Source organism: Sorex fumeus, unplaced genomic scaffold (genome assembly GCF_029834395.1).
Source record: "Sorex fumeus unplaced genomic scaffold, SorFum_2.1 ptg000054l, whole genome shotgun sequence".
NCBI classification, from domain to species: domain Eukaryota; kingdom Metazoa; phylum Chordata; class Mammalia; order Eulipotyphla; family Soricidae; genus Sorex; species Sorex fumeus.
This window is the reverse complement of record NW_026606111.1, coordinates 50,394,578-50,466,666: the sequence shown is the minus strand read 5'-3', so window position 1 is coordinate 50,466,666 and position 72,089 is coordinate 50,394,578. Positions and strand designations below refer to the sequence as shown.

Here is a 72,089-nt window from a genome sequence, read left to right as displayed (position 1 = left end):
CTCACCCAGAGTAATCACTTCCAACTATCATTGTCATAGCGGTCCCTACTTTATTCCAAATGCTCGCCTTCAGCACTTGTGGCAAGCGTCCAACCATTGACCAATTCTCCTGGCCTGTGTTTCTGCTACCCTTGGGTATTAGTCCCATTTTCTGTTTTTTTATATCCAAAAAATAGGGTAGTCCAATCAGTATACCCCTTTCCTTCTGACTGATTTCATTGAGCATGATATTCTTCCCTGTTCATCCATTTATAAGCAAATTTCATGATGTCAGTTTCCTGCCAACTGCGTAGTATTCAATTGTGTAGGTATACCATAGTTTCTTCTGGCTATTGTGAATGGTACTGCAGATGGTATTTCTGTTGTAAATATCATGTTTAATGTAAATTACCGTAGGGCTGGAGCGATAGTACAGCGGGTAGGGCGTTTGCCTTACACGCGGCCAACATGGCCGACCCGAGTTCGATTCCTCCGCCCCTCTCAGAGAGCCCGGCAAGCTACCGAGAGTATTCGATATGCCAGACACAGTAACAACAAAGTCTCCAATGGAGACGTTACTGGGCCCGCTCGAGCAAATCGACGATCAACGGGAGGGCCTTTACCTTTACCTTTTACATAGGAAAATACTTCTCACGTTCCAAACATACAGAATCCACTCACTAACAGAGCTTTTTAAAATTTTTTTAAAAAATATAATTTATTATGATGCTTTCTAAAAAACGGAAGCTATTAACAAAAACTCAGGGAAAGCATATTCTATAAATGCCAAAAATAATAACCTTAAGAAAGGGCAACAGCTACGTGTTCTTGCTCCTCAAAAATCCTTGTGTTTCTTGATATATTGTCAATATCTTTCTATAGCCTTCAAATTCTTCAACTTAATTTCTAAACACTATTTAAAGTTATATTAATTTAATAGGTGTAATCAGCTTTATAGGATATTTATTTGATTCTTTCATATTTTACATAAACAACGTTTGAATTAACGATAGCAATGTAGCACTGCCCTCCCATTGTACACTGATTTGCTCGAGCAGGCACCAGAAACGTCCCTATGGTGAGATTTGTTGTTACTGTTCTTGGCATGTCGAATAATTCAAAGGTAGCTTGCCAGGCTTTGCCATGAGGGAGGGTTACTCTCAGTAGCTTGCCGGGCTCTCTGAGAGGAGGAGAGCAATCGAACACAGGTTGGCCACGTGTAAGGCAAACGTCTTACCCACTGTGCTATGGCTCCAGATCATATATATATTTATACATATATATGTGTATTTACACACACATACATATCTATATATTCCTCTTACACGGCTCTTAAACTCCAACTCATATTTCTTCCTCCTCCAATTCTTTACTACTTCTCTCCCCATACTTGGTGCTCAACTAATTTTCCGAGTCCCCTCAGATGCATTTCTGAGGCCATGAAAAAGTAATGATAACACATACATGCAAGGAAGGCACAAAGCATATGTAGATAAATTTCATATGGACATATAATTGTGATGACAAGTTTACAAACTGTATTCGCTTCAAGTACAGAGTTCCTGATCTCTGGAACTGTGTATTCATACTCCATGCACTGTCAAATATCCAGCTACTGTCCACAACTAACTAACAACACTCCCCTACCCATTTCAGTCATTTAGTTCCCCTCCTATAAGGACTATTTTGATGTCAGAGTATAAAGGTTTGATTTTGCTTTTGTTTATTGGTCCATTTAATTTTTTTCTTTATATTCCAGAAACAAATCAAATATTTTTTTTAAAAAAATAAGGGACAGGAGGTGATATCAGGCAACAAATGAATAGTTGATGTGGTTGAGAATCAGCAAGAGTCTTCCAGGTCAGTGTGAGGAATGGAACATCCAGTTGTCCTTCCCAGCATATTTCCAAAGGGCTGTCTTGGAGCAGGGTACATGGTGGGAAGAACCGCAGGACAGTAGTAGTGCTTGAATATATAGGGGCCTATGTTCTTCTTTGAAAATGTAATGGTATTGACCTCCATTGCAAACCACAACACCTTAAAACAAAGAAAAAGCAAAAGTGAATGCCCTGAGTTGGGACAAAGTAGGGGAGATGGGGGGTGGGAGGGTCACTGGGTTCCTTGGTGGTGGAGAATCAGCACTGTTGGAGAGATGGGTACTTGATTCTTGTAAAACTGAAACCCAAGTACAAAGGTATGTAAGTCTACAACTGTACCTCATGGTGTTTCACTAATAAAAGTAAATAAACAAAAACTAAAAAATTAAAAGTGCTATCAGCTGGTATAAGAAAAAAATGTAATGGTGTTGACTAGATTAAATCAAGATCATTTTTAGCTATAGGATGCTATGATTCAGCTTTGATTCACTGATTGATACTTTGAAATGTCCCAGTTCATCCTCATTCAGAGAAGTCATTTATTTCTTCGAGTATTGATTTGTACAGGGAATTCCTCACAAAATTCTTTATATAATGTCTATTGAGGGACTCAAGGATAATGTTCTTATTATCATTTTCAAGGAATACAAAAATACACTTTTAATAAGATTTTCTTGGTTCTCTATCTAAAAGCTAAATGACAACAATTAAGTTTAACTCAACATTTTCTAAAGCGCATCACATTAGTACTTGAAAAGAAATTTTAAAAGACTCTGGGAGAGGGGAGGAGGAAAAGTCATGGATCTATAAGGATTAGTACAAGTCTTTGGGTCTGTGGGGCATGGGAGTGTGTAGAAAAGTTGAGATCACACTCAGCTATGTGATCTAATCTTTATATATCTATTCTCTAAATTAGATACCAGCGATATATTCACACAGGTCTATTCATATGACTATCATGTACACTAAGGAAATCCAGGGAAATAATTCTTAGCACTGACATTCTTGTAAATTTAAGTAGTAATCAGGTTTTTATCGTTATGTTGCTATGATTTCATAGGCAGTGTTTCTTTCCTTAACCAACCTGGAATGTCTTTAAAAAACCAAATATAGAAACATTCTTTCATTTTTAATTAAATATAGAAAAGGCTGAATTTACAGGTTAAATTGACATGAATATCTTTTTCAATAGTCTATTAGGGACACTGTCCTTGACTTGTTTTATTAGGAACTGAATGTGGTACCCTATAATCTCTAATTCCATCCCTAGTCCTCCCTTCTCTACTTGTACCAATCAAAACAAACTTCACTTTAGACCTAGTTTTCAGTAATCTCAACTAAACATTAAAGTAAAAAATAAGTCTGATAAAATAATTCTGTTATCCAGCAGTTATGCAAGATGCTTAAACAAATGAACAGAATATTGAGAAAGAAATGAACACTCCAAATTGTGTTTTAAGAAGGCAAAGAATACATGTTGTAATTGACCATATAAAAGAAAGAAAATAAAAGTAAATTCCTTTGTAAGTTCTGGTATTCTTGGAACCATGTTGCCCATTGAGTAGTCAGCTAGCTAAGTCTTCCTTAACTTGGATTTTCCTTGTTCACATCCCTGATATTACTCTTCTCCTCCTCAGATCCCATTCCCAGTAAATCATGTTCCCACAAGATCTTGTTTTTTCAAGCTTTGTTTTCGCCAAATTTCAAGTCCTTCCTTTTGCACTTATTGTCTCTTTTCCCATCATTTCAGACTTTTCTCCCAGCATTTTTTCCTCAGATAATATAACTTTCTTTCAAGGGAGTTGAAGCTTGTTAGTTTTGAGAGTTGACTGGGATCATTTTCCTCTAGCCATACATTAAAGGTAGCAAAACACTTTTCACGTTTTTCTGTTCCCAGCCAGTCAACTACCCTTTCCTGGAAAAATCTATTCACTGGTTAGTGTCAGGTCAGTCAGAAACAGCGTTCATTTCCCCCCATTTTCAACAAATTAGTTACTGGTACCAAACAGAGTTAGTTAAAAATATGTTCCTGTTGACATATATTTGCACTTCGGATCCATGTGAACACCTTCCACCTGGCTTTTTTTGAAGGTGGTCATCCAGTTTGCTTTTCTGGTGGCATTTTGTTTCTCACCATTCCTCTCCACAGCTAAGTGATGTGAAAGTAACATATATAGTAAATGGAATGATTCAAAGCTCCAGAACGAATGCCAGCCCTTTCAGCTCTCTCGGTCTTATATGTAACTTGTTCTTTGGAACGTATCTTATTTTCGTATTTTTGTTTTGAATCTTATTTACAAATAATATTTTAACTCATTTGAAAAACATCCACCAACTATCCCATGATGATCACCAGCTGTCCAGTTCTCTACCCGTCCCGGTTTCCTTCCCATTCATCCATCACCCCATTCAGTCTCCTAGGGCCATCTCTTTCCTCCACCACCTTCCAGGCTGAAGGAGAACCGGTACCTACTGCTTTGGAAGTGGTGACCTAGTGCGCATGTCTTAGTCTGGTATTTCCGGCAACGCAGCCCCAAAGCTATTTATAACGTTGGTTCTTGTGTGAGCTGCAGTTAACAACGATGTTTAGAGCAGGCTACAGGAACCAGGCACCATGGAAGACCAAGAACCAGCCCCTCAATCTAATATAATTTGAGCTCCCCCCACCAGAAATTTCCTGATAACTGGCTTGGCTACCTTGGGGAGTTTACAAATCCAAAGACTTACAGAGGCAATGGACCACATTGTGAAAACACCCTAGTGAAGTGTCACCGTAACAGCAACTCTGAATATTGCTGGGAATAAGTGAAATGTTGCAGCTACGGGTGCTGAACAGAGGGCCCGAGGACATGGTGACTTATCCTTGCATCTCCCAGGAGCTGATCTTCAGGCTTCATGCTTCAATTTTTCTCTTGGTTTTGTCCCTGTTAAGAGTCATCCTTGAATGACTCTGAGGGCGTTGATCACTCATTTGGTAGGTTTATTCCCCAGGCATCATTTATGGATAGACCACAAAAACCTTTTAGTACTGTGTCTCAAATTTGGTTATTTTTGAAAAGTGGCCATGAGGCGTAAACACAGCCTCCATGGAAGAATTTTTACTTTTCTTCTGGTCATCTTAGACTCATCTGCCTTCCTCAGCCTATTCCAAAATTATTCGTTTAACCAAAAACTGCAGACCGTGCCATTTCTCCCAATTTCTTGTGGAGGAAACCAGGTATGGGGCATACTTGATTGTGCTCTGGTCTTACTCCTGACTCTGTGCTCAAGATTCAGGTCTGGTGGGTCTCTGGGGACCATAAAAGACTGCAAGAAATGAACTGAGTCTTTCTTGTTTGCAGAGCAAATGCCCTGTAGGCTATACTCTTCCTCTGACCCTACCACACTCTTCATCAGGCGCATGCAATTTCTCATCTGATGGGTTTTATAACCATGGACCAAGTTTGTATTTCGTAGAGTCTTGTCTATTCACCCTTTTTCCTATCTCTAACTTCCCATTCTTTCCCATCCCATCCTTCAACACCCAGCCACTCCCAAAAACAACCACAGTTGACAGCATCTTCAAATTCATAACTTTTCTTAACAACCAATTTACTATGATGCTTCTCTTTAATTTGAAAAAATATATTAGAATAAATAAAAGGTGTATGGCATGTCAGTGTTTGCCTAGGAAAACTATCTGGTACCTCGAGTGGAACCTACCATTCCAGCTACTCCCATTACGCAGCCATAGTAGAAAGAGATGTCCATCTCTTTTTCCCTCTCAATAAAGTTCTGCACTTTCACCAAAAGAGGTGTGTTTGGCAGTGTTCTCAATCTCCCGCTGAGCCTTCCTTTTCATAGTCTCACGCTCTGGTCTCTGCTCATTGGTGATGGGCTTTGACATGACTGGCTTCGGAACATTGGACATTCTCCATGGAATCAGTTGGAAACACAGGTCTTGGAGGAGAAACTGACTCTGACGTTTGGTTGGCGACTGCTGCTTGTACACAAAGAGAGGAGGAGGTTCCAGTTGGAGGGAAGTGCCAGCTGCTGTTGGAGGGAACAGGTCTAGAAGCTGTTGGGTGACGAATAGGCCGGCTACTAGGGTTCTGCAAACCTGGTCGAAATGGGTTGGTTGAAATGGACTGAGCAAATTTGGCAGAACAACAAAAATGCAGTGGTTGACCAGGAAGAATTGGCAGCAGTTGGCTGAGCTTCATTGGTAGAGCCAGGCTTGGCATGGTAAGCTGCAGCAGGACGATGTGAGACCACATATTGTTGTCTCTGAGGAACAGGTCGAGCTTGGGGACTCTCCATGTTAAGAAAAGGCAAAGGTACCATTTTGACCTTCCCAGGAGGTGGCTGCTCAGACTGGGATGGAGATGAGCGTTTTTCAGCACTGCTACTTGGTTTTTGTGCTTTGACCTGAATTTTCTCAAGGCCTTTTCTATCCCCTGTAGCACCTAGCCATGGCTTGACAGCTGAGGATGGCTTGACATCTTTAGGCTTCTTTGAGCTACTCAGGACCTGGGAGGAAGAGATTCCAGGTTTTGGATCATTCTTCTTCCCCAGAGCTTGAAACACTTGAAAAGAATCCAGCATGTGTATGCCTAGGTAGCGGCAGGGCTTTTTAATGGTCTCTTGGAAAAACTCACGTTGACTTTTCTTGCATTTCATCTTGACAATGGTGGGCTTTTCTTCTGCCTTGAACTTCTTCCCTGGCTGCTTACACTCGTTAGCTTTCTTAGAGTTTTCTCTGGTGTTCTTTGTCTTCTGCTGCCCATGCCTCTTTTTCTTGCTGATCCTGCTGGAGGCAGCTTTGTGAAGTTTGCTGTTAGTTTTGGCCGTGGTCACAGGACACCTCTCACTGACTGCAGCATTATGAACAATCCCCGCTCCCCCTAGCAAGCATTCTCGGACGTTTCGCTGGATTTTGGCCTCTGGTTCTCCCTCAAGAGTTTCAGAAACCTCCTTTTTGTTCTTCCATTTTGCATCGGAGGTCCCCTTGGTGCCACTTGAATTTTCTTGCACCTGCTTCAGAGTGATGGTGTCAATGGTGTTCATTACGTGCAGATCTTTGCATTGATCTAAGTCTACTGGGATCTGGTAGGTCTCCAGAGGTTTTGAAAGCCCAGTTTTCATCTGGTCAAAATTCTTAACTTTTTGTTCCTGAGTTGGAGTTGGGTTCAGCGCCAGGTTACTTTGGGCTGGAGATATTATGGGAACTTTCACGAAGCTCAGGTGGTGGATTACTCTCAGGTCTTTGAATCCTGCTACTGCAAGATGTGGGCAATTCAGAAATTTGTGTCAGACCAAATGTCTGACCTGAAGGTTGCGATGGCAGGGAAGTCTCCATCCCCAGGAAATTCATCACTAAAAAGGAACCAAGGAAGAAATCAGTGCCTGCGAAATGAGATATTCGGTCCACAAAACTGGTGGTGCAACAACTGTGCACCTACCAGCAATAGGCAATGGATTATTATTGGGTATTCTTCGGATAATGGACAAGTCCTGTGCTCAAAGATTGGAGGTAAATGTTGTAGTTCTTACTGTTTGTCATGTGTTGCTCTTGTTTTTTGGTTTTCTTTGTATTTGAAAGAATTTCTGTGTAAACTAACTTGAAAAATAAGAGACTTGGGAAGAGCAATATTACATTTGTTAAGGCAATGGCCCTGCGCACACCTGAGCTCAATTTGATCTTTAGTATCACTTATGTTCTCCTAAGCATCTGCAGCAGTGATCCCCAGCACAGATCCAGGAGTAATCCCTGAGCACTTCGGTCTATGACACAGATTCAATGTCCTCCAAACAAAAAGTTTTTTAAAAATTAATTATAGATTTTCAAACTAATAAGTGCCATACAGAGCTTAGCTTTGTAATGTATTGTACTGTCAATTTATTCACTTTCATGGAAAAACAAAAGGGCGTTAATATCATAGAATAAGAGTATGAATGAAGCACTACTTCATCATGATATTTGTGCTGAGGTACAGATCCCAGATTTCATGATTTGAGTCAGAATCTCTGAACCACATGTGTATTCAGAACCTTTCTGTTCATTTATGGAAGGGAAAGTTAACGTGGTACCATTACAATTAGAGTTCTGAAACTTCTTAAGAAAATAACAAAATACTAGTTTAAGACATGAATTTTACTTTTAGTGTGGTAATTCTGGAGGACTGCTGAAATAGAACAGTGAAAAATGTGGCATTCCCTGCCACAGAGGCTGAGTGGAATAGGGGGTATGGGTGGTGGGAGAAATACTGGGAACCGTGGTGCTGGAGAATGGGCACTGGTGGAGGGATAAGTACTCCATCATTGTATAAATGAAATCGAATCACAACAATTTGTAAGTCTACAACAGTCCTTCATGAGGATAACTAATAAAAATTTAAAAAATGAAATAATAAGGGAAAAAATGTGCTATTTTTTTCTCTGCTCCTGACGTTTCATTATAAGAAACTTAGATGTCCATTATACTATCATAACTTCCAATCTCCATTAGGAGCTCTTATATTGAGTGTGAAAATAACATGCTGTAAAATGAGTGAGGGGAGTAAACATGAACTGAATTTTTTTTTAATTTAAAAATCTCAGTGTATATGAATACTACCTGTCTACGAACAGTTTTCCTCATTTTTGACCCCAATTTTTGAATTTTCTTTCCCTTCTCTCCGTTTTACTCACCTTGATAACTCAATTCTGTGATGGGTTGAGCAGACAGAGAGAAGTCGATTCCAGACTAGGAGGCTGGTATTTGGTTATTTGGGGGCTGGACCTCCTTGAGAACCTTAACCATTTCTCGCGATGAGTTGCTGTAAGCTTGGGGGGCAGAGCCATTTAGCCCTGTGTATGACATGGAGTCATAGGACTGCAGGCCGGAAAGGAGAGTTCCCAGAGTGCCTTGATTATAGTAATACACCTGGCTTCCTTCCTTTTAGGGAAGTGACAGGCTTTGACTCTGAGGTGGAACCTGAGAAGGTATTTTCTCAACAAGACTGGCAGAAAGTGATGGGTACACAGAGTCCGTGTTGTAGGTAACTAGTGTTTTCTCATAGCTAGTTGCCATAGACATGGAAGAGACAGCGGTTTCTTGGTCAAGAATAGTCACAAAAAAGTCTCCCATGGAAGACATCACTTCAGCACTTCCTGCAATATCCCATTCCAAAACACTTGGGAAGGAAGCAGCTGAGGTAGATATATGACTCTGGTGAAACACTCCAGATAGCATTGTTGTGCTGAAATGATGTAAATATAGTCACTACCCATCAGTGGTTGGAAAGAGGTGCCAGAGGCTGAGGGCAGGAGTCAAGCAGAACTACCAGCTGGAGCAGATACTCTGGAGTAGTTGCAAACACTTCCTGTTAGGGAAGCTGCATTGTTCACCACGGGAAGGGAAAGCTGCAGAGTATGTGCAGTTCCCAATACAGATGGATTTTGAAAATTTTCTGTAAGGAACAAGAGGGTGATGAAAAAATCTGTGAGACTTATAATCTCCTTCAACGCTGAGAGGAACAAAATGAACTTAAAATTTAAGCCATCGAGATGCTTCTAGTACCAACAGTCAATTGAATTTCCAAAATTCCAACAATTTGGGGTGATTCAAAGCCTGGAACTTTTTGGCACTTAGTGCATTTGGTATCATGCTCCCAAAGTGAACACAGAACTGTAGAAGAGCCAGGTGATGGTGTCTGTACCTGGATTTCTTGCTTACAGATAATTCTCCTTACCCTAGAAATGCCTGTAGCTTGCCTCCTATTGAGTCCTATGCTATTTCCTAGAATGGAAGCTTTTTCAAACTAGGAAGTCTAAGAAAAGGGAAACATTCAATGGACAAGAGGAAACCTGAGGCCCAGAGATGGCATAGAGATTTCATATATTCCAATCATTTTTATTGGGCGGGGCTTGGGGTGGTGTAGAGTTTGGACCAATAACTGACAGTGATCTTGGGTTCTTCCTGGCTCTACACTCTGGAGTGACCCCTTAGAACATTCGGGAGAGTGTATGCCATGACAGAGATTCAACTGGATTGGCTGTGTACAAGGCAAGTGCCTTATCCCCTCCAGTACTATCTCTCTCTGTCCCTTAAGAATTTCCAGGTTACACAAACTAAAGCATGTGTTTTTTTGGCCAGGATCCTGCATGATCACTACAAGGCCAGAAACCAGAAGGCAGATACCTTACATTAATATAGGCATTTGGGTTCTTTATAACTATTACCATTGTAATCATCAGGTTTCCATTTGACTTGTGCCATGAGTACCTGTTACTTACGGTTCACATACGACTTAATCTTGTGGATGCATTGAAGTTTACCCTCATTTTTGATCCACTTCAAAAAGTACTACTGGAGTTTTTTCCAAGAAATGTTTTTGGAAGGAAAACTTTATTTAAACTCTGTGTCTTAAGTTGTTTATCTACAATGTAGTTACTCATAATTCTAAGAAAAATAATGCATACATGAATATTATTTTTCTTTTTCATGTGATTTTCATAGGAGGAAGTGTAAAGAAAACATCATGAAAAATATGTATCACAGAACTGAAAAAGGAGAATATAGATATTAATGAAATCTGGGCTCTGTAGCAAGCAGCATAGTACAGTAAGTTATGGAGAGCAGACCCAAGAGTAGGCCTTGAATAACAGTGGATGTGATCCCAACCAAAACCAAATAAAACAGTACAATAAGTTTTTTAATAAATTGTTCCACATATACAATATGAAGGCAGTATTCTATTTTAGAAAAAACTGCTAGCAAAAAAATGGAATAGAAGGAGATTTTTTAGTGCACACTTTACCACTCCATTAAAGAGAAAGGATTTACCAGTAACTACATAACAAAAAGAAAATAGAAGTAAATTTGATTGTATTTCATAGACAAGAAATGTTTTAAATGGGTAAAATACAGAAAGAAATTTCGAAAGTACAAAAAATTATTCTCATCAGTACCTTTGAATATTAACCAGCAAACAACACGTGTTAAACATAGCAGAGGATTTCACTTGATCACACAAGAAACAGAAAAGACCATTTAAAAAGTGATCATAAAATATTGCAAACTTACTTTCAACCCCTACATTAGAATTATATTTATCAACCTGGAAAACATTCTTCTCAATGTTTAATAAATGAGCACCGAAATCCAATAAATATCTTTTATGTAGGAAAAATCATAATTCACAAATATGACAGAAATGTGTAATTAGACCTGTGAGACTTGATTTTTCTATTTCCTCTTAGGATTTAAAACAGAAGTTGACTATTATCTAAATACTCTCATGTTAGGAAGAAAAAAATCACATGAAATAATATTTGTAAAGATGACAAGCAGCTCTTACCTGGAACCTACTTACCACACAAATGAATCAAATCTCCTGATTCAAGTTAGAATATACCATTTTTTTATTTAACAGGCAGCGCATACATGTACTTAAAAACCAGAACGTAATAAAAACATTGAAGATTCTGTGTCTTCCACCCACCTAGATCAGCACTATTAGCTATTTATGGGGAGCATCATTTCTGAAGCGTGTTTATACTCAAATTGTCAAGTATCAAGTATTATGTTCTAAGAGATAATAAGGAATAAAACCAGCTAGGATGGCTTTCTGATAAACTGCTTTTCCTACTGGTACCTTTCTTTTTTGATTTTAAATCTTTGGTTCTCTTCAACATTCTGTACAAACTTTTTCCCCTTCCTTGATAATCAACGTCCCTATGCTTTCTTTCCTTCTTTCTTTCTTTCTTTCTTTCTTTCTTTCTTTCTTTCTTTCTTTCTTTTTTACTTCTGTCTTTCTTTCTTTCATTCTTTCTTTCCTATTTATTTCTCCCTCATATCATCTAGTTTTCGATTGGTCAATGTTTGAAGACAGTGATCCTAAACTTTCTTAACTTTGAGTGCTTGCCTCCCTACCCTCAGCACTCCACACCTTACTCATGCCCCGTATTTTTTTATTACCTGGCTAAAATCAAATCACAAAGATCAATGATTATTTCTTTGTAGTATAACTTTATTTAAAATACTGAAGTATAAATACAAGTGGAGAGACCATTACAGATAAAACATGCTAGTATATATTAACAGTTTTCCACAGCATCTATATTTTCGGTTTCTGTAAAAATACTGTCTCTGATTTACTTATTTTCAATGGAAATCATGAAAAATTCACGATTAAAAGGAAAAAGGAACACAGAGAATCAACACTCATATATATACATATATATATACATACATATGTATTTAAGCATGTGTGTGTATTTGAGCTCCTAAGTATGTCTAAAATATAATGTAATCAATGAGGGAAAACACTTTGTATGTGAGAGAAAGTAAGTCAATGTCTAAAATCACACAGCAAATGTCAAAGTCAAGATAAAATGAGGCTTATAAAATTCTACTTGAATACTTACTTTCATTACTCCGTGCTCTTTTTACTTGACTGCTAAGTTTATGGATGATAAATCTAATGAAAAGCTTTGAAAAGTATTATTCCTTTCCTGACATGGTCAGAGAAGAGGAAATACCGATGAAAGGTAGACGAGAAGAGGAGATGGTACGAGAGTACGTCTGAACACTGAAGCGGCTTAAGACCACAAGTGTTCAGTACAAAGGGGTGCTCACACGTGATTGGTCATTGGTCACTCGTCACTTGCCATGATGGTTCAAATTTGTTTACAAACTACTACATGGGACCCCCAAGATTCTACCAGTTGGAGGTTGGTTTAGTGGGAGAATGATGTCATAAAGTAGGCAGTTGAAAGTTAGAGCCTAGCCAATCAGGAGGTCAGAATCCCAAGAAGACCACCGGATTGGATAGAGAGCATGGTAGAATGAAGCAGGCTAGGGAGATGGAATCCGACAAGACAGTTATAACAATTTCACCTTCGTCAGACTCTTGTGTTAGAAAAATATTCTCATTATACTCAAGAGCTTACATATTTCATTAACAAATCAAAAAAAATTACTAAATAATCGTTTATATTGCACTGTTAAAGAAACAACATATGGTATTACTAGTATTTTTAGATAACGTTTACAGCACAGCAGGTAGGGCATTTGCCTTGCAGGAGGCCAACCCTGATTCCGATTCCTCTGCCCGGCAAACTACCCAGTGTATCTCATCCACATAGCAAAAGCCTGGCAAGCTCCCCATGACCTATTCGATAGGCCAAAACCAGTGACAACAAGTCTCACAATTTGTTGTAAGATGTTACTGGTTCCTGCTCGAGCAAATGGATGAACCGCAGGAGGACAGTGCTACAGTTCTATGATTGAAAAAAATTGTGGTTTCTTTCAATATGACAACACTTACTAGGATAAGTTGTAGATGAATCGAGATGTGTTAAAATAAATAAAATGAGAAGAAATAGTAAATGCACAGGTATCTTATTTGTACAAAACTAACAGTTGTTCTCGTACAAAACTAACAGGGTCCTCGCCGGGACCCCTTGGAGGGGAGCGGATTGTGCTTTCCTCCCTGCCCCGACCGGGGCTCCGGCAGCCGTAGACCTCCAGGACCAGCTACCACCATGCTGAGACCACTCTCCGCACACATGAAGGTACTGGCAGAGGGACAAAGCCACGCGGGTTCCGGGGCCGAGACCTCCAAGCCTACTCGGATTGGAGTCGAGCATCTTCCATCCAGATCCTCCAAATTCCAGCAGGCGGGGGTCACACCCACCACCTGGCCCCCTGGCGCCGTGTAATCCCATCAGCGGCCAAGACTCAGAGACTATAAAATCCAGCTCCGGGAACCTGACATCTCATCAGAACTTTTTTATGAAATCTTATTTTCTCATTCCTACTTTGGACAAACTTGCAGGCTATCGAATGTAGCCTGCCCACAGGGCAGAGTCTGGCAAACTGCCCGTGGCGTACCAAATATGCCAAATACCAGTAACAATGATGGGTCTCATTCTCCTAAAGAGCCGTGAATATAATCTCAGGGCTAGGATGAAAGAGACTTTACTGGGGCCTGCTCGAGGCAATCGACGATTAACACGCTGATGAAATGATGAAAACAGTTGTTCTCAGTTTAAAACTGTAGAAGATAAAGGAAAACATATGCTCATTTGTCCAAAATTTTACAATCTGAAAGAAAAGGACAAAAACCAAATTAAGTGATCAAAAAACAAGCAACACCAACAAATAGTGGCAATTAATATGATAGGCCAAGGATGAATGGTTTTAAAAAATTAGTGCTGTGAAATAAATCAGTATTTCGCTATTAAACTTGAATAGAAAAAATAAGCATAAACCATGATCACATAATGTCTTTGAAAGAAGTGTAAATGACTAGTAAACACAAGAGCAATTTTCTTTTTTAAAATTTTTTTGTTTTGTTTTAGTAGTGAAACACCATGAGGTACAGTTGTAGACTTACAGGTTGTTGCGCTTGGGTTTCAGTTATACAGTGATGGAATGCCCATCCCACCAACAGCCCCATCCCCCATCCCACCCTGCCTCTTTGGTAGGGCACTCCCGTTTGTTCTATCTCTCCTTTTGGGTGCTGCGGTCTGCAGAAGAGACATTGGGTGGCAATCCTGTTCGGTCCTTAGACTACTTTCAGCAGGCATCTCCCATCCTGGGCAGATCTTCCCAGCACCCTTTATTGGGTGCTCCCTTCTCTATCTGCGCTGCCTTTTCCCCTAGACAGTGCAGCTGGCCTCTAAGCCATGGAGTGAACAACCTGGTATTTAACACAGATGTTCTTAGGTGTTAGTCTCTTGTTTTGTTACTTTATGTTACCCAGATGCATGCGGTCTTTCTATGTCTGTCCCTCTCTTTCTGACTCATTTCCCATAGCATAATATTTTCCATGGTCAATGTTTGATGAAAGTAATCCCAAATGTTCTTACCTTTGAGGGCTTGGTAAGCCCTCCCTACCGCTCAGCACTGCACACCTTCCTCAATCCCCATATTTTCTTATTACCTGGTTTAAATAGAAATCTCAAAGACCAATGATTATTACTTTGTAATATCACTATATTTAAAATACTGAAGTATACATACAAGTGGAGAGACCATTAGAGAGAACACATGCTAGTATATATTAACAGTTTTCCACAGCATCTATATTTTCTGTTTCTGTAAAAATACTGTCTCTGATTTACTTGTTTTCAATGGATATCTTGTAAAATTCACTATTAAAAGGAAAAAGGAAACACAGAGAATCAACACTCATATATATTTATATGTGTATGTGTATTTGAGCTCCTAAGTATGTCTAAAATATAATGTAATCAATGAGGAAAAACACTTTGTATGTGAGAGAAAGTAAGCCAGTGTCTAAAATCACACAGCAAATGTCAAAGTCAAGCTAAAATGAGGCTTATAAAATTCTACTTGAATACTTTCTTTCATTACTACGTGCTGTTTTTACTTATCTGCTAAGTTTAGGGATGATAAATCTAATGAAAAGTTTTGAAAAGTATTATTCCTTACCTGACATGGTCAGAGAAGAGGAAATACCGATGAAAGGTAGACGAGAAGAGGAGACTGTACGAGAGTACGTCTGAACACTGAAGCGGCTTAAGACCAAAAGTGTTCAGTACAGACGACGGCTCACTGGTGATTGGTCATTGGTCACTCGTCACTTGCCATGATGATTCAAATTTGTTTACAAACAACTACATGGGACCCCCAAGATTCTACCAGTTGGTGGTTGGTTTGGTGGGAGAATGATGTCATAAAGTAGGCAGTTGAAAGGTAGAGGCTAGCCAATCAGGAGGTCAGAATCCCCAGAAGAAGACCGGATTGGATAGAGAGCAGGGTAGAATGAAGCAGGCTAGGCAGATGGAATCCTACAAGACGGTTATAACAGTTTCACCTTCGTCAGACTCTTGTGTTAGAAAAATACTCCCATGATACTCAAGAGCTTAGCTATTTCATTAACACATCAAGAAAATTACGAAATAATCCTTTATATTGCACTGTTAAAGAAACAACATTTGGTATTACTAGTATATTTTAGATAAGGTTTACAGCACAGCGGGTAGGGCATTTGCCTTGCAGGAGGCCAACCCTGATTCCGATTCCTCTGCCTGGCAAGCTACCCAGAGTATCTCGTCCACATAGCAAGAGCCTGGCAAGATACCCATGACGTATTCGATAGGCCAAAGCCAGTGACAACAAGTCTCACAATTTGTTGTAAGATGTTACTGGTTCCCGCTCAAGCAAATGGATGAACCGCGGGAGGACAGTGCTACAGTGCTATGATTGAAAAAATTGGTGGTTTCTTTCAATATGACAACACTTACTAGGATAAATTGCAGATGAATCGAGATGTGTTAAAACGTAAATAAAATGAGATGAAATACTAAATGCACAGGTATCTTATTTGTACAAAATAAACAGTTGTTCTCAGTTTAAAACTGTAGAAGATAAAGAAAAACATATGCTCATTTGTGTCAAAATTTTACATTCTGTAAGAAAAGGACAAAAACCAAATTAAGTGATCAAAAAACAAGCAAAACCAACAAATATTGGCAATTAATATGATAGGCCAAGGATGAATGGTTTTAAAAAATTAGTGCTGTGAAATAAATCAGTATTGAGCTATTACACTTGAATAGAAAAAATAAGCATAAACTATGATCACATAATCTCTAATGAAAGAAGTGTAAATGACTAGTAAACACAAGAGCAATTTTCTTTTTTTTAATTTTTTTTTTTAGTTGTGAAACTCCATGAGGTACAGTTGTAGACTTACAGGTTGTTGTGCTTGGGTTTCAGTTATACAGTGATGGAGTGCCCATCCCACCACCAGCCCCATCCCCCATCTCACCTGCCTCTTTGGTAGGGCACTCCCTTTTGTTCTATCTCTCCTTTTGGGTGCTGTGGTCTGCAGAAGAGACATTGGTTTGCAATCATGTTCGGTCCATAGACTACTTTCGGCAGGCAACTCCCGTCCTGGGCAGATCTTCCCAGCACCCTTTATTGGGTGCTCCCTTCTCTATCTGCGCTGCCTTTACCCCTAGACAGTGCAGCTGGCCTCTAAGCCATGGAGTGAACAACCTGGTATTTAACACAGCTGTTCTTGGGTGTTAGTCTCTTGTTTTGTTACTTTATGTCACCCAGATGCATGCGGTCTTTCTATGTCTATCCCTCTCTTTCTGACTCATTTCCCATAGCATTATATTTTCCATGAAGTACCATATAAGAGCAATTTTCAAGCTCACTCGTAGACAAAGAGCACAAATTAAAATGAGAAATTAAAATGTCCCCCCAAATTACAAATATTGAAACATCAGGTGCTATATTTCCCTAGCTAAGTTGCTAGAAAAAAGACCTTTTCAAGCTATTTTATTGAGAATTAAATCCTTTTAATAGCTAGGCAATATATAGCTTAAACCAGTTTAATGTTCATTAAGTCACTGTCACTGTCACTGTCCTCCCGTTGTTCATTGAATTTCTTGAGCGGGCCCAGTTAGGTCTCCAGTGTGAGACTTTGTTGCAAGTTAGCTTTTGTGTGTGTAGATGGAAATTCAGGGATCAAACCCATAACCTCAGAAATGTAAGGCAAATATTTTACCACCGAGGCCTATTTCCAACCACAATTAATGGTTTTGCTTTTGTTTCTATAGTGCGAAGAACAGAAACCAAAGTTTCATACATGCAGGCCAAGTTCTTTTGTCCTGAGCTACATATCCGGTCACAAGTAAGTTAGCTGTTAAGAATTGATCTTATGTAAACAATTAGAAAATTAGACAAATAGATATAAATGTTCACATCAATGTCATCTTAGCAGTAAAACATTACAATTATAAAGTCTCAATAAACATTTTATAGTAATTGAAATTGATTATTTAAAAATCATACTTGTATTGAGACTAATATAAATGCATAATTGAAAGACTCCAAAGAAATGTACCTGCATTTTACTTGCATGTTTATTGTGGTTCTACTTTCTTCTTAAAATAGTTATCCCACGAACAATACAAATTTGGACTTCTGTATGATATTTTTCAATTATTGTATTTTGAAAATTTTTGACATTGGTAGGGATGTGAAATAATTAAAGATGATCAATATATCCTAGAAATATAAAAAATTCTAAGAAAAAGTATGCCATGCATGTGTAAAATTTATGCAGATAAATGATTTGGTTGAACCCCAGACTTTGTATAGGGGTTCAAGCACTTACCATGCACACTGTCAACCCAAATTAATGTCTGGCACCACCAGGAATGACCCTTGAGCACAGAGTCTGAAGTCCCAAGCACCACATACTAAGGCAAAAATACCCCACAAAAATAGAAATATAAATTATCACTTACTACCTTAAAATACAAATGTATTATAAAATCTATTATAAAATCCATAAAAGTTTTTAAATATATCAAAATTTACAGATTGACAGGCCACACATAGCACTAATTGCAGACAATGGAATTAAATACTATTAGAAAACCATCTTCTTGGTCAAGAGCAGACTATCTATTAAATTTGGGGGTTTTCAAAAGTTATAGAGGAGTTAGCACCCTTAACGTCTATGTTACTCAAGAATCAGTTATATGTTTTTCTTTTCTTTTCTTCCTTGTATTTGTGGAGGGGAGCACCCAGATGTGCTCCGGGCTCACTTCAGACTCTGTATCCAGAGATCACCCTTGGCAGGCTCAGGGTTCTGGGGTTTGAACTCAGGTTAGCTGCATACAAGTTAAACACCCTCTACATGCTGCACTAGCTCTTTGGCCTATATGTTTCTTTTAGAAAATGACATGTGAATAAAACATTCTTAATCATCAAAAATCATTTCTACTAAAACATTTAATTAAAAAGTTTACTGCAGGCAAATACAGTTTTAATCCTTAAAGTAAATTTAAAAATCAGGATAATACTCGATAAAGCATTGAAATATAGCAAAAAATAGATGGTATATATCTTATTTGCAAATTGGTAAGTGTAACACATTGTCATTTTCCATTTCAAGGATGAGATGAATCCATAGAGTAGATTTGTTCACGAACAATGCTATATTCTCTCCTGGATGCGTATTTAAAAATACTTGCCAATGTGCCTGTTTCTCAACGTTTTGAGTACTACAGGCCTCTTTGCTATTGTTAGATCTTTCTCTTGTTTTATTTTTACATTATGTTCCAATTTTTTTATTTTTAATTTTTAAATGTTTATTAATGAGGCACCATGAGGTACGGTTGTAGACATATGAATTTTTTGTGCGTGGGTTTCATTTATACAATGATCAAATACCCATCCCTCCACCAGTGCCCATTTCCCACCACCAGGGATCCCAGTATGCCTCCCACCCCCCATCCCCTCATCCCACCCTGACTCTGTGGGAGGGTATTCCCCTTTGTTCTCTCTCTCCTTTCAGGTGTTGTGGTTTGCAAAAGAGGCATTGAGTGACAATCATGCTTGGTCTCTAGTCTATGTTCAGCACTCTCTCCCGTCCTGGGAGGATCCTCCCAACACCCTTCATTTGGTGCTCCATTCTCTATCTGAGCTGCCTTTTCTGCTAGCGAGTGTGGTTGGTCTCCAAGCTATGAAAAAAAATTCCTGACACTAATCTCGGCCACTCTTGGGAGTTCGTCTCCTCTTTTGTTATTTTATGTTCTCTGGGTGAATGCAATCTTGCTCTGTCTGTCCCTCTCTTTGTGACTCCTTTCTCTTAACATGATACTGTCCATGCAGTACCACTTCTATGTAAATTTCATGCTCTTCCTGCCTGAAGATGTCTCTCTGGCTTCCTGAAAGAACAGGGAGGGGAGAGGCAAAGTCCTGGTCCTAAGAAAACAGAGAAGGGGAAGAATTATCTAAAAAACATACCAAAAGAGGCATTGATTGGCAATCATGTTCGGTCTAGAGTCTACTTTCAGCATGCATCTCCCATCCTGGGAGGATCCTCCCAACACCCATTATTTGGTGATTCCTTTTCTATCAACAAAAATAATAAAAAAATTAAAAAAACACACAAAAGCAATCAGTTTTGATTCATATGAAATATAGAAATTCTGAATTTCACGAGTAAGAGATTTCCCTTGGCTTCACTGAAAGGATTAAAAATTAAATTGCACAAAATAGCTTTGCAATGGCCCATCTCATGGTGATTCAATTAAAAAATAAATGAATAAAAATGAAATCTCTCATAAAGATTAAAACTGTCACACCAAATACATGCACCTTGATTTGAAACAGATAACTCACATTTGAAAAGAAAGAGAGAGAAGGACTAAAACAAAGTGAACAAAGCAAATGACTCCTTAGGAGGTCATATATATAGTAATTAAGGTGGGAGGAGGTGGTCCTGGAGCATACGAAAAGGTACTTATGATTCAAGGATTCACACCCAGAGATCTTATTGCAAAATTACAAAAATATATAAAACTATTTCACAATACCCACAACCATGTATGGTGAGACTCGAAATTTGATACCAATTATTTATTCACACAGATGTATTCATATGCCTATCATATCCGCTAGGGACATCAAGGGAAATCATTCTTAGCACTGACATTCTTGGAAACTCAAGTAGTAATCAGGTTTTTATGATTAAGTTGTTATGATTTCATAGGCAGTGTTTGTTTCCTGAACCAATCTTGAATGTCTTTAAAAGACCAAATACAGGAATATTAATTCATTTTTAATTTAATATATAATATGCTGAATTTACATGTTAAACAGAGATGGATGTCTTTTTCAATAGTCTATTAGGGACACTGTCCTTGACTTGTTTTATTAGGAACTGAATGTGGTACCCTATAATCTCTAATTCCATCCCTAGTCCTCTCTACTCTACTTCTACCAATCAAAGCAAACTTCACTTTAGACCTAGTTGTCAGTAATCTCAACTAAACATGATAGTACAAAATAAGTCTGATCAAATACTTGTGTTATCCAGCAGTTGTTAAAGATGCTTACACAAGTGAACAGAATATTGAGAAAGAAACGAACACTCCAAATTGTCGTTGAAGAAGGCAAAGAATACATGTTGTAAGTGACCATATAAAAGAAAGAAACTTAAAGTCAATTCCTTGGGAAGTTCTGGTAGTCTTGCAACCATGTTGCCCATGAGGTAATCAGCTAGCTAAAAGTCTTCCTTCACTTGGATGTTCCTTGTTCACATCCCTGATATCGCTCTTTTCCTCCTCAAAACCCATTCCCAGTAAATCATGTGCTCACCAGATCTTGTTGTTTCAAGCTTTGTTTTCGCCAAATTTCAAGTCCTTCCTTTTGCACTTATTGTCTCTTTTCCCATCATTTCAGACTGTTCTCCCAGCATTTTTTCCTCAGTGAATACAACTTTCCTTCAAGGGAGTTGAAGCTTGTTCCTTTGGAGAGTTTACTGGAATCATTTTCCTCTAGCCATACATGAAAGGTAGCAAAACACTTTTCAAGTTGTTCTGTTCCTAGCCAGTCAACTACCCTTTCCTGGGAAAATTTGTTAGCAGTTTAGTCTCAGGTCTGTCAGAAACTGCATCCGTGTTGCTCCATTTCCACCAAAGTAGTTACTGGTACCAAGCAGACTTAGTGAAATATATGTTCCTGTTAACCCACTTGCACTTGGGATCCATGTGAACACCTTCCACCTGGCTTTTATGAACCGTGGTCATCCAGTTTGCTTTTCTGGTGGCATTCTGGTTCTCACTATTCCTCTCCGCAGCTAAGTGATGTGAAAATACCATCTTTAGTAAATGGTATGATTGAAAGCTCCAGAAGGAATGCCAGCCCTTTCAGCTCTCTCGGTCTTATATGTAACGTGTTCTTTGGAACCTATCTTATTTTCGTATTTTTGTTTTGTTTATCAATTACGAAAAACATGTTAACGTAATTAAAAAACATCCACCAACTCTCCTATGATGATCACCAGCTGTCCAGTTCTTTCCCCTTCCCGGTTTCCCTGCCATTCATTCCTCACCCCATTAACTCTCCTAGGACCATCTCTTTCTGCCACCACCTTCCAGGCTCAAGGTCAAGCGGCACCGACTGCTTTGGGAGTGGTGACCTAGTGCGCATGTCTTAGTCAGGTACATCCCGCAACGCAGCCCCAACGACACTGATAACGTTGGTTCTTGTGTGAGCTGCAGTTAACAGCGATGTTTAGAGAAGGCTACAGGCACCCGGGACCATGGAAGACCACAGAGAAGCCCCTCAAGGTAATATAATTTGAGCTCCCCACTCTTCATCAGGCCCATGCAATTTCTCCTCTAATGGGCTTTAGAACCCTGGACCAAGTTTCTCTTTCTCAGAATCTTTTCTATTCCCCCTTTGTCCTCTCTATACCTTCCCATTCTTTCCCATGCCATCCTTCAAACCCCAGCCCCTCCCAAAAACAACCACATTTGACAGCATCTCAAACTTCAGAAACTTTATTAGCAACCAATTAACTACAATGCATCTCTTCAATTGGTTAATAAGGTATTAGAATTAATAAACTGTGTATGGCATTTCAGTGTTTGTCTAAGGCAACCATCTGGTACCTCAAGTGGAACCTACCATTCCAGCTACTCACATTACATATCCATATTAGAGAGAGATGTCCATCTCTTTTTCACTCTCAATAAAGAACTGCACTTTCCCCAAAGAGGTGTGTTTGGCATCGTTCTCAAGCTCCTGCTGAGCCTTCCTTTTCATAGCCTCACACTTTGGTCTCTGCTCTTTGGTGATGGGCTTTGACATGACTGGCTCGGGAACATTGGGCTTTCTCCATGGAATCAGTTGTAAACAGAAGTCTTGGAGGAGAAACTGACTCTGATGTATGGGTGGCGTGAGCCGCTTCTTCACAGATACAGGTGAAGGCTCCCGATGTTGAGAAGTGCCAGCTGCTGTCTTGTAGGGGGCAGGTGTAGAAGCTGCAGGGCGAAGAATACACTGGCTACTAGGGTTCTGAAACCTGGTTGAGATGGGTTGGTTGAAATGGACTGAGCAGGTTTGGCAGAACCAGACAAAAATGCAGTGATTGACCGGGAAGAATTGGCAGCAGTTGCCTGAGCTGCATTGGTAGAGCCAGGCTTGGCAGGGTAAGCTGCAGCAGGACGATGTGAGGCCACAGATTGTCGTCTGGAGAAACAGATCGAGCTTGCGGCCTCTCCATGGTAAGAAATGTCAAAGGTACCAATTTGACCTTGCCAGGAGGTTGCAGCTCAGACTGGGATGGAGATGAGCGTTTTTCAGCACTGTTACTTGGTTTCTGTACTTTGTTTTGACCTGAGTTTTCTCAAGAACTTTTCCATCCCGTGTAGCACCTAGCCATGGCTTGACAGCTGAGGGTGAATTGACATCTTTAGGCCACTTTGAGCTACCCAGGACCTGGAAGGAAGAGATTCCATGTTTTGGATCACTCTTCTTCCCCAGAGCATGAAAAACTTTGACAGAATCCAGCATCTGTTTGCCTAGGTAGTGGCGGGACTTTTTAACAGCCTCTTGGCAAAGCACAGGTTGACTTTTCTTGCGTGTCATCTTGCCAGTGGTGGGCTTTTCTTCTGCCTTGATCTTGTTCCCTGGCTGCTTACACATCTTAGCTTTCTTAGAGTTTTCTCTGGTATTTCTTATCTTCTCCTGCCCATGCCTCTTTGTCTTGCTGATGCTGCTGGAGGCATCTTTGTGAGGTGTGCTGTTAGTTTTGGCTGTGGTCACAGGACACCTATCACTGACTGCAGCATTACGAACAAACTCTGCTCCTCATAGCAAGCATTCTTGGACTTTTGGCTGGATTTTGGCCTTTGGTTCTCCCTCAAGAGTTTTAGAAGCCTCCTTTTTGTTGTTCTGTTTTGCATTGGAGGTCCCCTTAGTGCCACTTGAATTTTCTTGCACCTGCTTCAGAGTGATGGTCTCAGTGGTGTTCATTACCTGAAGATCTTTTCATTGATCTAGGTCTACTGGGATCTGGTACGTCTCCAGAGCTTTTGAAAGCCCAGGTTTCATCTGATCAAAATTTATAACTTTTTGTTCCTGAGTTGGAGTTGGGTCAGCGACAGGTTACTTTGGGTTGGAGATATTATGGGAACTTTCCCAAGGTCAGGTGGTGGATTCCTCTCAAGTCTTTGAATCCTTCTACTGCAACATGTGGGCAATTCGGAAATTTTTGTCAGACCAAATGTCTGACCTGAAGTTCGATGCCAGGGAAGTCTCCATCTCCAGGAAATTCATCACTAAAAAGGAACCGAGGAAGAAATCAGTCCCTGCAAAATGAGATATTCCCTGCACAAAACTACTGCTGCAACAACTGTGCACCTACCATCAATAGACAAGGAATTGTTACTGGCTCTTCTACGGATCATGGCAAGGCCCTGTGCTTGAAGATTTTAGGTAACTGTTGTAGTTCTTACTTTTTGTCATGTGGTGCTGTTGTTTTTTGGTTTTCTTTGTATTTGAATGAGTTTCTGTGTAAACTAACTTAAAAAATAAGGGACTTGGACAGAGGGATAGTCCATTTGGTAAGGCACTGGCCCTGCGAAGAGCTGACCTCCATTTGATCTTTCATATCACGTATGATCTGCTAAGCACATTCAGCAATGATCCCTAGCACAGACCCAGGAGTAATTCCTGAGCACTTTGTGCTATGACGCAGATTCAATGTCCTCCAAACAAAAGATTTTTTTTAAAAAAATAAAGATTTTTAAACTAATAAGTTCCATACAAAGATTAGCATTGTAATGTGTTTTACTCTCAATTTAGTCACTTTCATAGAAAAATAAAAGGACGTTAATATCATAGAATAAGAGTATGAATGAAGCACTCTTTCAGAATGATATTTGTGCTGAAGTGCAGATTCTAGATTTGATGATTTGAGATAGAATCTCTGAAACACAAGTATATTCAGAACCTTGCTGTTCATTAAGGGAAGGGAAAGTTAAAGTGGTACCATTACAATAGGAGTTCTGGAATTTCTTAAGAAAATAACAGAATACTAGTTTAAAACATGTATTTTGCTTTTAGTGTCGTAATTCTGGAGGACTTCTGACATAGAACAGTGAAAATTGTGGCATTCCCTGCCACAGAGGCTGGGTGGGATGGGGTATGGGTGGTCGGCGGAATACTGGGATCCGTGGTGGTGGAGAATGGGCACTGGTGGAGGGATAGGTACTCAGTCATTGTATAAATTAAATCCAAGCACAATAATTTGTAAGTCTACAACTGTGCCTCATGGTGTTTAACTAATAAAAATTTAAAAAAAATTGAAATAACTAGGGAAAAAATGTGGCATTCTTTTGTGTGCTCCTGAACTTCATAATATGAAACCTAGTTGTCCATTTTACTACCACATGTTCCAATGTCCATTAGGAGCTCTTATGTTGAGTGCGAAAATAACATACTGTAAAATGAGTGAGGGGTGTAAACATGAACTTAGTTAAATTCATTTCATAAACTTAAAAATCTCAATGTATTTAAATATCACCTGTCTATGGACAGTTTTCCTCTTTTTGACCCCAATTTTGAGTTTTCTTTCCCTTCTCTCAGTTTAACTCACCTTGATATCTCGATTCTGTGAGGGGTTGAGAAGACACAGAGAAGTGGATTCCAGAGGAGGAAGTTGGTGGTTGGTTATTTGGGGGCTGGACCTCCTTCAGAACAATAACCATTTCTCTAGATGAGTTGCTGTAAGCTTGGGGGGCAGAGCCATTTTGCTCTATGTATGACATGGAGTCATAGGACTGCAGGCCAGAAAAGAGAGTTCCCAGAGTGCCTTGATGATTGTAATACACCTGGGTTCGTTCCTGTTAGGGAAGTGACAGGCTTTGACTCTGATGTGGAACCTGAGATGGTGTTCTCTCAACAAGACTGGCAGAAAGTGATGGGTACACAGACACCGTATTGTACGTGTCCAGGGATCTCTCAAAGCGAGCTGCCTTAGACATGGAAGAGACAGCGGTGTCTTGGTCTACGAAAGATACAGAAAAAGTATCCCATAGAAGACTTCTCTTCAGCCCTTCCTGCAATATTCCATTCCAAAACAATAGGGTAGGAGGCAGCTGAGGTGGATATGTGAGACTGCTGAAATACTCCAGATAGCATTGTTGTGCTGAAATGTTGGTAAAGATAGGCACTAACCATCAGTGGTTGGAAAGAGGTACCAGAGGCTGAGGGCAGGAGCCAAGCAGAACTACCAGCAGGAGCAGATATTCTGGAGTAGTTGCAGATACTTCCTGTTAGGGAAGCTGCATCATTCACAACGGGAAGGGAAAGCTGCAGACTATGGGCAGTTCCCAATACAGAAGGATTTTGAAAATTTACTGTAAGGAACAAGAGGGTGATGAAAAAAATCTGTGAGACTTATAATCTCCTTCAACGCTGAGAGGAACAATATGAACTTAAAATTTAAGCCATCGAGATGCTTCTAGTACCAACAGTCAACTGAGTTTCCAAATTTCCAACAATTTAGTGTGATTCAAAGCTTGGAACCTTTTGGCAATTTGTGTATTTGGTATCGTGCTCCCAAAGTGAACACAGAACTGTAGAAGAACCAGGTGATCTTGTCTGTTCTTGGATTTCTTGCTTACAGATAGTTTCTCCTTACCCTAGCAATGCCTGTAGCGTGTTCTCCTATTGACTCATATGTTATTTCTTATAAGGCAAGCTTTTCTAAACTAGGAAGTCTAAGAGTGGGTAACATTCTCTGGACAAGAAGAAACCTGAGGGCCAGAAATGACAAAGAGACTTCATGTTTTCCAATAATTTTTATTGGGCAATTTAAGGAGTATAGTTTCGACCAATAACTGACAGTGATCTTGGGTTCTTTCTGGCTCTGCACTCTGGAGTGACCCCTTGTAACATTCAGAAGAGTGTATGCAGTAACAGAGATCCAAGCAGATTGGCTGTGTACAAGGCAAGTGCCTTATCCCCTCCAGTACTATCTCTCTGCCCCTTATGAATTTCCAAGTTAGGGAACCTAAGCATGTGGACTTTTTTCCAGGATTCTGCATTGTCACTACAATGCAGAAATGGTTAGAAAGATACCTTACATTAATATAGGCATTTGGAGTCTTTACAACTCTTACCATTGTAATCAACAGGTTTCCCTTTGACTTGTGCAATGAAGATCTGTTAGTTACGGTTCACTTATGACTTAATCTTGTTGATGCATAAAAGGTTACCCTGATTTTTGATCCACTTCAAAAATGACTACTTGAGTTTTTCCCAAGAAATGTTTTTGGAAGGAAAACTTTATTTAAATTCTGTGTCTTAAATTGTTTATCTACAATGTAGTTACTAATAACTCTAAGAATAATTATGCATACATAATTATAATTTTTCCAAGTCATGTGGTTGACATAGGAGGAAGTATAAAGAAAACATCGTGAAAAATATGTATCACATAGCTGAAAAAGATGTATATAGATATCAATGAAATCTGGACTCTGTAGCAAGCAGCATAGTACCGTAAGTTATGGAGAGCAGACCCAAGAGTAAACCCTTAATAACTGTGGATGTGGTCTCAAACAAAACCAAATAAAACAGTCCAATAAGGTAATTAATGAATTGTTCCACATATACAATATGAAGAGTGTATTCTATTTTTGAAAAACTGCTAGCCAAAAAAAGGAATAGAAGTTGATTTTTGAGTGTACAACTTACCAGTCCATTAAAGAGGAAGGATTTAGCAGTAACTACATAACGAAAAGAAAATAGGAATAAACGTGATTGTATTTATAGGTAAGAAATGTTTTAAATGAGTAAAATAGAGAAACTTTGTAATTACAAAAATTATTCTCATCAATACCTCTGAATATTAAACACCAAACAACACGTTTTAAACATAGCATATGATTTCAGTTTATCACACAAACAACAGAAAAGACCATATAAAAAATGATCAGAAAATATTGAAATTTACTTTCAAAACCTGGAGTAGAATTAAATTTATTAACCTGGAAAACGTTCTTCTCAATGTTTAATAAATGAGCACCAAAATCCCATTAAGTGTTTTTAATGTAGGAACAATCAAAAGTAACAAATATGACAAAAATGTGTAATTCTACATGTGAGACTTGATTTTCCTATTTCCTCTTAGGATCTAAAGCAGAAGTTGACTATTATCAAACTACTCTCATGTTAGGTAGAAAAAATCACATGAAATAATATTTGTAAAGATGACAAGCAGCTTAAACCTGGAACCTAATTACCACACAAATGAATCAAATCTCCTGAATCAAGTTAGAAAATACCATTTTTTAAATTTCAACAGGCAAGCGTACATGTACTTAAAAACCAGAACGTCATAAAACATTGAAGATTCTATTTCTTCCACCCACCTAGATAACCACTATTAGCTATTTATGGGATTCATCATTTCTGATGCATGTTTATATTCCAAATTGTCAAGTACCAAGTACTGTGTTCATAGAGATAATAAGGAAAAAAGTCACCAAGGATGCCTTTCTGATATACTGGTTTTCCTACTGGTACCCTACTCAAGGAACAGAATACTTTCTAGTCCTGGCATTTATTGAAGTAAATTGCTTTGACTTGCTCTCAGTGTATTTACCTCAGCATATTTAACATATATTCTTTCTTTTTTTATTTTAAATCCTTGGTTTTCTTCAACATTCAATCCAGACGGTTTCCCCTTCCGTGATAATTGCCGTCCATATTCTTTCATTCTTTCTTTCCTATTTTATTCTCCCTCATATCGTCTTGGTTTCGATTGGTCAATGTTTGATGAATGTGATCCCAAACTTTCTTACCTTTGAGGGCTTGCCTCCCTATCGCTCAGCACTCCACACCTTCCCCATGCCCCAATTTTTCTTATTACCTGGTTTAAATAGAAAACTCAAAGATAAATGATTATTACAGTGTAATAGCACTATATTTAAAATACTGAGGTATAAATACATGAGGAGAGACCATTACAGAGCAAACATGCGAGTATATTTCAGCAGGATTCCACAGCATCTACATTTTCTTTTTCTGTAAAAATACTCTCTCTGATTTGCTTTTTTCAAAGGATATTATGTAAAATACACGAATAAAAGTAAAAAGAACCACAGAGAATCAACACAAATATATGTTTGTATTTGAGCTCATAAATATGTCTAAAATATAAAGTAATCAATGAGGAAAAACAGTTTGTACGTGAGAGAAAGAAAGCCAATGTCTAAAATCACACAGCAAATGTCAAAGTCAACTAAAATGAGGCTTATAAAATTCAACTTGAATACTTTCTTTCACTAGTACATGTTGTTTTTACTAGACTGCTATGTTTAGGGATGATAAATCTAATGAAAAGCTTTGAAAAGTATTATTCCTTACCTGACATGGTCAGAGAAGAGGAAATACCGATGAAAGGTAGACGAGAAGAGGAGACAGTATGAGAGTAAGTCAGTAAACTGCAGCGGCTTAAGACTACAAGTGTCCAGTACAGATGACTGGTCAATGGTGATTGGTCATTGGTTACTGGTCACTTGCCAGGATGATTCAAATTTTTTACAAACAACCGCATGGGAACCCCAAGGTTCTACCAGTTGGTGGTTGGTTTGGTGGGAGAATGATGTCATAAAGTAGGCAGTTGAAAGGTAGAGGCTAGCCAATCAGGAGGTCCGATTCCCAAGAAGAAGACCGGATTGGATAAGAGAAAGGGGTAGAATGAAGCAGGCTAGGGAGATGGAATCCTACAAAACAGTTATAACTGTTTCAAATTCCTCAGACTATTGTGTTAGAAAACTACTCCCATTATACTCAAGAGCTTACGTATTTCTATAATGAATCAAGAAAATTACTAAATAATCATTTTTATTGCACTGTTAAAGAAACAACATTCGGTATTCCTAGTATTTTTATATAACGTTTACATCCAGCGGGTAGGGCATTTGCCTTGCAGGAGGCCAACCCTGATTCCGATTCCTCTGCCCGGCAAGATACCCAGAATATCTTGCCCTCATAGCAAAAGCCTGGCAAGCTACCCATGACGTATTCAATAGGCCAAAACCAGTAACAACAAGTCTCACAATCTGTTGTAAGAAGTTACTGGTGCCCCTCGAGCAAATGGACGAACCACGGGAGGATAGTGCTACAGTGCTATGATTGAAAATAATGATAGTTTCTTTCAATATGACAACACTTACTATGACAAATTGTAGATGAATCAAGATGTGTTAAAATGTAAAAATAATGAGAAGAAATTGTAAATGCACAAGTATCTTATTTTACAAAACAAACAGTTGTTCTCAATCTAAAACTGTAGAATATAAAGAAAAACATATGCTCATTTGTGTGAAAATCTTACAATCTGAAAGAAAAGATAAAAAGTAAATTAAGTGATCAAAAAACAAGCAAAACAAACAACTAATGGCAATTAATATGATAGGCAAATGATGAATGTTTTTAATAAATTACTGCTGTGAAATAAATCAATATTTAGCTCTTAAACTTGTATAGAAAAAATAAGCATAAACCATGATCATATAATCTCTATTGAAAGAAGTGTAAATTCCTCGTAAACACAAGAGCAATTTTCAAGCTCACTAGTAGACAAAGAGCACAAAATAAAATGACAAATTAAAATGTGTCCCCAAATTACAAACATTTAAAAATCAGGTAACATCTTTTCCTAGCAAAGATGCTAAAAATAGACCTTTTCAAGTTATTTTATTGAGAATTAAATCTGTATAATAGTACGGCATTATGTACTTGGGTTTAAGCAGTTTAATATTCTTTAAGTAAATTAGCTTTTGTGAGCGTATTTGGAAATTCAGGGATCAAACCCATAACCTCACAAATGTGAGGCAAATATTTTACCACTGAGATATATTTTCAACCATAGTTAGTGATTTTGGTTTTTTTTTCTATAGTGTGAGGAATAGAACCCAAAATTTCATACTTGCAAGCCAAGTGCTTTAGCCCTGAGCTACATACCCAGTCATAAGTAAGTTAGCTTTTTATTTTCTTTTTGGGTCACACCTCGGGATGCACAGGGATTACTCCTGGCTGTGCACTCAGGAATCACCCCTTGCGGTGCTCAGGGAAGCATATGGTATGCTGGGAATTGAACCCAGGTCGGCCGCTTGCAAGATAAACATCCTACCAGCTGTGCTATGGCTCGAGCCCTAGTAAGTTAGCTTTTAATATCAGATCTTAAGTAAACAATCAGAAAAGTAGACAAATAGATATATATGTTCACAACAATATCATCTTAGCAATAAAACATTGCAATTATAAAAAACTCAATAAAATGTTATAGTATCTGAGATTTATTTTTCAAAGATTATACTTGTATATATACAAATATAAATACATAATTGAAAGACTCCAAAGAAATGTACCTTCATTTTATTTGTATGTTTATTGTGGTTCTATTTTCTTCTTAATATAGTTATCCCATGAACAATACAAATTTGGACCTCTATAGGATTTTTTGTCAATAATTATATTTTGAAACTTTTTTGGAGGTTGGTATTGATGTAAAATAATTAAAAACGATCAATATATCCTAGAAATACAAAAAATCTAAGACAAAGTATGCCATGCATGTATAAAATATATGCAGATAAATTATTTGATTGGCCCCCCGGAATTAGTAGAGGGGTTAAAGCACTTACCATGAACACAGTCAACTGAACTTAATGGCTGGCATCACCAGGAATGACACTTGAGCACAGAGTCAGAAGTCCCAAGCACCACATACTATGGCCTAAATAACCCACAAAAACAGAAATACAATTTATCACTTATTACTATAAAATACAAATTCATTATAAAGTCCATTATAAAATCCATTATAATTTTTTTAAATGTATCAAAATTTACAGACTTACAGGCCACAAATAGCATTACGTGCAGACAATATGAGTAAATATTATTAAAAAACCATCTTCTTGGTCAACAGCAGACTATCTCTTAAATTTGGGGGTTTTCAAATGTTATACAGCAGTTGGCACCCTTAACCTCTATGTACTCAAGAAACAGTTATATGTTTTTCTTTTCTTTTCTTCCTTTTTTGTGGGAGGGTAGCACACCCAGATGTGCTCTGGGCTCACTTCTAACTCTATCCAGAGATCACTCCTGGCAGGGACAGTGATCTGGGGACTAAGCTCAGGTTAGCTGCATAAAAGGTAAACACCCTCTACATACTGCACTAGCTCTTTGGCCTATATGTTTCCTTTTAATAAAGACATGTTAATAAAACTTTTTTAATAATTAAAAATCATTTGCAAATTCTGTTGAAGAAGTCAAAGAATACATGTTGTAAGTGACCATATAAAAGAAAGAAAATTAAAGTAAATTCCTTGGTAAGTTCTGGTAGTCTTGGAACCATGTTGCCCATGGGGTAATCAGCTACCTAAGTCTTCCTTAACTTGGATGTTCCTTGTTCACATCCCTGATATCACTCCTATCCTCCACAGATCCCATTCCCAGTAAATCGTGTGATCACCAGACCTTGTGGTTTCAAGCTTTGTTTTCAGAGGAACCCAAATTTCATGTCCTTCCTTTTGAACTTATTGTCTCTTTTCCCATCATTTCAGACTTTTCTCCCAGCATTTTTTCCTCACTGAATACAACTGTCCTTGAAGGGAGTTGAAGCTTGTTAGTTTTGAGAGATGACTGGGATCATTTTCCTCTAGCCATACATGAAAGGTAGCAAAACACTTTTCAAGTTTTTCTGTTCACAGCCATTAAACTACCCTTTCCTGGGAAAATTGATTAGTAGATTAGACTTACGTCTGTCAGAAACTGCATTTGTTTTCTTCCATTTCCACCAAAGTAGTTACTGGTACCAAGCAGACATAGTGAAATATATGTTACTGTTAATACACTTGCACTTGGGATACATGTGAACACATTTCATGAACACATTTCACCTGGCATTTATGAAAGGTGGTCATCCAGTTTGCTTTTCTGGTGGCATTCTGTTTCTCACTATTCCTCTCCACAGCTAAGTGATGTGAAAATACCATCTTTAGTAATTGGTATGATTGAAAGCTCCAGAAGGAATGCCAGCCCTTTCAGCTCTCTCGGTCTTATATGTAACCTCTTCTTTGGAACCTATCTTATTTTCGTATTTTTGTTTTGCTTATCATTTACGAAAAACATGTTAAAGTATTTAGAGAAAACATCTACCAAATCTCCCATGCTGATGACCAGCTGTCCAGTTCCCTACCCTTCCCGGTTTCCTTCCCATCCATCCATCACTCCATTAACTCTCCTAGGACCATCTCTTTCCGCCACCAACTTCCAGGCTCAAGGTCAAGCGGTACCAACCTCAAGATTCTATCAGTTGGTGGTTGGTTGGGTGGGAGAATGTTGTCATAAATTAGGCAGTTGAAAGGTAGAGGCTAGCCAATCAGGAGGTCAGATTCCCAAGAAGAAGACTGGATTGGATAGAGAGAGAGGTAGAATGAAGCAGGCTAGGGAGATGGAATCCTACAGGACAGTTATAACAGTTTCACCTTCCTCAGACTCTTATGTTAGAAAAATACTCCCATTATACTCAAGAGCTTACACATTTCATTAACAAATCAAGAAAATTACTAAATAATCATTTATATTGCACTGTTCACCAACATCATTAGGTCTTATTATTAGTATATTTTATATAACTTTTGCAGCACAGTGGGTAGGGCATTTGCCTTGCAGGAGGCCAACCCAAAGTTTCATACACGCAAGCCAAGTGCTTTAGCCCTGAGCCACAAAATCAGTCATCGGTAAGTTAGCTGTTAACTACTGATCTTAAATAAACAATCAGAAAATTAGACAAATAGATAAAAATGTTCACATCAATATAGACTGAGCAGTAAATCATTACAATTATGAAAAGCTCCAAAATTTTATTGTCACTGAAATTTATTTTTAAAAAATCATGCTTGTATATGGACTAATGTAAATACATAATTGAAAGACTATTGTAAAATCCATTATAAATTTTTAAATGTATCAAATTTACAGGTTTACAGACCACACTATCTTCGTTTTCTACGCACCAACATCTCATTATGATTAAAGAGAAATCGAGAAGTTCTACATGGAGCTAGAGGAGTTCTATAATGAAGACCACACCTTCTACAAGATCATTGTGGGTGATTTTAATGCCAAGATAGGACCGAAAAGATCAGCTGAAGAACTTCACATCGGGACCCATGGCCTAGAATGGAACAAACAGGGTGAGAGACTGTCTGAGTTCATCATGTTGACCAAGACCATTCATGGTAACTCACAGTTCCAGAAGGCAGAATCTAAATGATGGACATGGGAGTCTCCCGGTGGAGGATTCCACAACAAAATAGACCACATCATATTCAATCAATGGTTTTGCCTGACTGAAGTTGCTGTTGTCCCAAAATTTCGAACGGGATCGGACCACCGTCTCCTTCGTGCAAAATTCTACTTCACAGAGCGGGGAGAAAGGGCTGCAAAGTTCAAAAAGAGATCTCCCAGAATGACCACCAACTGGGAACTCTTTGCTACTATTGCGGCAACATGGGAAGATGCCATTGTTGACAACATTGACGAGGAATACAATCCACTGGTTCAGCACCTCCATGAATGTGCGAGGAACGCCAAGAGAGATATAGCTACAAAAAATCGCCTATCTTCGAAAACTCTTGAGCTAATTCGCCAGCATGGTTTGGCGCATGCCTCAGGCAACCGCAAGCTAATGTTCTTCTCAGCACCCTTTTTTTGGTGCTCCCTTCTCTATCTGAGCTGCCTTTACCCCTAGAGTGTGAGGCTGGTATCTAAGCCATGGAGTGAAGAACCTGGTATTTATCACAGCTGTTCTTGTTGTTATTCTCTTAGTTTGCTACTTTATGTTACCCAGTTGAATGCAGTCTTTTTATGTCTGTCCCTCTCTTTCTGACTCATTTAACTTAGCATAATATTTTCCACGCAGTAGCACTTGTAAGTAAATTTCATGACTTCATTTTTTTTGAACTGCTACATAGTACTCCACTGTGTAGATGTACCAACGTTTCTGTAACCAGTCATCTATTCTCAGGCAATCGGGTTTTTTCCATATTCTAGCTATTGTAAATAGTACTGCAATGAAAAAATAAGTGCAGGGGTGACTTCGACTATACTTTTTTGCGTCTCCGAGGTATATTCTCAGGAGTGGTATTGCTGGGTCAAATGGGAGCTCAAATTCTAATTTTTTGAGAATCATCTCTACTGTTTTCCGAAAGGGTTGAGCCAGTCGGCATTACCACCAGCAGTGAAAGAGGGTCCCTTTGTCGCCACATCGTGCCAACAAAGGTTGCCTTTGTTTTTTTGAATGTGGGCCAGTGTCTGTGGTGTGTAATGATATCTCATTGTTGTTTTGATCCGTATCTCCCTGATGATTAAAGATGTAGAGCATTTTCTCATGTGCCTTTTAGCCATTCGGATTTCTTCTTTGATTAAGTCTCTGTTCATTTCGTTGCCCCATTTTTTGTTGGGGTTGGATGTTTTCTTCTTGTGGAGTTCAATCAGTACTTTGTATATATTTGATATCAACCCCTTCTCAGATGTGTATTTGGAGAATATCCTTCCTCATTCTGTAGACTCTCTCTGTATTTTAGTCATTGTTTCTTTTGAGGTGCAGAAGCTTCTTAGTTTAAGATATTCCCACTTGCTTGGCCAGTGACGTGACATCCTTGAAGATAACATTAGCTTCAATGTCATGGAGGGTTTTGCCAACTTTGTCTTCAATGTACCTTATGGGTTCCGGTCTGATGTTTAGGTCTTTGATCCATTTTCATCTTACTTTTGTACATTGTGTTAGGCAGAGATCGAAGCCCAGTAGTTTGCACGTAGTCGTCCAGTTTTGCCAGCACCATTTGTTAAAAAGACTTTCCTTACTCCACTTCGCATTTCTTGCCCCTTTTTCAAAGATTAGATGGTCATATGTTTTTTGAGGGGAGATGTCAGTATATTCAACCCCGTTCCATAGCTCTGCAGCTCTACCTTTGTTCCAGTATCCTTAATCTCTTTTGCTTGCCTAATTGCTATTGCTAGTATTTCCAGTACTATGTTCAACAGCAGTTGAGAGAGTCGGAATCCTTATCTCGTTCCTGATCTTAGGGGGAACGTTCTCAGATTTTCCCCATTGAGGATGATGCTTGCTGTATGCTTGTGGTAGCTGGCTTTAACTATATTGGGGTAAGTCCCCTCTATCCCCAATTTGGCGAGGGTTTTCATCATAAACGGATGCTGGATCTTCTCAATAGCTTTCTCTACATCAATTGATATGATCATATGATTTTTATCTTTTGTTGATATGATGGATTATGTTGATTGATTTCCGAATGTTAAACCATCCTTGCATCCCCGGGATGAATCCCACTTGGTCATGGTGTATGATCTTTTTGATGAGCTGTTGAGTTCTCTTTGCTAGTATTTTGTTCAGAATATTCTCCTCCGTGTTCATCAGTGATATCGGCCTGTAGTTTTCTTCTCTCGTGGTGTCTTTGTTTCCATTTGGTATTAGAGAGATATGGGATTCATAGAAACTGTTTGGTAGAGTTTCTGTTTTTTCAATTTCCTGGAAAAGATTGAGAAGGACGGGCAGTAGATCCTCTTTAAATGTTTGGAAAAATTCGGTAGTGAATCCATCTGGACCTGGGCTTTTGTTTTTGGGAAGAATTTTGATTACAGTTTCAATTTCATTTTTATGACTAGGTCTATTCAGGTATTTTATATCCTCTTGACTCATTTTTGGGAGATTATAGGAATCCAGGAATTTATCCATTTCTTCTAACTTCTCTTTTTTCTTGGCATACAGACTTTCAAAGTAGTCTCTGATGATCTTTTGAATTTCTTTGGTTTCCATTGTGATATCTCCATTTTTATTTCTGATTCGGTTTATGAGTTTTCTCTCTCTCTGTTTCTTTGTGAGTGTTGCTAGTGGTTTATCTATCTTGTTTATTTTCTCAAAGAACCAGCTCTTGGTTTCATCGATCTTTTGGATTGTTTCTTAGGTTTCCATGTCGTTGATTTCTGCTCTAAGTTTTATGATCTCTGTCCTTCTGCCCGATTTAGGCTCCTTTTCTTGATCCTTTTCTAAGATCTTGAGCTGTGAAATAAGTTGCTTATGTGCATCTTTTCTTCCGTCCATAGATATGCTTGCAGAGCTATGAATTTTCCCCTTAATAGGGATTTAGCTGCATCCCATAAGCTCTGGTAATTCGTGTCTTCGCTCTCATTTGTTTCCAGGTATCTTTTGATTTCATCCTTGACGTCCTTCTTGACCCACACATTGTTCAGCAGTGACTTGGTTATTTTCCAGGTGTTCGATTTGGTTGTCCGTGTCTGTGTGTGATTCAGATCTATCCTCAGTGCATCATGGTCTGAAAAGATTGTTGATACTCTTTCTATCTTCCTGATTCTATTGAGGTATGTTTTGTGGCCTAGCACATAGTTGATTTTGGAAAATGTTCCAGGAGCACTGGAGAAGAATGTGTATTCTTTCTTTGGGGCGTGTAAAGCCCTGTATAGGTCTATAAGTCCTTTCTCTTCTATTTCTTCATTCAAAGCCAATATTTCCTTGCTGAGTTTTGTTCTTGTTGATCTATCCAGAGGTGATAAGGCGATGTTGAAGTCTCCATCTACTATTGTGTTGCTAGCACTGTCCTCTTTAAAATCTGTTAGCAGTTGTTTTAAGTATCTAGCTGTTCCTTCATTAGGTACTTATACATTTAAGAGTATGATTTCTTCCTGTTGTATGTATCCCTTGATGAAGGGAAAGTGGCCTTTGCTGTCCCTTTCTAATATTTTTCAGCCTGACATTAATGTTGTCGGATACTAGTGTGGGCATCCCAGCTTTTGTGAAGGACCTGTTTGCTTGCAGGATTGTTTTCCATCCTTTCACTTTGAGTCTGTGTTTGCTCTGATTGTTCAGATGAGTTTCTTGTAGAAAGCAGAATGCTGGTTTCAGTTTCTGGATCCATTTTGCCACTCTGTGTCTCTTAGTAGGTGCATTTAGACATTGACATTAAGGGAGAGTATTGTCATGGGGGTTTGTGCCATCTTCCTGTAGGAGTTGTTTGTGTTTACACGTGTTTTCCTTCTTTTCTTACAGGAGCCCCTTTAGTTCTTCTTTTAGATTTGGTTTTGAGTGTATGAAGTTCCTGAGTTTGTGTTTATCTAAAAAGTGGTGTATCGTTCCATCGAATTTGAGTGGGAGTTTTCCTGGATAGAGTATTCTCGGTGAGACGTTCATTTCTTTGAATTTTTTCACTATATCCCACTATTGCCTTCGGTTTTGAGGGTTTCCACTGATAGGTCTGCTGTGAATCTAAGGGGTGCTCCTTTGTATGTAATTTCCTTCTTTGACCTTGCTGCTTGTAATATTGTGTATCTGTCCACAGCATCCATCGTTCTGACTATGATATGCTTGGAGTGTTTTTTCTGGGGTCTCCTTTAGCTGGTACCCTTCTGGCTCCTTGGATCTGGATGTCTGCTTTCCTTAACTCTGGGAACTTTTCAGCAATGGTTTCTTTTACTCTAGCTTTTTCATTGGGGTTGTTTCCCTGTCCTTCTGGTACTCCAATGATTCTAATGTTGTTCCTCTTGGTGTCATCCCCTTGGTCTCTGATTCTCCTTAGAGCCATTTTGAGGTCTTTTGCTATTGCTTGTTCTTCCCAGTGGGATTTCTGTTGCTCACCTTCAAGCTCGCTGATCCTAACTTCAGCTGCACTTATCCTATTGCTATGGGCACTTACTAACTTTTCAATTTCATCCACTGAATCCTTTATTTGTGAATCTTCTTTTTCTAGCTTTTTAAAATTCTGTTCTCTTTTCTTCCTGTATTTTCTTGGCTCTCTTTTCTATTGTTTTTTTCATTTCTCTTTTAGTCTTTGGATATCTCTTCCATTGACTCTTTGAGTAGGTCCTTGAACACCCTCTGCATTTTATCCTGGAATTCTTTATCAAAGAGAGTGCAATTGTGGAAAACCTCGGTTGAGGATTCGGGATTCTTTTCTTCATATTCTCCTTGTGGTGGAGATTTGCGCTTTGGAGGAGGTACTTTTTAGTTTTGAGCTTGTACAGCACATTTCATACAGGTCTTTTGTTATAAATGGAGTAGGCGAGTGGGATGTTGTTGTATTCTAGTAGAGGTGGTCAGAAATTTTTAGCCGGTATTAGGCGACAAAGTGAGAGATGAAAGTCCTGAGAGCCCAGATTGGGAAATATAACTGTGGCTGGCCACCCAGGAGAAGGCCACGCCCACTTCTGGGAGGAAACGCTCCCTATATGGTGGCCACGCCCCTGGCCCATCCCAGGGTCACTCCCACCCAGGATCCTGGAATGTAGGAGGAGCAATGGAAAATCCCATGGAGCTGCCTCAGGTGTCCCCTGCTGGAGGGTGTTCAGTTCTGCAGGAAAAGGTGGGGGGCTGGGGGTGAGGAGTGGAGGAGTGGTGCTCCCTCTACCCACCTGGAGGGGAGGGCTGTTTAGGTGATGGATAGTCCAAAGGAGCTGCTGCAGGTGTTGTCCGCAGGTGTACCCCTGTGGAGGGTGTCGAGTTCAGCGGGAAAAGGCACGGGGCTCTTGTTTTATTTTTACTTTATGTTCAATCTTAATGGTATCACCAGCTACTCAGTCAACCTAGCTAAACCCTAAAGTCTCTTCCACTTTCTCCTGCACAAGTCTCTGCTTTCTGACAAAAGGGAGGACCTCAGAATGCTGACATAAATCTAATACCCAAGGCTTCAGGAGATAGTGTAGTGCTTATGGAACTTGTCTCACATGCACTCAATTTGACTCCCAGCACAACCTGATTGCCAGAGTATCAAAGGCTGTATAGCCTCAGAGGACCACAAGCACCATGGCCACGTTTTCTGAAAATTGTCTGTGGGGCCCCCACACCTCCTGAGCATTGCTTTACAGACTCTCCCAGCAACCAAAAAATATGTAGTGCCCCAGAAACATGTACTTGTCTTAATAAGGGAGCCTCACTTGAAGTGAGGTTCACAAGGAAATATTGCATGAAAACATAAATCAAAGAGCAGGGGAGACAATGTAAATCATGTGAGTACAGATCATATATTTGGTGAAATGTGTTAAGATTCAGATGTCCTAGTCTTCGCACCAGGGATATTCCTTCAAAAATGCCCCAATATACTGGAAAGGTTCTAGAACATTAGATGACTGAAAGTCAATTATGAGCAACTTTGTAACTTTGTATCTCTTGGTAATTCTAATCATTAAAGTAAATTTTAAATACACCCATCAAAGTTACCTTTTTACCACTAAATGGGAAAGATACTTTCTAATACTTATCCTCACCAAAATCTCAACAGAGTGTGACACTTGCCAGGAAATGTCCTCCCTTGCATTTTTCTCATGATACTTATTAGTACTTCACTCTTCTGTTTCTTCCCTTTACTCATGCCAAATCTTCCCATCTCCCTTGCAAGCTCCTGAAACATTATCCATTCAACATTGATGCACTTTGCCACTGCTCCTCTTGACTTCTTGTCCATGAACTGATTCTAAAACATAACATAGCTGCAATTACAGTATTCATGCCAAAGACAGTCATTGATATATCTTTGCGTTTAGCTTTCTACAAGCTATTGGCACACAGGTGATTAACATTTTTTTCCTACAGAGAACACAAAAATAGATATGCTGGGTTTTAAAGATCCATCAGTATTCTGAGGTACAAATGAAGGATATATATTTTTAATGTTTTATCCAATATCTGTGAGATAGACCATTGCAAATCTATTCATAATTTGCTTCCAGTCATACAACGATCCAACATCCGTCCCTCCTCTAGTGTACATTTCCCAAAATCAATATTCCTGGTTCCCTAAAACCATCCCCCAACACCCTACACACACCCCCAGTGTGTCTCTATGGAAGGCTCTTTAATTCTTTCTCTCTGTCTCCTTTTTATTTTGTGCATTAAGGGTCTCGTACAGGTACTAAGAGGTCATCATGTTTGTGCAAGGAATTTAGCATTTTTATCAGGAAGGTAAGCCTGGAGTAGCTTTGAGGTATGGAAATGACTGCTGAGGCTTCCGTAAGTACAGGGCAGTGGGGGTGGGATGCCCATCCTGCCCAGAGAAAGCCTGGAGATTTCAGTCACAAAACCCGCATATCCAAATTTTCAGCTGTTATATTTCAGTGAGAGCCATCCTGAGACGATGGAAACCAGAGGAGAGCATGGTGGCGATTTTGGATTGTGGGAGCTAGTGGCTGCACTGGGTTCTGGTTGGGTGGGCAGCAAACTAACCTGCCTCCCTCTGATTTACCCTAGTGTCTTCAGCCTTTTGCAGGTCCAAGGTTAACTGTGGCTGTCGACATCTTCCAGATTTGTCTATGGGTCTCTGAAACAAGACCAATGCATTAGCTTGTATAGCTGAGCCAGGGGTGGTTTGTTAACATGGCTCCCACATATCTTTTGGGAGTTTAATTTCTCGGGAAACGTAGTCCTGAGTTGTTGGGAGCCAGCCAGAGGCACAGTGGCCATTTGAGGTTATCGGGAAGCATGAAGACACAATCAGACTGTTGATGCACTCACCTGAGGGTACAGGTTGACTTCCTGCAGGCACTGCACAACCAGACTACAATCATTCATTGAATGAATTAACGAATAATCAACATTTTCAAAATGTGTCTCTTTATTGCATTTTAGAAGGGTAACTTCTAACAGGAAAATAATCTTCATGGTATAATCAAGACCTACGATTTATTCTTAATATATTTAATAAAAGCTACACAGTTTGAAATTTATACAAAGAAATTCTTTTAAATTATCTGTCTTCATAATTTACTTGTAAATTACTAAGATATCACTGTTTCTTCCACCGTTCTTAGGATAGAAATTTACAGACAGAATGTGCTAAGTAAAAATTCATTTTGGCACTTCTCTTCAATGTAGTACTGGAAGTACTTGGAAGAAAAAATAGATAAGAAAAAGATATTAAGGGTTTTTCATGTATGAAAGTTAGAAATAATCTCTCACTATTCACAGAAGATATCATACTATATTCAGAGAATTCACTTTGAGATGTAAAGGTAAAGGCCCTCCCGTTGATCGTCGGTTTGCTCGAGCGGGCCCAGTAACGTCTCCATTGGAGACTTTGTTGTTACTTTGTCTGGCATATCAAATACTCTCGGTAGCTTGCCGGGCTCTCCGAGAGGGGCAGACGAATCGAACTCGGGTCGGCCATGTTGGCCGCGTGTAAGGCGAACGCCCTACCCGCTGTGCTATCGCTCCAGCCCAATACTAAAATCTCTACGAAAAACTCCCAGAGACAATAGACATTTATAGTAAAATTGCAGGCTATAAACTCAATACCCAAAAGTCTATGGCTTTTTTATATGGAAGTAATGAGAGAGAAGAAAGTGACATGAAAAAGCAATCCCATTCACAATCGTGCCGCAGAAAATCAAGAACCTTGGAATCAGCTTAACTAAAGAGGTAAAGGACGTATACATCAGGAAATTAAAAAAGACACTAGGAAATGGAAACATATATACTGCATATGGAATGGGAGATTTAACATTGTCAAAATGGCAATTCTCCATGAAACATTGTAAAAATTCAACTTGATCCCTATAAAGATACCCATGACATTCTTCAAAGAAATTGATCAAGCACTCCTGAAATTCACATGGAACAACAAACGCACACGAATAGCTAAAGCAATTCTTGGGGAAAAGACAATGGAGGCATCACCTTCCCCAACCTCAAACTCTACTACAAACGATAATAATGAGAACAGCATGGTACTGGAACAAAGGCAGAGCTGCAGACCAATGGAAAAGGATTGAATATACTGACACACACCCTCAAATATATAATCATCTAATCTTTGATAAGGGAGCAAGAAATGTGAAGTGGATCAAGAGAGTCCTTCTGAACAAACGGTGCAGAAAAAACTGGACAGCTACATGCAAAAAAAAAAAAAATGGCTCAGACATCTACCTAACACCATGCACAAAAGTCAGATAAAAATGGGTCAAAGGCCTCAACATCAGACCAGAATCCCTCAGGCTCATTGATGACAAGGTCGGCTAATCCCTCCACAACATTGAAGCTAAAGGTATCTTCAAATATAACACGCCACTTGACAAGCAACTGGAAACAGAGATAAACAAAGGGAACTATCTTAAATTAAGCAGCTTCTGTACCTCAAAAGAAACAGTGACCAGAAACAAAGACTCCGCCATGCGGGCAAAATACTCACAGAAACCTACCAGGTTCTCTGAGAGTGAGAACTGGACAATCAGAGTTGCTGTCTTCTAAATAAGATCCAGTCTCTGGATGTTGGCCATTGATGGCATTACATGGATCCAGGAGCAGTTCGTGGTTGTAGCACTTAATTATTAGAAGATGGGGGATTTGGAAGGAGGGGGAACAGTCTTGATCTGAGCAGCCATGGAGATCTCATCCCCCGGTCCCGCACATCTGGGTTCCTCTTCCAGTTCCTTCATGCAAGAGGCTCCTTCAAGCTTGGGAAGGGTGTTCTTAAGCGTACCTATGGCTGGTTGCAGAGGTCTTCAGCTGCCGGGGCTCTAATCAGGGCGGTGAGGGAAACTCACCCCGGCACCTCCAAGGGGCCTCGGTGAGAAAAGCCAGGTGCGAGGTCAGGACACTGTCGTTTTAGACATATTTGGAATTAATTTTAGATCGAAAAGTACATTTCATTCAAAATACTTATGTGCTTAGTAATAAATTACTACACACTTGTTCAATCACCTCAGAGACCCCACTCTGCTCAGAGAACTAGATTTTTAATTACAGGTCTGTTTTGCCCATGTGTCATGACTGACAATCACTATCAGTATATATGAAACTCACTACACACAAAGATGCACACAGGTTACTTTGAGTCATCTATGTTGTTAATATGAGTTGGCCATTAAACTTCACTGAGACCCTTTGTTCTGTCCTTTATAGGAGCCTCATGAGTCTCACCTTCCGTTCAAGTTGAACTTGTAATAAGGTGAAATGAAATCATCAATATGATCCTCACCTCATCCTTCAGGAGAAAAATCCTACATACATTAAAGGTGGTCAAAGTGCAGACAACACCATCCACCTTTTCCTCAAGATGTACACAGGACTGAGGTGAGAACAGCAAAAAGCTCTATTTTAATGTTCTTAATGAAGGATTCAGGGAACAACATTAAACAAACTCATATACCATCTTCCAAAAGAATTATTTTGTAAAACTGATGCCTAGGGTATGGTAAACGATAATATAGTAAAAACCACATTTTATTTCTGGGACATTAAAGTTCTAAATCTATTTATTATTCATGCTGCTTTGAAATACATTCCTTGATTAGGAATCATTGTCTGCCATAGGAGTGAGGAAGGACAACACTCAAAGTAATAAGAAACGAAAAATATGGAAAAATTTACTCCTACTAGGTTTGATAACACATATACTAAAATTGAAATGATACAATGATGAGCATGGTCCTTGCACAGAGATAACATGCAAACTTGTAAAGCATTCCATATTTTTGTTGCAAGAAGTATTAACAGGTATACTTTAAGCTAAGACAATCCCCACAAGTACAAAAATTATACATAAAGAGAGCACAAATCCCCAAAACAACAATCTCTCTCAATGTCAATGGACTAAATGTGCCAATTCAGAGACACAGAATAGGAAGATGAATTAGAAAATTGAACCCAACATTCTGCTGCCCGCAAGAAACATGTCTGAACAATCAAAGCATCCATGGGCTAAAAGTAAAAGGCTGGGAAACAAGTTTTCAAGAAAATATCACCTCCGCAAAGCTGGAGTGGCCATTCTAGTATCAGACCACATGGACTTCAAGCTAAAGGTTATCAGATACAGTGAAGATCATTTCTTAATGATCATGGGATATGTACATCAGAAAGAACTCACCCTCCTCAATGTATATGATCCTAATGACAGACCAGCAAAATACTTTAAAACAACTTCTAATAGACTTATAGAAAAACATTGATAGTAACACAATACTAGTAGGAGATTTCAACACTTCTTTGTCACTTCCCGATAGATCAAACAGACTGAAGCTCAGCAAGGAAATATTTTCTTTAAGGGAAGTAATGAACAACCGTTGGCTTAGGGAAGAAATCAAAGAGGAAATAAAAAGTTTCCATAAACAAATGAGAATGAGGAAGGCCAGCCACAGGCTCTAGGTGAAAAGGAAGCTCAGATAGAGAAGAGAGTACCAAATGAAGGGTGTTGTGAGGGCCCTCCCAGGGTGGGAGAAGCATGCTAAAAGTAGTCGATAGACCAAACATGATTGCCACTCAAAGCCTCTCTTGCAAAACACAGTACCCAAAAGTAGAGAGAGAGAACAAGGGGGAATACCCTGCCACAGAGGCAGGATGGGACGGGGGGGTGGGGATGAGGGTGGGGGGGATGCTGGGACCCATGGGGATGGATGACGGGCACTTGTGGATGTATGGGGACTTGATCATTGTATAACTGACACCCAAGCACAAAATTTGTAAGCCTATAATTGTACCTCATGGTTTTTCACTAATTAAAAAAAAGGAAAAAAATAAATAAAACACATAATCACAAAAAAAAAAAACCAAATGAGAATGAGGACACGAGCTACCAGAACTTGTGGGACACAGTAAAAGCAGTGTTAAGAGGAAAGATTATAGCTCTGCCAGAATTCATCAGGAAGAAAGAAAGGGCCTACCTGAATAAATTAGAGCTCAAGATTTTGGAAAATAATCAACAAAAGTAGTCCAAACTAGGCTGGAGGAAGGAAATAATAAAACTTGTACCAGACATCAATGAGCTAGAATCCCAAAATACAATCCAGAAGACCAATAAGAACAAAAACTGGTTCTTTGAGAAAATAAATAAGATCATTAAACCATTAGAAGCCCCTCAAAGAAACAAAGAGAAAGAATTCTAATAAATCGAATCAGAAATGCAAAGGGGGGTATCCTAATAGAAAGTACAGAAATCCATAGGATCATCAGAGATTATTTTGAGAATCTTTGCAGCAGGAAACGAGAGAATCTTGAATAAATTGATAAATTATTGGATTCCAATTACCTCCCAAGGCTGAACCAAGAAGATTTGGAATACTTGAACCTATAACTAACAAGGAAATTGAAATGATGGTCAAAATTATATCCCCAAACAGAATCCAGGGCCCAGATGGATTCAATAGTGAACTATTTCAAACCTTTAAAGAGGAACTGCTTCCAACATTTTTAAGATTTTCCAGGAAATTGAAGAAACAGAAATACTCCCAAATAGTTTCTATGAGGCAAAGAACACCCTAATACTCAAATCGACAGAGACATCACAAAAAAAGAAAATTACAGACCTATTTCCTTTGTGAATACAGATACAAAAATTTTCAAGAAAATACCATCAAAGAGAATCTAGAAACTCAACAAAAGATCACACACTATGACCAAGTACGTTTAGCTTGGGGATGCAAGGATGGCTTAACATTCTCTAGTCAATCAACAGAATACACCATCTCAATAAAATAAAGATAAAAGTCATATGATCATATCAATAGATGTAGATAAAGCATTTGATGAGATCCAGCACCCATTCATGATGAAAAACTCTCAACAAAATGGGAGTTGAAAGTACTTTCCTCAATATAGTCAAAGCAAACTACCACAAACCCACAACAAGCATTATTCTCAACGGGGAGAAAACTAAAGGCTTGGAGCAGAAATCAATGAAATAGAATTCCAGAATACAATCAGGCACAAAACAAGTTACCCACTCTCCCCACTTCTATACAACATAGTACTTGAAGTACTTGCCATATGATTTCGTTAAAAAAAAAAAAGATACCAAGGGCATCCATATAAAAAGGAAGAACTCAAGCTTTTACTATTTGGAGATAACATAATACTATACTTAGAAAGTCCCAAAGAATCTCCAAAAAAGCTCCTGGGATCAATAGATTTGTTTAGTAAAGTAGCATATTACAAAATCAATATCTGGTACTACATGGCTTTCCCATATATTAATAATGAAAGAGAAAAAAAGAGATAGAGAAAAACAATCCCATTCACAATAATACCTCAGAAAATCGAGAATATTGGAATCAACTAAAAAGGTTAAGGAACTGTACCAAAAAAAAAAACCTACAAAACACTACTTCACGAAATAAGAGAGTATATGAGGAAATGGAATCACATCCCATGCTTATGGATTGAGAGGTTTAACACTGTCAAAATGGTAATACACCCCAAAGCTATATAAAGATTTAATGCACTTTCTAAAAGGATACCCATAACATTTTTCAAATAAATAGATTAAACACTCTTGAAACTCATACACAACAATAAACTCCCATGAAGAGCTAAAGCAATCTTTGGTAAAAAGAAGAAGGGAACACCTTGCCCAACTTCAATCCCTACTACAAAGTTGTAGTCATCCAAATACCATGATATTCAGATAAAGACAGGCCTCAGATCAATGGAATATAGTCAAATATCTTGACGCTGGCCCTCAGATTATTATTACCTAATCTTTCATAAATGCTCAAGAAATATGAAGTTGAGCTAGGAAGTCTCTTCAGCAACTGGTGCTGGGAAAACTGGACAGCAACATGCAAAAAAAATGAACTCAGACCTCTTTATAGTGCCAGGCACAAAGTCAGATCAAATGTCTTAAAGACCTCACTATCATACCTGAATTCTTAAGATATATGGAGAAAAATGTGGGAAGATCCCTTCATGACATTAAAGCTAAGGGAAACAAAAAAGCAAGTAAGCAAGAAAGAAAGAAAGAAAAAAATTAAAAATTAGAAAATAATGCTGTTTGCAATGCTAAGGATCAATCCCAGATCATCATTTTCTTGCGTTTTTGGGTCACACGTGGCGATGCACAGTGGTTACTCCTGGCTGTGCACTCAGGAATTACTCCTCATGGTGCTTGGGGGGACCATACAGGATGCTGGGAATGTAACCTGGGTAGGCCGTGTGCAAGGCAAATGCCCTACCTGCTGAACTATCGCTCCAGCTCCCCCCCTCTCCATAATTCATCATCTTGAGGGCCTCACATTTTTACCTTCGATTTAGAAACTTCATGTTTACATTGACACAGTAAATCGAAACCACAGAACCATTGAATGGCATGTTATAATGGTAGCAGCCATGAGCAAACTTTGATAACCCATAAGTTGTCATGAATGAATTCTGTCTCAGAGGCTTCACTTCTGAGGATACCTGTCACTACCTCCTTTCTGTTACGTATCCCAGGATCAGAACCTACATCAGGCCATCAGTAGAAATTGTCCACCCGAAAGCTAGCCTTCCACTGAGATCAGAATCCTTGATCCATGTAACTTGTAATTTTTCATTCATGATTTGTTGACCTTGTTTCAGGTGGAGGCATCCAGAGCATAAACTCAGCTTTCCCGTTGTTTCCACAGGAAATCCAAATACCTAAGAATGTTATCATTTCTGACGCCACTGTTACAGATTTTTTGGAATCCCACGGTAAGATACTATCATTAATGTTATAATATTACTGTTCTCCATAGTTCAGATCTCCCCAAAGATCTCTCTACCCACTTCATTCCAACTGCAGACTCCAGTTTATCATGCTCCTGAAAGTACTTCTAATAGTTTCACTCAGGTTCTCCCCTAAAGTGCAAAGGTAAAGTTCATACCACTCCAAGTACTTATTCCTAAACTACCAGAGTGGGCTTGTTCCTCAAGCTTTTGTTCTCATAAGAAGAAATACCGTGCTTCCTTTCTCTATGTCTCTCTTTGCTTGCTTTGTTAAATGACTGTTCTCGCTTGAACAAATATTCCATTCCACCCTACACCTGTTTCACAAGTTTCTGAGTGTTTTTCAGTAAAATCTATTTAGCTTCACTAAACTAAAAATTTTAAAACACCAGAGCATTGTTAAAACCAATATTTGTATCTTTTAAACCACAAATTTTGAAAATGAAAGGTGATAAAACAATGGAATACTACTCAGTTGTATGAAGTGAAATCTTCTTATTATTTGTATATAAAATGGATTACATGAGGAAATTATGTTTAGTGACATAAACCAGGCAGAGAAAGATAGGCATCCTACAAGTTCATGCATATGTGGCATATGGAGAAAACAAATTAAAAGAATAAAATGAGACAGACAAACGTCTAAAACATTATTTATATTCTATGATTTATAATTCAATTAACAATGGTTTCTCATACACATAATTCCAACATGACACTCACTCCTCATTCTCTCAAAGAATAAACCCTCCCTCTCCCCCAATCCCCCAGAATCCCTCACTCTCAATCCCCTGACTCATTTGTGTGGATCAGTTCTCCCCTTACATTGCTCTTGAACCTTTGTTTCTACCTTGCTGTGTGTCTCTACATCCCACATATGAGAAAAATCTCTCTGTATCTGTTCATTTCCTTAAGGCTAACTTTACATGCATGATATCCTCTAGTTTCATCCAATGTTGAAAATTGCATAATTTTGATCTTTTCAAAGCAATAAAAACAAACTTTAGAACTATGAGACTATTTAGTTACCAGATCGAGAAGTATAATTAAAGTGGAAAAATTGAACAATGGTGAATGACAGAGTAGGCCTTTCAGTAGTGAGTGTAATATGATACATGCACGTTGATTCTGCATAATCCTAAAATTTATGAAATTCTATAATGTAATTCTATAAGGTAATTTTACATAATCAAAAAATTATTTAAATAATTAACATTTATCTATGATTTTGACGTATCTTTTGTGTCGAACTATCAGAAATAAAAATAATGTGAGATAGAGATATGGTCTATCACTATACTTTTAAACAAGAGAAGCGCTAAAAATTTCTGTGTCTTGATGAACTCTCATATAAATTGACTCCAAAATCAAATTAATATTCTCAAGGAAAAATAAAAGTCAACCAATTTAATCTTTTGCCTTCACTCAGGTTCCCATCTGTTGATCTCTCGCAGACAAAAAAAAATATTTACTTTATTTTTTTAAAAATTTTTATTAGTGAAACACCATGATGTACAGTTGTACATTTACAAATTTTTGTGCTTGGGTTTCGATTATACAATGATCAAATGCCCATTCCTCCGCCAGTGCCCATTTTTCACCACCATGGATTTCAGTATCCCTCCCACACCAATCCCCCCCATGCCACCCTGCCTCTGTGGCAGGGCATTCCCTGTTGTTCTCTCTCTCCTTTCAGGTGTTGTGGTCTGCAAAAGAGGCATTGAGTGTCATTCATGTTCAGTACATAGTCAGAATTTTTATTTTCAAAGGATTTCTTGGCGGAGGTTTGGCATTCTTTGCTAGAAACCAACTTCTTTTCTTCTGCTTTTTTTTTTCTAGAAATATATATTTATACTAAGACTGATTAGTCATGGCACCAAATTGACAAATGTCCCTGTTTTTACTTCAGTACTCTTTCCTGATTATCACAAATTATTAGCAGTGGCTAGAAAAAAAGTAGCCCAAAATTCGTGGGGGAAATGTTTATGCTTTTCTTAGTTTGGAAAATCCCTGTCACTAGTATAGTGACATTCATCTAAATTTGTAAACACAATGATTAAGAAGAGGTAAACCATGACTGCCACTTCAAGGAAGAACGGGCCTTCAGCAAATATCCATGGTTTCAGAAGGATGGTTCTGGCTTGGATGGGGGGGCAAACATGAGAGCTGTGAGCTACCTGCAGTTAACACATGCTCTTAGGCTATGTGGTGATACTGCTGAGAAATGTGGCGAGCCCTGATTAGGTAGGGTCATGGTGGAGAATGGAATGATGACAAGAAAACAGAGCAACAGGACAAGATGATAGATTCCTTTGTATAAACGTTTTCATCGCTAATGTATTAATCTGTGAATAAGAGAACCAACTTTTTATCATTTTCCTGGCAATATATTATCCTTACATAGTGCTTCAGGAAAAAAACGCTTCCCTTGTTAGTTATTATAGCCTGAATATCTGTGAGGTCTTTGAACTATTTCTATATATACAGTGCTGATGACTGAAACCAATCTCACTATTTAAGTATCTAAACTGCAATGTTCTCACCATTTAACTCACTAAACTCTGACGACTCCAAATCTTCTTAGATCAGCTTTCATCTCTTCCATATTATCCAGGCTTCTCTTCCCAACTGTCAACTCTCCCTTTCTTTCTCCCTCTCTCTACCAACTATGGTCTCCCTGCCAAAATTTGCTAAGACAAGCTTTCTTGAAATATAGACGTAAGTTGACTTCTCTTTTTTTTAAAATTTAGGCAATTTTGATTTCAAAGTCATTTATGATGGAGATTTGTCATACAATATTTCAATTCTAATCACACCACCAGTGTCTGCATCCTTCCACCAACAGATTACCCATTTCTCCCTGCATTCCCACCGATTTCATTGACAAACACATTTTGAAGTTTTACTATTGTACTTTGGGTTCCATACTTACAGTAGTGTTGGCATTGGTGGTTAAGACATACACCTCAACTTTTTCATGCTGGCCTTCCTGGATCAATGCCCACTGACACCATGTAAGGGAAATATATGAGAACAAATCATTAAGCTCCAAATTTTTCAAATAATCTTTAAACAATTCTAATCGAAAAGAAAATAGTGAGAACTGGAGGAGACAACCTCTTGTCAGCCTGCAAAGTCTTTTCATTTTTCCACATTACAACAGAAGTAATCAGTGAAGGAGGTCTGTCATCACGCAACTTAGGTGACCCTGCTGAGGTGTGGTCAACAGGGTGTTTTGTGCTCTTCTCTCCTTCCACCAGAAGTCCCAACCCTATGATTTTTGTCTCTTCAGTCCGCATACAATGGAAAAAGTTTTACCACACAGACATCCATGTAATGAGCCCAGCCAAGGTGATAAAAATAAATTTCAGCAAATTCATAGGTTAGTCATGGGGGTAGAAACTCAATATCATATTTTTGTATTGAATCTGCAGGAGACACATATTACAAACCTTTTTATGATTCAGTTTCAATCATAGGATATTTTAACACCCAACCTCGACTAGTATACAGTACCATTGCTAATGTTCCCAGTTTCTCTCCCACCACTCCCTCTCCCAACCCCAAACCCCACCTGACAGCCTGCTGTCTCTACACTATGGCAGGCACCTCTCTCTCTCTCTCTCTCTCTCTCTCTCTCTCTCTCTCTCTCTCTCTCTCTCTCTCCCTCATCCTTTGGGCATTATGGATTGTAATACAGAGAGTGAGAGGTTCTCACGTTTATTCCTTTACCTACTTTCAGGACTCAGTTCTCACCCAGAGTAATCACTTCCAACTATCATTGTCATAGCGGTCCCTTCTTTATTCCAAATGCTCGCCTTCAGCACTTGTGGCAAGTGTCCAACCATTGACCAATTCTCCTGGCCTGTGTTTCTGCTATCCTTGGCTATTAGTCTCATATTCTGGTTTTTTATATCCAAAAAATGGGGTAGTCCAATCAGTATACCCCTTTCCTTCTGACTGATTTCATTGAGCATAATATTCTTCCCTGTACATCCATTTATAAGCAAATTTCATGATGTCAGTTTCCTGCCAACTGCGTAGTATTCAATTGTGTAGGTATACCATAGTTTCTTCTGGCTATTGTGAATAATACAGCAGATGGTATTTCTGTTATAAATATCATGTTTAATGTAACTTACATAGGAAAATACTTCCCAGGTTCCAATCATACATAATCCACTCACAAACACAAATTTATTTACTTTTTTAAAAAATATAATTTATTATGATGCTTTCTAAAAAACGGAAGCGATTAACAAAAACTCAGGGAAAACATATTCTATAAAAGCCAAAAAAATAACCTTAAGAAAGGTCAGCAGGTACGTGTTCTTGCTCCTCAAAAATCCATATGTTTCTTGATATATTGTCAATATCTTTCTATAGCCTTAAAATTCTTCAACTTCATTTCTAAACACTATTTAAAGTTATATTAATTTAATAGGTATAATCAGCTTTATAGAATATTTATTTGATTCTTTCATATTTTGCATAAACAACGTTTGAATTAACCATAGCACTGTAGCACTGTCCTCTCATTGTTCACTGATTTGCTCGAGCGGGCACCAGAAACGTCCCTATGGTGAGACTTGTTGTTACTGTTCGTGGCATGTTGAATACATCACAGGTACCTTGCCAGGCTTTGCCATGAGGGAGGCTTACTCTCAGTAGCTTGCCGGGCTCTCTGAGAGGAGGAGAGCAATCGAACCCAGGTTGCTCGTGTGCAAGGCAAACGTCTTACCCACTGTGCTATGGCTCCAGCCCATATATATATTTATACATATATATGTGCATTTACACACACATACATATCTATATATTCCTCTTACATGGCTCTTAAGCTCCAACTCATATTTCTTTCTCCTCCAATTATTTACTACTTCTCTCCCCATACTTGGGGCTCAACTAAATTTCCGAGTGCCCTCAGATGCATTTCTGAGGCCATGATAAAGGAATGCATAACACATACATGCAAGGAAGGCACAAAGCATATGTAGATAAATTTCATATGGACATATAATTTTGATGACTAGTTTACAAACTGTATTCGCTTCAAGTACAGAGTTCCTCATCTCTGGATCTGTGTATTCATACTCCATGCACTGTCAAATATCCAGCTCCTGTCCACAACTAACTAACAACACTCCCCTACGCATTTCAGTCATTTACTTCCCCTCCTATTAGGACGATTTTGATGTCAGAGTGTAAAGGTTTGATTTTGCTTTTGTTTTATTAGTTCATTTAATTTTTTTCTTTATATTCCCGAAACAAATCAAATATTTTTTTAAAAAAATAAAGGACAGGAGGTGATATCAGGCAACAATTGAAATAATTGATGTGGCTGAGAATCAGCAAGAGTCTTGCAGGTCAGTGTGAGGAAAGGAACATCCAGTTGTCCTTCCCAGCATATTTCCAAAGGGCTGGCTTGGAGGAGGGTACATTCTGGAAAGAACCGCAGGACAGTAGTAGTGTCTTGAACATATAGGGGACTATGTTCTTCTTTGAAAATCTAATGGTATTGACCTCCATTGCAAACCACAACACCCTAAAACAAAGAAAAAGCAAAAGGGAATGCCCTGAGTTGGGGCAAAGTCGGGGAGATGGGGGGTGGGAGGGTCATTGGGTTTCTTGGTGGTGGAGAATGTTCACTGGTGGAGAGATGGATACTTTGGTTGGCAAAAGCCAACCAAACTTTCATACTGAAGAGTCTAGCCCAGATGACACCAACAGTACTATAATGTTAGACAACCTCTCTGACAAGGAATTCAGAAGGGAGCTATTTAGGATGCTTAGGGAATTAAAAGAAACAATGGAAATCAATGCCAATAGAAGATAAGAGGATCTGAAGGCAGAAATGAGGAAATTGCAATCAGAAATGTCAGACCTGAAAAATCTCGTAGGCGAATTGAAAAGCTCAGTGGAAGGCCTCAGCAGCAGAGTAACAGCTGCTGAGAACAGAATCAGTAAGCTCGAAGATGAAGTTCAGAGACTCTCCAGAAAAGAGCAGAAAATGGAAAAGAGACTCACAATTCGGGAATAGATGGCAAGAGAAGATCGGGATGAAGCCAAGAGGGGTAACATAAGAATTATTGGAGTCCCAGAGGGACAGGAAGAAAACCTCAATAAAGAAGAAACTGTCAAAGAAATCATTGCTACAACGTTTCCAGAGCTGAAGAAAACTTGTGACCACATTCAGGAGGCCCGAAGGGTACCAGCTAGAAGAAATCCAAATAAAAGTACCACAAGACACATTCTGATCAAAATGACCAAAACCTTAGACAGAGACAAAATTCTGAAAGCAGCAAGATCGAAGAAAGAAATCTCTTACAAAGGAGCATTCTTAAAATTTACAGCTGATTTTTCTGATGAAACCCTCATGGCCCGAAAACAGTGGTGGGACATAGTGAAAAAACTCAATGAAATAAATGCCTCCCCAAAAATACATTTCCCAGCAAGACTCTCATTCATAATAGAAGGAAAAACACACAGTTTCACAGACAAACAACAGCTCAGGAACTTCATAGACTCAAAACTGGATTGGCTGTGTACAAGAGAAATGCTTTTTGCCCTCCAGTACTATCTCTCTCAGTGCCTTTTGAATTTCCAGGTTACACATCCTAAAGCATGTGGACTTTTGGCCAGGACCCTGCATGATCACTACAAGTCCAGAAACCAGAAGGAATACCTTACATTAATTTAGGCATTTGGGGTCTTTACAACTATTACCATTGTAATCATCAGGTTTCCATTTGACTTCTGCGATGAATACCTGTAACTTACGGTTCACATACGACTTACTCTTGTGGATGCATTGAAGTTTACCCTCATTTTTGAACCACTTCAAAAATGACAACTTGAGTTTTTTCAAAGAAATGTTTTTGGAAGGAAAACTTTATTTAAACTCTGTGTCTTAAATTGTTTGTCTAAAATGTAGTTACTAATAATTCTTAGAAAAATAACACATACATAAATATAATTTTTCTATTTCATGTGATTTACATAGGAGGAAGGGTAAAGAAAACATAATGAAAAATATTTATCACATAACTGAAAAAGAATATAGATATTAATGAAATCTGGGCTCTGTAGCAAGCAGCATAGTACAGTAAGTTATGGAGAGCAGACCCAAGAGTAGGCCTTGAATAACAGTGGATGTGATCCCAACCAAAACCAAATAAAACAGTACAATAAGATTATTAATAAATTTTTCCATATATACAATATGTAGACAGTATTCTATTTTACAAAAAACTGCTAGCCAAAAAATGGAATAGAAGGTGATTTTTGAGTGCACACTTTACCAGTCCATTAAAGAGAAAGGATTTACCAGTAACTACATAACAAAAAGAAAATAGGAGTAAGCTTGATTGTATTTCATAGAAAGGAAATGTTTTAAATGAGTAAAATACAGAAAAGAAATTTCGAAAGTACAAAAAATTATTCTCATCAGTACCTTTGAATATTAACCAGCAAACAACACGTGTTAAACATAGCATAGGATTTCTCTTGATCACACAAGACACAGAAAAGACCATTTAAAAAGTGATCACAAAATTTGCAAATTTACTTTCAACCCCTAAATTAGAATTAGCTTTATCAACCAGGAAAACGTTCTTCTCAATGTTTAATAAATGAGCACCAAAATCCAATAAAATATCTTTAATGTAGGAAAAATCTTAATTCACAAATATGACAAAAATGTGTAATTAGACCTGTGAGACTTGATTTTTCTTTTTCCTCTTAGGATTTAAAACAGAAGTTGACTATTATCAAAATACTTTCATGTTAGGAAGAAAAAATCACATGAAATAATATTTGTAAAGATGAGAAGCCGCTTTAACCTGGAACCTACTTACCACACAAATGAATCAAATCTCCTTATTCAAGTTAGAATATACCAATTTTTAATTTTAACAGGCAGCGCGTACATGTACTTAAAACCATAACGTAATAAAAGCATTGAAGATTATGTGTCTTCCACCGCCCTAGATAAGCACTATTAGCTATTTATGGGAAGCATCATTTCTGAAGCGTGTTTATACTCAAATTGTCAAGAACCAAGTACTGTGTTCTAAGAGATAATAAGGAAAAATGCCAGCAATGATGGCTTTCTGATAATATGCTTTTCCTACTGGTACCTTTCTTTTTTGATTTTAAATCTTTGGTTCTCTTCAACATTCTGAACAAACGTTTTCCTCTTCCTTGATAATCGAAGTCCCTATTCTTTCTTTCTTTCTTTCTTTCTTTCTTTCTATACTTTTTCTTTCTTTCTTCCTATTTTTTTCTCCCTCATATTGTCTTGGTGTCGATTGGTCAAAGGTTGATGAAAGTGATCCCAAACTTGCTTACCTTAGAGGGTTTGCCTCCCTAATGCTCAGCACTCCACACCTTCCACAAGCCCCATATTTTCTTATTACCTGGTTTAAATAGAAAACTCAAAGATAAATGATTATTACTTTGTAATATCACTATATTCAAAATACTGAAGTATAAATACAAGTGGAGAGACCATTACAGAGAACACATGCTAGTATATATTAACAGTTTTTCACAGCATCTATATTTTCTGTTTCTGTAAAAATACTGTCTCTGATTTACTTGTTTTAAGTGAATATCATGTAAAATTCACTATTAAAAGGAAAAAGAAACACAGAGAATCAACCCTCATCACTTAATCACTTAATCCCCGTTATTCATCGATTTATTCGAGCGGGTGCCAGTAACGTCTCCATTCATCCCGGTTGCGTGCTAGCGTAGCCCAATGGTATCTGTTCGTTTTAGGAACATGTAGAGCCTCAAACCGATCATTTAGGGTCTTGATGAAGAAGTCTGACCATCTTATAGGTGGGCGTCCACGTGATCTTTTGATGTCTCGTGGAATCCAATCAGTAATGGCTCTAGTCCAGCGGTTGTCTGTAAACCTCATTACGTGTCCAGCCCATCTGATTTTGATGTCTTGGCAAATGAGACAGCGTCCCTGATTCTTGAGCGTTGACGAAGATCAGAACTCCGGATTCTATCTCTCATTTGAGTGAATCGTGATATTCCAAGCATAGTTCTTTCGATTCCTCTTTGAGAGACCCGAATAGTGTTCTCATCCTGTTTTCGTAGGGTCCAGGTCTCTGAGGCATATGTTAATGCAGGAAGAATAGTGGAATCAAAGAGATGTGCTCGTAGCTGGAGGTTCTTTGTCCTTTTAGTTATTTCTTCAATGCTCTTGAAGGCATTCCAAGCCGCTCTCTTCCTCCTGTGCAACTCAGGTGCCAGGTCATTCATCATGTTGATTTCTCGACCTAGGTATATATAACTGTTGCATTCGGAGATGGTGGTTCCGTTGAGAGCGAATGGAGCGTCAGGAACAAGGCTGTTTCTCATAAACATTGTCTTCGCAAGATTCAGCTGTAGTCCGACCTTTCCACATTCACGGTCAAAGTCGTTCAGCATTTGTGCCGCTTGGTTGATGTTTGGTGTTATTAGAACGATGTCATCAGCAAAGCGGAGGTGGTGTAGTTGCCGACCATCTATCTTCACTCCCATGTTTTCCCATTCCAGCCGTCGCATGATGTTCTCGAGGGTGGCACTGAAGAGTTTTGGTGAAATGGTATCACCCTGCCGAACCCCTCTCTTGATATGGATGATTACTTCTTTGTAGAATGGTGAGATCTTGGTAGTGAATCCGCAATAGAGCTCACGAAGGATCCTGATGTATTGAGTTTGTACGCCCTGATTGGCTAGGGCTCCTATGACAGCTTCCGTCTCAACAGAATCAAAGGCCTTCTTTAAATCAATGAACGTTAGACAGAGTGGCATCTTGAACTCCCGAGATACCTCAATGAGCTTGGTTACTGTGTGGATATGGTCGATGGTACTGAATCCTTTTCGGAATCCAGCTTGTTCACATGGTTGTCCTTCATCTAGTGTTCTGCTAATCCTATTCAGGATGACTCGAGTGAATAGTTTGTAGATGACAGACAATAGGCAGATTGGGCGATAGTTGCCAATGTCGTGGATGTCTCCTTTCTTGTATAGTAGTACAGTCTTGCTGGTTTTCCATTGGGATGGAACCTTGCATTCAGACAGGTAGCGTGTGAAGAGTCGAGCCAATGTATTGATGAGTACTGATGGTAAGTTCTTCAGGTGTTCAGGTCTGATCTTGTCTGGGCCAGGTGCTCTTTGTTTCTTTACAGACGAGATGGCATGTTGGATTTCGGAAGGGAGAACATTGGGAACGACATATCCATTATGTGGTATGTGGTATGTGGGCAAGTGGATGTGGCTATTAAAGAGATCTGAGTAGAAGTCGTGAATAATCTTCTGCATTGCCCTTCTGGAAGATGTGATAGATCCATCATGATATCGGAGGGCAGTCATCTTGGTTTTGTAGTTGGTGAAGGACAGGCGGGCATTACGAATGTTTTTTCCAGCTTCTGCTGCATCTACCAGTACTGCTGCTCTCCTGTTTTTGAGGTCATCCTTGATGGCTTCTCTGCACTGTTTTGCCAGTTCGGACGTTTGCTTGTGGTTGCCTGAGGCACGTGCCAAGCCACGTTGGCGAATAAGTTCAAGAGTGTTCGAAGAAAGACGGTTTTTTTGTGGTTATCTCTCTCTTGGCATTCCTTGCACAATCATGGAGGTGCTGAATCATTCGATCATATTCCTCATCAATGTTGTCAATGATGGCATCTTCCCATGTTGCCGCAACAGAGCCAAAGAGTTCCCAGTTGGTGGTTGTTCTGGGAGTCCTCTTCTTAAACCTTGCATTCTTTTCTCCTCATTCTGTGAGGTAGAATTTTGCACGAAGAAGACGGTGGTCTGATCCCGTTTGGAATTTTGGTACAACAGCAACATCGGTTAGGCAAAACCGCCGATTGAATATGATGTGGTCTATTTCATTGTGGAACCGTCCATCGGGAGACTCCCATGTCCAAGGTTTAGATTCAGCCTTTTGGAATTGTGAGTTACCATGGAAGGTTTTGGTTGACATGATGAATTCAGACAGTCTGTCACCCTGTTCGTTCCATTCCAGGCCATGGGTTCCAATGTGGAGTTCATCGACTGATCTTCTTGGCCCTATCTTGGCATTAAAATCACCGACAATGATCTTGTAGAAGGTGTGATCTTCTTTATAGAACTTCTCTAGCTCCATGTAGAATTTCTCAGTTTCTCTTTCACCATAACTGGATGTTGGTGCATAGACAACAAAGATAGAAACTGCCGGTAGTGAGCCACATTTATTCAAGTGTAATCGTCCGATTCGGGTTGTTAGGCATTCAAATGAATCAATGCTCGTGACTAAGTTTGTGTTGACAAGGATACCGACACCACCGACGCCTCTTTTATCACATGTTCCAAGGAACAGTTCTTCTCCAGTGTCGAAAACAGCATGATGGAATTGATGTCTTCTCGTTTCGGTCAGACCAATGATGTCGTACTTGATCTTTTGTGCTTGTACCATAAGGTCTTCAATGGATGCAGCAGATGCCAGGGTACGAGCATTAAAAGTACAGACAATCATTTTTGTTTTTCTGCGTTTTGGTAGCCTATGTCTGCCTTGGTGTTTTATCAGCCTCTCCTTCCATATCCTTCTCGACTCTGCATATTCAGGGTTAGGGAAATGAGATCCATTTATTACTGGATTTGGCATATCAATTTGGTCTATTTGGCATAGACCACGGATAGCTTGCCAGGCTCTGCCGTGCGGGTTGGATATTTAAGGATATTTAATGTACCCTGAAAATTTAGAGAAAAGTAAATGAATAGTCGCGCGGCCGCAGGTCGCGCGCTCCCGGGAGCTTGTTGTGATAATTTCTGGATCCTGGCCTTTGTTGGGGTTACACGGCAGTTGGAGGGTGTAACTGTCTAGTTACTGACAGGTCCAGTCCCAAACCGTGCAGGCTTGGAGATCTCAGCCCCAGGTCCCACACACCTGGGTTCCTCTGACAGTTTTGTTATGTCTGAGGCTTATCCAAGTGTGTGGAGAGTGGTCCCAGTAAGGCCTTGGTTGGGCCTACAGGTCTTCAGCTGTTGGGCCCTGGCGAGGATAGTCAGACACAGGGTAGGAGACTCTGCCTTGTGCTCTCCCGGGAGCTTGTTTTGATAATCTCTGGATCCTGGCCTTTGTTGGGGTTACACGGCAGTTGGAGGGTGTAACTGTCTAGTTACTGACAGGTCCAGTCCCAAACCGTGCAGGCTTGGAGATCTCAGCCCTGGGTCCCACACACCTGGGTTCCTCTGCCAGTTTTGTTATGTCTGAGGCTTATCCAAGTGTGTGGAGAGTGGTCCCAGTAAGGCCTTGGTTGGGGCCTACAGGTCTTCAGCTGTTGGGCCCTGGCGAGGATAGTCAGACACAGGGTAGGAGACTCTGCCTTGTGCTCTCCCGGGAGCTTGTTTTGATAATCTCTGGATCCTGGCCTTTGTTGGGGTTACACGGCAGTTGGAGGGTTTAACTGTCTAGTTACTGACAGGTCCAGTCCCAAACCGTGCAGGCTTGGAGATCTCAGCCCCGGGTCCCACACACCTGGGTTCCTCTGCCAGTTTTGTTATGTCTGAGGCTTATCCAAGTGTGTGGAGAGTGGTCCCAGTAAGGCCTTGGTTGGGGCCTACAGGTCTTCAGCTGTTGGGCCCTGGCGAGGATAGTCAGACACAGGGTAGGAGACTCTGCCTTGTGCTCTCCTGGGAGCTTGTTTTGATAATCTCTGGATCCTGGCCTTTGTTGGGGTTACACGGCAGTTGTATATATATATATATATATGTATATATATATATATATATATATATATATATATATATATGCGTGTGTGTGTGTGTATGTGTGTGTGTATTTGAGCTCCTAAGTATGTCTAGAATATAATGTAATCAATGACGAAAAACACTTTGTATGTGACATAAAGTAAGCCAATGTCTAAAGTCACACAGCAAATATCAAAGTCAAGTTAAAACGAGGCTTATAAAATTCTACTTGAATATTTTCTTTCATTACTACGTGCTGTTCTTCCTTGACTGCTAAGTTTAGGGATGATAAATCTAATGACAAGCTTTGAAAGGTATTATTCCTTACCTGACATGGTCAGAGAAGAGGAAATACCAATGAAAGGTAGACGAGAAGAGGAGACTGTACGAGATTACGTCTGAACACTGAAGCGGCTTAAGAACAAAAGTGTTTAGTACAGACAACTGCTCACTGGTGATTGGTCATTGGTCATTCGTCAATTGCCATGATGATTCAAATTTGTTTACAAACAACTACATGGGACCCCCAAGATTCTACCAGTTGGTGGTTGGTTTGGTGGGAGAATGATGTCATAAAGTAGGCAGGTGAAAGGTAGAGGCTAGCCAATCAGGAGGTCAGAATCCCATTAGAAGACCGGATTGGATAGTGAGTGGGGTAGATTGAAGTAGGCTAGGGAGATGGAATTCTACAAGACGGTTATAACAGTTTCACCTTCGTCAGACTCTTGTGTTAGAAAAATACTCCCATGATACTCAAGAGCTTAGCTATTTCACTAACAAATCAAGAAAATTACTAAATAATTGTTTTTATTGCACTGTTTATGAAATAACATTTGTTATTACTAGTATATTTTAGATAACATTTACAGCACAGCGGATTTGGTCGTTTGCCTTGCAGGAGGCCAACACTGATTCCGATTCCTCTGCCCGGCAAGCTACCGAGAATATCTCGTCCACATAGCAAGAGCCTGGCAAGCTACCCATGACGTATTTGATAGGCCAAAGCCAGTGACAACAAATCTCACAATTTGGTGTAAGTTGTTACTGGTTCCCGCTCGAGCAAATGGATGAACCGCGGGAGGACAGTGCTACAGTGCTATGATTGAGAAAATTGGTGGTTTCTTTCAATATGACAATACTTACTAGGATAAGTTGTAGATGAATCGAGATGTGTTAAAATGTAAATAAAATGAGAAGAAATAGTAAATGCACAGGTATCTTATTTGTACAAAACAAACAGTTGTTCTCAGTTTAAAACTGTAGAAGATAAAGAAAAACATATACTCATTTGTGTCAAAATTTTTCAACCTGAAAGAAAAGGACCAAAATCAATTTAAGTAATCAAAAAACAAGCAAAACCAACAAATCCTGGCAATTACTATGATAGGCCAAGGATAAATGTTTTTAATAAATTAGTGCTGTGAAATAAATCAGTATTTAGCTATTATACTTCAATAGTAAAAATAAGCATAAACCATGATCATATAATCTGTATTGAAAGAAGTGTAAATGACTGGTAAACACAAGGGCAAGTTACTCGCAGATGCGTACCAGGTTCTCTCAGAGTGACAACTGGACAATAATTGTTGTTGTCTTATCAACAAAATCCAGTCTCTGTATCTTGGCCATTGATGGGATTACATGGCTCCAGGGGCAGTTCGTGGTTGTAACACTTAGCTACTAGGAGATGGGGGATCTGGTTGGAGGGGGCCCAGTCTTGATCTGAGCACCCTTGGAGATCTCATCCCCCAGTTGTGCACACCTGGGTTCCTCTGTCAGATTCGATCATGCATGAGGCTCCTTCAAGCTTGGGGAGAGTGGTTTAAAGCGTACCTATGGCTGGTTGCAGAGGTCTTCAGGTGCCGGGGCTCTGCTTGGCACGGTGAGGGAAACTCAACACACCCCCTCCAAGGGACCCTGGTGAAGAAAGCCAGGTGCGAGGTCAGGAGACTGTCATTTTAGACATATTTGGAATTAATTTTAGATCAAAAAGTACACATCATTCAAACTACGTATGTGCTTAGTAATAAATTACTACAAACTTGTTCAATAACCTAAGAAACCCCACTCTGCTCAGAGAACTAGATTTTTAATTATAGGTCTGTTTTGCCCGTGTGTCATGACTGAGAATCACTATCATTAGATATGAAACTCACTATACAAAAAGATGCACACAGGCTGCTTTGAGTCATCTGTGTTTGTTAATGTGTATTGGTCATTAAACTTCACTGAGACCCATTTTTCTGTCCTTTACAGGACCCTCATGAGTCTCAACTTCCGTTCAAGTTGAACTTATAATAATGTGGAATGAAATCATCAATATTCTCCTCACCTCTTCCTTCAGGAGAAAAATCCTACTTACATTCAAGGTGGTCAAAGTGCAGACAACACCATTCACCTTTTCCTGGAGATGTACACGGACTGAGGTGAGAACAGCAAAAGGCTCTAGTTTAATGGTCTTAATGAAGGTTTCAGGGAAGTGCATTAAACAGGACTCATATAACATCTTCAAAAGAATTATTTTGTAAAACTGATGCGTTGATTATGGTAAAAGATAATATGGTAAAAACCATATTTTTCTTTCTGGGACATTAAAGTTCTAAATCTATCAAGCTGCTTTGAAATACTTTCCTTGATTAGGTACCACTCTCTGCCATAGGGTATGTAAGGACAACATTCAAAGTAATCAGAAGAGAAAAATTAACTCCTACTAGGTTTGGTTACACATATACTAAAATTGAAATGATACAGAGATTATCATGGTCCTTGCACAGAGACGACATGCAAACTTGTATAGAGTTCCATATTTTTGTTGCAAGAAGAACTAACAGGGCTACTTTAAGCAAAGGCAATCCCCACAAGTACAAAAATTCTACATAAAGATAGCACAAATCCCCATAACAACAATCTCTCTCAATGTCAATGGACTAAATGTGCCAATTCAGAGGCACAGAATAGGAAGATGAATTAGAAAACTGAACCCAACATTCTGATGCCTGCAAGAAACACATCTGAGCAATTAAAGCAACCATGGGCTAAAAGTAAAAGGCTGGAAAACAAGTCTTCAAGAAAAGAACACCTCCACAAAGCTGGAGTAGCCATACTAGTATCAGACCACATGGACTTCAGGCTAAAGGTTATAAGAGACAGTGAATGTCATTTCTTCATGATCATGGGATCTGTACATCAGAAAGAACTCACCCTTCTCAATGTAGATGCTCAATGACAAAACCGCAAAATACTTAAAATCAACTTCTAATAGACTTAAAAAAAACATTGATAGCAAAACAGTACTAGGTGGAGATTTCAACACTACTTTGTCACTTCTCAATAGATCAAACAGACTAAATCTCAGCAAGGAAATATTTTATTTAAGGGAAGTAATGAACAACCGTTGGCTTAGAGAAGAAATCAAAGAGGAAATAAAAAGTTTCCAGAAACAAATGAGAATGAGGCCGCGAGCTAGCAGAACTTGTGGGACACAGCAAAAGCAGTGTTAAGAGGAAAGAGTATAGCTCTGCCAGAATTCATCAGGAAGAAAGAAAGGGCCTACATGAATAAATTAGAGCTCAAGATTTTGGAAAATGACCAACAAAAGGAGTGCAAACTAGGCTGAAGCAAGGAAATAATAAAATTTGTAGTATAAATCAATGAGCTAGAAACCCAAAATACAATCCAGAAGACCAATAAAAGCAAAAGCTGGTTCTTTGAGAAAATAAATAAGATCAATAAACCTCTAGAAACCTCTCAAAGAAACAGAAAGAATTCTAATAAATCGAATCAGAAATGCAAAGGGGGTTATCCTAATAGAAAGTACAGAAATCCATAGGATCATCAGAGATTATATTGAGAAGCTTTGCAGCAGGAAATGAGAGAATCTTGAATAAATTTATAAATTAATGGATTCTAATTACCTCCCAAGGCTGAACCAAGAAGATTTGGAATACTTGAACCTATCACTACCAAGGAAATTGAAATGATGGTCAAAATATACCCCCAAACAGAATGCCTGGCCCAGATGGATTCAATAGTGAAACATTTCAATCCTTTAAAGAGGAACTGCTGCCAACATTTTTCAAGATTTTACAGGAAATTGAAGAAACAGAAATGCTCTCAAATAGTTTCTATGAGGCAAAGATCACCCTAATACTCAAAACAGACAGAGAGACCACAAAAAATGAAAATTACAGACCTATTTCCTTGATGAATACAGATACACAGATTCTCAAGAAAATACCAGCAAAGAGAATCCAGAAACTCAACAAAAGATCACACACTATGACCAAGTAGGTTTATCCCGGGATGCAAGGATGGCTTAACATTCTCTAGTCAATCAACAGAATACACCATCTCAATAAAATAAAGAAAAAAGTCATATCATCATATCGATAGATGTAGATAAAGCATTTGATGAGATCCAGCACCCATTCATGATGAAAAACTCTCAACAAAATGGGAGTGGAAAGTACTTTCTTCAATCTAGTCAAAGTAAACTACCACAAACCCACAGCAAGCATTATTCTCAACGGGGAGAAAACTAAAGGCTTGGAGCAGAAATCAATGAGCTAGAATCCCAGAATACAATTAGGCACAAAACAAGTTACCCACTCTAACCACACCTATTCAACATAGTACTTGAAGTACTTGCCATAGGATTTCGGTAAAAAGAAAGGATATCAAGGGCATCCATATAAAAATGGAAGAACTCAAGCTTTTACTATTTGGAGATGACATGATACTATACTTGGAAAATCCCAAAGAATCTACAAAAAAGCTCCTGGGAAAAATAGATTTGTTAGTAAAGTAGCATATTACAAAATCAATATCCGGTAGTCCATGGCTTTCCCATATATTTCAAATGAAAGAGAAAAAAAGAGATAGAGAAAAACAATCCCATTCACAATAATACCTCAGAAAATCGAGTATATTAGAATCAACTAAAATGTTAAGGAACTATACTTTGGTACTATTGCGGCAACATGGGTAGATGCCATTGTTGACAACATTGACGAGGAATACGATCCACTGGTTCAGCACCTCCATGAATGTGCGAGGAATGCCAAGAGAGAGATAGCCACAAAAAATCGACTATCTTCGAAAACTCTTGAGCTAATTCGCCTGCGTGGTTTGACGCATGCCTCAGGCAACCGCAAGCTAATGTCCCAGCTCCCAAAGCAGTGCAGAGATGTGATCAAGGAAGACCTCAAAGAGAGAAGAGCAGAAGTACTGGTAGATGTGGCAGAAGCCAGGAAAAGTATTCGTAATGCCTGCCTGTCCTTCGCCAACTATAAGACCAAGAAAACTGCCCTCCGACGTCCTGATGGATCCATCACATCCTCCAGAACGACAATGGAGAAGATTACCATGACTTCTGCTCAAATCTCTTCGATAACCATGTCCACTTGCCGACATACCAAATTCCACAGGATGGATATGTTGTTCCCAACGTTCTCCCTTCGAAATCCGACACGCCATTTCGTTGGTAAAGGAACAAACAGCACCCGGCCCAGACAAGGTCAGACCTGAACACCTGAAGAACCTGCAGTCAGTACTCATCAATACACTGGCTCGGCTCTTCACTCGCTACCTGTCTGAATGCAAGTTTCCATCCCAATGGAAAACCAGCAGGACCATACTACTGTTCAAGAAGGGAGACATCCATGACATTGGCAACTATCCCCGGATCTGCCTATTGTCTGTCATCTACAAGTTGTTCACTCGAGTCATCCTAAATAGGATTGGCAGAACACTAGATGAAGGACAACCATGCGAGCAAGCAGGGTTCCGCAAAGGATTCAGCACCATCGACCATATCCACACGATAACCAAGCTCATTGAGGTTTCTCGGGAGTTCAAGGTGCAGCTCTGTTTAACGTTCATTGATTAAAAGAAGGCCTTTGATTCTGTTGAGACGGAAGTGCTCACTGAAGCCCTAGCCAATCAGGGCATTCAAGCCCAGTACATCAGGATCCTCCGTGAGCTGTATTACAGTTTCACTAGCAGGATCTCACCATTCAACAAAGAAGTGATCGTTGATGTCAAGAGAGGGGTGCGGCAGTGTGATACCCTTTCACTGAAACTCTTCAGTGCCACCCTCGAGAACATCATGCGACGACTGGAATGGGAAGGAATGGGAGTGAAGATAGATGGTCGGCAACTACACCACGTCCGCTTTGCTGATGACATTGTTTTAATAACACCAAACATCAGCCAAGCAGCATAAATGCTGGCCGACTTTGACCCTGAGTGTGGAAAGGTAGGACTACAGCTGAATCTTATGAAGACAATGTTTATGCGAAACAGCCTTGTTCCTGATGCCCCATTCGCTCTCAATGGAATGACTATCTCCAAATGCAACAGCTATGTGTACCTAGGTCGAGAGGTCAACATGACAAATGACCTGGCACCCGAGCTGTGTAGGAGGCAGAGAGCTGCTTGGAACGCCTTCAAGAACGTCGAATAAATAGCTAAGAGGAAGAAGAACCTCCGGCTCCGGGCACATCTCTTTGATTCCACTGTTCTTCCTGCATTAACATATGCCTCAGAGACCTGGGCCCTATGCAAACAATATGAGAACAGTATTCAGGTCTCCCAAAGAAGAATAGAAAGAGCTATGCTTGGAATATCACGTTTCACTCAAATGAGAGAGATAATCGAGAGTTCTTACATCCATCGCCGATCAAGAATCAGGGACACTGTCTCTTATGCCAAGGTGTCAAAAATCAGATGGGCTGGTCACGTCATGAGATTTAGAGATGACCGCAGGACTAGAGCTGTTACCAACTGGATTCCACGGGATGTCAAAAGACCGCGTGGCCGCCCACCTTCCAGATGGTCAGACTTCTTCGTCAAGATCATGAACGATCGGTTTGAGGCCCTTCATGTTCCTGGATCAAACAGGTGCCATTGGGCTACACTAGCACGCGACAGGGACAAATGGAGACGTTACTGGCGCCCGCTCGAGCAAATCGACGACTAAGGGGAAGTTAAGTGATAAATGATAAAATGTTAAGGAACTATACAAAAAAAAAACCCTACAAACTCTACTTCACGAAATAAGAGAGTATACGAGGAAATGGAATCACATCCCATGCTCATGGATTGAGAGGATTAACACTGTCAAAATGGCAATACACCCCAAAGCTCTATAAAGATTTACTGCACTTCCTAAAAGGTTACCCATAACATTTTTCAAAGAAATAGATTAAACACTCTTGAAACTCATACACAACAATAAACTCCCATGAAGAGCTAAAGCAATATTTGGTAAAAAGAAGAAGGGAACAGCTTCCCCAACTTGCAACCCTACTACAAAGTCGTAGTAATCAAAATAACATGATATTCAGATAAAGGCAGGCCTCACATCAATGGAATATAGTCAAATATCCTGACGCTGGCCCTCAGATTGCTATTACCTAATCTTTCATAAAGGCTCAAGAAATATGAAGTTGAGCAAGGAAGTCTCTTCAACAAGTGGTGCTGGGAAACCTGGACAGCGACATGCAAAAAAAAAAAATTGAACTCAGACCTCTTTATAGTGCCAGGCACAAAGTCAGATCAAATGTATTAAAAACCTCAATATCATAGCTGAATTCTTAAGATATATGGAGAAAAATGTGGGACGATCCCTCCATGACATTAAAGCTAAGGGAAACTTCTAGAATGAAACACCACTGACCAAGGAAGAGGAAATGAAGATAAACAAATGAGACTACATTAAACTAAGACGTTTCTGCAACTTAGAAAAATGGTGACCATGCTAAAAAGACAGCCCTCATAATGGGGACAAATTATTTATGCACTACCCATAAAATTAACCTCAAAATTCTGACTGCTGTATCATTAAGAACACTAAATAGTTCCCGTGAATTTTATTCTCCTTCACATATATTTACTCTAAAATATTTTAGGTTTCATTTTAAACCACAGGTAAAAAATAAAAATTATAATTTTTTAAAATTAAAAATAACCCATATGCATAGCCAGGTGCGACCCAAAAAAAAACAAGAAAAACAAGCAAGCAAATAAGCAAGAAAGAAAGAAATTAAAAATTAAAAAATAATGCTGTTTGCAATGCTAAGGATCAATCCTAGATCATCATACAATGGAACGCAAATGCTCTATCCCTGAGTTATATCCCTGTTCTTAAACATTTAAAAAGGTCTTTTTTGATGTCTCATTGCATTTTATTTTTTAAAAAATGCTTTTCTTATTATACCTGGTCGCCATCATACCGCCTAATTCTTGACCTTTTCTTCACTTGTATATTTTACCTCTAAGATTCAGTTGTCATCTTATCCTTCCTATAGCCACGCTTTCCTTTGACAAACTTTCCAAGATCATGTCTGGCTTGCTTTAACATGGCATAAAATGGAAACGTTATTTTCTCTATGCTCTCACGCCAGAGGTGATGATGTTTTCGACCCAGGAGAACTCTTTTCTGGTGAGCTTCCTGGCTGTTTCTACTTGACTTCAAAATATCTAAAGGTAAGTCATCGTCTTTTTTTTTTTTTTGGGTTTTTGGGTCACACCTGACGATGCACATGGGTTACACCTGGCTGTGCAGTCAGGAATTACTCCTCACGGTCCTTGGGGGGACCATACAGGATGCTGGGAATCTAACCTGGGTAGGCCGTGTGCAAGGCAAATGCCCTACCTGCTGTACTATAGCTCCAGCTCCACCCCCCTCCCCATAATTCATCATCTTGAGGGCCTCAGATTTTTACCTTTGATTTAGAAACTTCATCTTTACATTGACACAGTAAATTGAAACCACAGAATTGTTGAATGGCATGTTATAAGGGTAGCAGCCATGAGCAAACATTGATAACCCATAAGTTGGCATGAATGAATTCTGTCTCAGAGGCTTCACTTCTGAGGATACCTGTCACTACCTCCTTTCTGTTACGTATCACAGGATCAGAATCTACATCAGGCCAGCAGTAGAAATTGTCCACCCAAAAGCTAGCCTTCCACTGGGATCAGAATCCTTGATCCATGTAACTTGTAATTTTTCATTCATGATTTGTTGACCTTGTTTCAGGCAGAGGCATCCAGAGCATAAACTCAGCTTTCCAGTAGTTTCCACAGGAAATCCAAATATCTAAGAATGTTATCATTTCTGACACCACTGTTAAAGATTTTTTTGGAATCCCATGGTAAGATACTATCATTAATGTTATAATATTACTGTTCTCCATAGTCCAGAACTCCCCAAAGAACTCTCTACCCTCCTCACTCCAAGTTTAGACTCCAGTTTATCATTCTCCTGAACGTACTTCTATTTGTTTCACTCAGGTTCTCCCCTAAAGTGTACAAGTTAAGTTCATACCACTCCAAGTTCTTATTCCTAAACTACCAGAGTGGGCTTGGTCCTCAAGCTTTTGTTCTTCCTTAAAGAAATACCGTGCTTCCTTTCTGTATGTCACTCTTTGCTTGCTTTGTAAAACGAGTGTTCTCTCTTGAACATATATTCCATTCCACCCTATGCCTGTTTCACAAGTTTCTAAGTGTTGTTCAATAAAATCTATTGTTCTTCACAGCGGTAGGGCGTTCGCCTTACAAGCGGCCAACATGACCGACCCGAGTTCGATTCCTCTGCCACTCTCGGAGAGCCCGGCAAGCTACCGAGAGTATTCGATATGCCAAACACAGTAACAACAAAGTCTCCAATGGAGACGTTACTGGGCCTGTTCGAGCAAATCGACGATCAACGGGAGGGTCTTTACCTTTTCTTCACTGAACTAAAAATTTTAAAACACCAGAGCATTGTTAAAATCAATATTTGTATGTTTTAAACCCCAAATTTTGAAAATGAAAGGGTGTAAAGCAATGGAATCCTACTCAGTTGTATGAAGTGAAATCTTCTTCTTATTTGTATAAAAAATCATAACATGAGGATATTATGTTTAGTGACATAACCCAGGCAGAAAAAGATAGGCATCATACAAGTTCATGCATATGTGGCATATGGAGAAAACAAATTAAAAGAAAAAAATGAGACAGACAAACGTCTAAAACAATATTAATATTCTATGATTTATAATTCAATTAACAATGGTTCCTCATACACATTATTCCAACATGACACTCCTCATTCTCTCAAAAAATAAACCCTCCCTCTCCTCGAAACTCCCAGAATCCCTCAGTCCCAATCCCCTGACTCAATTGTGTGGATCAGTTCTCCCCTTACATTGCCCTTGAACCTTTGTTGCTACCTTGCTGTGTGTCTTTACATCCCACATATGAGAAAAATCTCTCTGTATCAGTTCCTTTCCTTAAGGCTAACTTTACATGCATGATATCCTCTAGTTTCATCCAATGTTAAAACAGCATGGTACTGGAACAAAGGGAGAACTGCAGACCAATGTAACAGGGTTGAATACAATGACATCTCCCCTCAATCATATGATCATCTAATCTTTGATAAAGGTGCAAGTAATGTGAAATGAAGTAAGGAAAGTCTCTTTAACAAATTGTGCTGGCATCACTGGACGGCTACATGAAAAAAAGTGGGCTCAGAACTCTGCCTAACACCATGTACAAAAGTAAGATCAAAATGGATTAAAGACCTCAACATCAGACCAGAATCCATAAGGTGCATTGAAGACAAAGTTGGCAAAACCCTCCATGACATTGAAGCTAATGATATCTTCAAAGATGCCACGCCACTGGCCGAGCAAGTGAAAACAGAGATAGATAAATGGGACTATCTTAAAATACGATGCTTCTGCACCTCAAAAGAAACAGTGACCAAAATATAAAGACAGTCTACAGAATTGGAAAGGATATTCGCCCATCACACATCTGACAGGGGGTTGATATCAAGGATATATAAAATACTGGTTGAACTCTACAAGAAGAAAACATACAACCCCTTCAAAAAATGGGGCAATGAAATGAACAGAAATTTTCTCAAAGAAGAAATCCAAATGGCCAAAAAGCACATGAGAAAACGTTCTACATCATTAATTATCAGGGAGATGCAGATAAAAACCACAATGAGATACCATCTCACACCTCAGAGACTGGCCCACATTCAAAACAACAAAGAAACTGATGCTGGCGCGGATGTGGCGAGAAAGGGACACTCCTTCACTGTTGGTGGGAATGTCGACTCGTTCAGCCTTTCTGGAAAACAGTATGGACGATTCTCAAAAAATTAGAAATTGAGCTCCCATTTGACCCA

At 39.1% G+C, this 72,089-nt stretch overlaps 2 pseudogenes; both read left to right on the top strand.

Annotated features, from left to right (window-relative positions):
- Window positions 1-44,092: 44,092 nt before the first annotated feature.
- LOC130033804 (uncharacterized) lies at window positions 44,093-44,189 on the top strand (annotated as a pseudogene).
- A 19,426-nt stretch (window positions 44,190-63,615) lies between these two features.
- On the top strand, window positions 63,616-63,712 carry LOC130033767 (uncharacterized; annotated as a pseudogene).
- Window positions 63,713-72,089: the final 8,377 nt, after the last annotated feature.